The sequence below is a fragment of the Rattus rattus genome, chromosome 6 (assembly GCF_011064425.1).
Source record: "Rattus rattus isolate New Zealand chromosome 6, Rrattus_CSIRO_v1, whole genome shotgun sequence".
NCBI lineage: Eukaryota > Metazoa > Chordata > Mammalia > Rodentia > Muridae > Rattus > Rattus rattus.
In genome coordinates, this window is record NC_046159.1 from 21055831 (window position 1) to 21126960 (window position 71130).

The following is a 71130-nucleotide window of genomic DNA, read 5'->3' on the forward strand; positions in this document are numbered from 1 at the left end:
CTGATTGGTCTCTGCTGTTGTAGGAATGGGATGCGCGAGACAAGGATTCTATCAGGAAAGCAGTGCAGCACAGCAATGTGGTCATCAATCTCATTGGGCGGGAGTGGGAGACCAGGTAAGTCCTGTGTCCTGTCTTTTCTGCTGAGTCCTAGGGTTCGGTGACATTTACCTGGTACCTTCTGGTGCTGGGGGTTAAGTTTCAGTGCCATTTTAGTCAGCCCACCAGTAACGGGTAAGTAGGTTCTTTGGCACAGTGTAGTGGATGTTAGCAGTATGATACATCATGTCGGTGCTGTGGATGTGACAGTGACCAGTGTTGACTGCTTGAACCTGTCATGTGGGGCGGAGCTAGGGTGTAGGATTCGCTTGTCCCTCTGCTCACTAGTTAGGATTGCCTCTCCAAGGGTTAATTGACCATGATGCAGGTACTGGTGTGAATGTGGGTCAGTTTCTATGGGGATTATTAATAAATAATGGTATTGTTATTTTTAAGGTTATTATTATTTTCTTTTGAAATAGGGTCTTATGTATCCCAGGGTGACTCTATTAGACTTAGAGTTCTCCTGTCTCTCTACCTTGCAAGTGCTGTGATTACAGATGTGTGCTACTACACTGACCTAAATAAATAATGTTTAAGTTTATATTTTCATAGCGCTTTGTTTACACTTTTTCCCCCTTTAGCATTCATTGAATGTCTGTCTTAGACCCCTGTTTCATTAAATAGTTTAAATTCTTTGATGACTTACAGGGTCCTTTTCATCTTTGTGTCTCCCGTAGGGACTGACACACTGGCTTGTGCAGAGGAATCATTTAGCTAATGTTAGGCTCGAGTTGTGGCTTAGTCCCCTCCCTCTCTCTCTTTCTATGTGCCTTCCTCCCTCCCTCCCTTCCTCCCTTCCCGCCCCCCCCCTCTGTCCTTCCTTCTTTCTCATTTTAAAGACTGAACTTAGGGCCTTCCTCAGACAGGCATGTGTCTACCACTGAACTATATCCCTAGTCCTGCTTTTCTTATTTTTGAGCTAAGGTCTCACTATGTTGCCCATTCACACAGTTGGTCTTGAGCTCACTCTGTAGCCCAGGCTAGCTTTGAATTGTGAGCCCCCTGTCTCAGCTTCCCAAGTAGCCAGCATTATATGCAACTAGGCTCTGCCATAACTGATTTTTTTTTTTTTTCCTCTTTAGGGGGAACAAAGGTCTGTGAGTCCCTTTCCAGCCCTGCTTCCCTCTAGCCAGAATAGTCAGGTTTTCTTGAAGTGCCTTGGTCACAAGATTCCTTGAGAACATAAAGTACTTTTTATGCTGGTTTTATAACTTGGAGTCAGCCTTTAGCTAAGTGAGCAGGCCTGGAAGCCTTAGAAAAAGTTGCTTTTGGCTTAGCGTTAAGGCATTACTATTTAAAAAGTTAACGGTTATAAATTCCAATCCTGTCATGAAAACCAAAGTAGTATAGAACACTCTGAAATCCTGAATCTTCTCGAATTCTTTACTGTTTTTCCCCCACCCCACTTTTTCTTCCAGAAACTTTGATTTTGAGGATGTTTTTGTGAATATACCTCGAGCAATAGCTCAGGCATCCAAGGAAGCTGGGGTTGAGAGATTCATTCATGTCTCACACTTGAATGCCAGTATGAGGAGTTCTGCTAAGTCACTGAGAAGCAAGGTTAGTACCAGGGACTCGGTAGGTGCTGGGGAAGGCTTTTAGAGCTTGACAGGGTGAGAAGCTCTTCTCCACCATGCATTGAGAAGTCAGATTGATTTTCATTGTCCTTCCAGAACAGGTGTACTGGTGTTGTGGATTTGATTTGGTTGGTTTTTTATGTTGGGAACTGAACACAAGGCTTTGGCCTTCATAGGCAAATGCTTTAACCCTGAACCAAGGCTGCGGCCTCTGCACACATGTTGGGACATTTTGTTTCAGTGGTCTGTTGAAGGATAGACCATATTACCTGCCTCCAGATAATATGTAATTGGGGAGATGTAATAAGAGGTACACAGGAAACACCAGGAAACATAGAGCATGATTCCTGCCAGAGAAGTCATGCCTGTGTCACCTACCATGATTACAGGACCCTCTCCTTCTCAAACCTTCTGTGGTCACAGGTTTCTGCCAGTCCCACCTGGGCATTGTGAAGACTTGGAGTGACAGGAAGAGCTAGTGAAAATGCTCTTTGCATAGTTCATCTTTTCCTCCTGCAACTCCACTGTGACTCAGAGTACATCTGGCCCTAAAGTATCCTTGTCCAGGCTCATTAGGGTCTGGGTCTACCCGTCAGCATTTGTCTTCAACCACAACAAGCTTGAGTCATGCTGACAAGGACAACAGGGTTCCTGATAATGACTGGGCTTTTGACCCCTCACATGTGTTTATTGAGAAAACTATTAAACACCAGTTGTATGCTGTGAATTGTGTTAGATACTGAGCATACAGTTGTTTATCAAACAGAGCTGATCCTAACCTACATTAAGTTTCTAATCTACCAGGAAATGTGATCCCAGCCCCGTGAAGCATTGCAAAGTAGCAAAGTGTTCCAGAGGAGCAGGGAGTAGTGGGTGGAAGTGAGCCATACCTGTAGCTAGTAGACTTATTGCTGGCATCAGAAAGCTGAGTGTAAGGGGCTGTAGGGATTGCCAGGCAGTTAAAAGCACGTACTGTACTTGCAGAGGACCTGAGTTCCCATTGGATGGCTCAAACTGCCTGTAACTCCAGTTCCAAAGCGATTGGATACCATCTTCTGGCCTCCCTAGTCACAGCACTTATGGGCAGAAACCCTGACTCTAAACACACACATACACAGAACTTAAAAAGTAATAAATATTTTTTAGAAAAGGAAAATTGGGTGTAAATATAAAGGAAGTGTATAGGCTCACATATCTAAAACCAGCACTAGGGAATCTTAGCTATGATCGGTGCCAACATTTGTCAAGCCCATAACTTGTTTCAGAGATTTTTCTCAGTTCTGACTTCCTCCCATAGTCCCATGACTGGCTTCTAGCATATCCAGGCGCACATTCAGATATTACATCGGAGAAAAAGACAGTAGGAGTGAACCCAGCATGGCTGCTTTAGCATGTACTGAGTCACATGGATGTCATGGTTCTTGTAAGGGGCAGGCATGTAGTGTTGAGGGGCAGAGACAGCAAAGCTGCCTAGCCCTTCTCTTTAAGCCGTGTCTGTGTGTGTGAGTGTGTGTGTGTGAGTGTGTGTGTGTGTGTGTGTGTGTGTGTACTGTTGGGTAAGAGGAATACTTGAGTGGGGCTGGGCCTTAAGCCAGTGATTCTTAGCCTTACTTACACATTAGAATCACTGAGACTTTCAGAACTCCAAAGCCCAGTCTGTACCCCAGACCAAATCAAATAGAATCTTTGATGGAATTTGGTGGAATTTGTGTGTCAATATTTTTTTTAAATTATTTTCATATGATCTAGAGAGGGATCCGTGAAAGCTGTGCTTTTTGTTTGAATGAATGAGTTTATTAAGCATATACAAGCAAAAGCACAAGAGTAAATAGTAGTTAGTGGACAGAGGGAAGTAGCAGGTAGAGGTCAGTGTCATCTGGTCAGGGCTCACAAAGTCCAGCTGGGATGAGTGGGGCAGCCCAAAGGACAAGGGAAGCAAGAGTAACATCACACCAGGGCTGAGGACAGATATCCACAGACAGACTGTGGCACCCTGGTGAGACTGCCGGGATTCCTGATCACACTTGAGTCCCGGGTGGAGCAGGACATCCCTCCAAGGAGGCTAATAAGTACAAGGACAAACAGCTGCAGATGGCATTACTGTTGAGCTCTCGTGCTCTCCAGCAGAAATGACTGGGGAGCCTTGCCAACTCCCAGTGGAGTTCCTTCCAGCCAGAGCAGAGAGTTCTCCTGGATGAGCTTCTGGCTGCTCCTTCCACTGTGGGGCATATATATACCTGAGAAGAACAGCAGTAATATCTGTGAGAAATGCTTTATTAAACTCCAGCCGATCTTAAGGACACAATATTTTAGCACCTTTAGCATCTCCCATTAGAGAACCAAAGGTCCAGCCTGAATGGGGTTTTTGAAAGAAACTTGACGTCAGCCTTCTTGTGTCTCAATTGGCAGAGGTCAGCCCTGCTTTAGAGCCAGCTTCTTAGCAGGCTTAAAAGCACACGATAGTTTGACAGTATTATATTCATGCTGCTTTCTTTAGGCTATTCTGAGCTCAACACAGATTACCAGGCATGGTTTTACTTGAGAGAATACTCAGTTTTGAAATTAGCTTTCAATATTGTCCCAGTTGTCCCAGGTTGATGACCCTGGAGCTCAGAGGAGATAGAAACTGAGAGTCAGCAGAATCTGTGAATCGGAACAGGAAGGTATGGAGGCCTAGGGAGTAAGCAGGCTGACTGAGGAGAGAGCTCTGAGTGGGACAGAGGCATGCAAATGCTTTCAGTGTGGCAGAGAAGGGATCCTGGTAGATACCAAAGCCAGCCAGGACTGAACAGTGGGCGTGTGGTAGACAGGAAGCCAGAAGAGATCAGCGTTACAGAAACCAGCATCAGGGCTGGGACAAGGATTGTGCTTTTAAACAGTCAAGAACTGCAGTGTCAGATCTGTTGATATCAGTGATCTTATCAAAAATAGTCTCAGATCAGATACTGTAGTTGTTGAAACAGAGTCCAGGGTCAAGATGAGTGCCATGTGAGCTGGTGCTTGGCGGTGGTGCAGCAAGGGTAGGCCTAGTCTATCTAGCTTGGCCTTTCTAGAGAAAGAGCGAGAGAAGGCAGGAGCGGGAAGGGTTTGTGGTGGAGGTGATGTTTTTTGTTTTTATAGGGTGGAGGGTGGAGGCTCTACCTCGTTTACATTGAGAGAAGAAGGTGGTGAAGAGGAGGAGGCAGATTTCGTAGACAGTGAAGGAGGCCGCAGTCACTGCCCCCACACTGACTCCTGTGGTGGGCTGCCAGGTTACTGACACAGCGGGGAATCTGTAAATAGGAGGAAGGAAGAGGAGGCTGGAAAACCATACCCCAGTGTCCCCTTCATTATGAGGTTCCCTAGCATAAGGATAGGAAGAACTGTAAGTAAAGACGGGGGAGACAGATGCTGGGGTGAAGCCTTTACTTAGAGAGCAGGGAAAGCTCCCAGCTGACCTTGCTCCTTCAGTCGTAGTCCCAGAAGGAAAGAGCTCCTTCTCCTCCACCCTGTCTTAACCCTTCAAACTGAGTGTCTCTCCAGAAATATACTTCCTGTGTGTGTCTCTCTATCCATCCTCCTGACTTCCTCCCAATCTCTATGGTCTTTTTGTAGTTCACTTCCTGTCAACTGGTTGCTTGCCTCACCTCTTGTATGGTTTACATTTTTTTAATCGTGTTTACAATAGAAAGCTCTTAGATGGAAGGTGTGTGCTAGGGCTGAGCCACACCATTATTAGAAACAGGTTTTCCAGCACAGAATCTCATAATGTAATCAAATATCCAGCAACACTCTTAGATGGAAGGTGTGTGCTCAGGCTGAGCCACAGCACAACTAGAGACAGACTTTTACAGTGTATAATCTCAGGGTTCACAGTGTGATCACTACCCAGCAACAGAGAGCCTCAATGGGAAGTTCTGGGCGTGTGTGTGTGTGAGTGTGTGTGTGTGTGTGTGTGTGTGTGTGATGGCTAATATGATTATCTCCCAAAATTATGGTTACCTAATGAATATAGGGCCTTGGCGATGTAAGCGATGTCTGATGGTGGGGAGGGGAAGCTCTGTGCACTTGCTATGGAACTTAGAATGCTTTTATTTTCGGTGGTTTAGGCAGTGGGAGAGAAGGAAGTGAGAACTGTGTTTCCTGAAGCCATCATCATACGACCATCTGACATGTTCGGAAGGGAGGACAGGTTCCTCAATCACTTTGCAAGTATGTATCTTTCTTCCCTAAAGAGAGGTCCCCTGGTAGCCTAACCCAGTTTGAGCAGAGCGTCAGTGGGCAGTGCCCTCGGGGTTCCCAGACAGAATTCTAGTTCCTGTTCAGTTGCCTCTCCCCTTTCGGGTTTTATTTTCATCACCAACAAGAGTCCTTTGTGCTTCTGGGAGATGAAGGTCCAGTTAAATGTTATGTCGGGGATTTGGGGGGGAGGCTGCACAGTGTTATTTCCCTGCATCTGCGGAAGGCAGTGATCATGCTTGCCCCAGAGCATGGACTTCAGGGCCAGAGACTTCCAAGTTTAAACCCCCATAACACTGTGACCTTGGCGAGCCAATAGCAAATCCCCTGAGTTCTACAAATGCTTCCCTATCTCCATCCTGGACACCTGCAGACCACTGATCTCTTTACTGGCCTGGTAATTGTATCATTTTCAAACTTGACTTCTTTCCTCTTGGTGCATTTAGGATTTGTCCCTGACTCTTAGGGATTTGTTTCCTTGTGCAGCTGAATAGTATTCCTTTGTTTAGCTGTACCCCTTTGTTTATGCTGCTTTGGTGTTTCCCTGTATCTCCCTCTTGATTGTGCCATCTAGAAATCTGTATTAATTCCCACTTTGTTTTCACAATTATGATATACAGTATATAAAGCTTATCACCTGCTAGTTCTTTTTATGTTGAAACTTTAACTCCTGCTGTGGACAAAGGGATTTCTAGGTCATTGAGACTACATGACTTTGTAAGGGTTAGGAACTAGTTGATGGGGTTGGTGGCCTTAGAAGGAGAGGAAGTCTCCGTGTGCACACATTGAAGTAAGCACCCGTGGACACAGTAAGAAGATGGCCATCCACAAGCCAGAAAGAGGCTCACCACAGCCTGCTGACACATGGCTTTGGATTTTCCAGCCACCAGAACTGCGAGAAAATACAATTTGGGATTTTAAGCCATTGAGTCTGGTATTTTACTGTGACAAGCTGAACAGACTGAGACAGACCTGTGTCTGGAAAGGTGAAATGCTGACCCAGTCCTGGAGGAAGGAGAGGCAGCACTGGACTGGGCAGTGGGATGTGGACTGCTGAGATGTGGACAGGAAGAAGCTGTACCTACCACTGGACTCGCTGCTTCACTGAGTCCCTGGCAGGAAGCACCTTGGGGAGGATGGGTTATTTTGGCTGACATTTTGTGGGACTACAGTCTGCTGTGGTGGGGAAGGCATGGTGGTAGGAAGGTGAGGCAACTGTTACTGTATCCATACTCAGGAGGCACCCCAAACCCTTTGCTGAAATAGGTGACATAGCCCTGTGTGGACCAGGCTGGCCTGGAACTCAGAGATTCTGTCTCTGCTTCCTGGGTGCTGGGATCAGATGTGTGCACCATTACAACCCAGCCCCCGTTTATTGAGTCCAGAACCCCCAGATTCTTCTGTGTTCCATTGTAAACATTGTATAGCCGTTCTCAGAGCAGGTTCTCATTTCTCCTTCCAGATTATCGTTGGTTTCTTGCTGTGCCTCTCGTTTCTTTGGGCTTTAAGACAGTGAAACAACCAGTGTATGTAAGTACCTTGCATGAAGGCTTAGGAGGTTTGTAGCTGGAGTCAGGTTTGGTTCAGTTTTCTGCAATGATTCTCACCCACAGGCTTCATTCTTTCCTTCATCAACTTGCTTCAACTGGTTGCCTCAGTTTACCTAAGAGGTGCATGTCTTCTCAGTGTCTTCAGTTGTCCATTCACTTACAAAAGCTTAATTGAGGCAGGTTTACAAAGCTAGCCTTGAACTCAGTGTGGAGCCCAACCAAACCTTCAACTTGACACTTTAGGCCACATCTTCCGAGGTAACCAAGGTTACGGGCCTGTTCTCTTGGTCTGATGCCTTAACTCAATAAATGCTTAAGCATGTCTCAGGATGTGTACAGCATTCTGATACTGTGTTACTGGGAATATATAGAGGATAGCCGTCAGACATACATTTTTGTCCTCAAGTTCTTTTCAGGGAAATGACCATTATTATTCAATGTGGTAAGTGCTAGGAGACGGAGAGAATTTTAAGTCATCGTATCTGAGGCCACAGAATCCAGCTTTGGATGATTTAGAACCAGTGGATAGGCATTGGTTCTCTGTTTCACATAGAGATGATGGTACATGCTAGGGCCCAGAGGTGGAGGAGGAGGTTTGGTTCTACTGGGTGGGCTGGGTTAGACCAGTGTTTCTGGATTGGTATTTCTGTTGGTGTGACAAAACACCATGACCAAAAGAAAGTTGAGAAGGAAAAAGTTTATTTTATAGCTTATAAGATCATCACTTAGGGAAGCTAGAGCAGAAGTCTGTAGTCAGGAGCTGATGCAGAGTTCATGGAGGGGTGTTCTCTATGGCTTGACTTTAGCCTGCTTTGATATACCTCAGGACCTCCTGGCCACTGGTGGCACCACCCAGAGTGGGCTGGGTCTTCTCACATCAATCTTCAATCAAGAAAATACCTTACAGTTTTGTCTACAGACCAGTTGATGGAGACATTTCTCAGTTATGATTCCTTCTTTGCAGATGAATCTACCTTGTGTCACGTTGACATAGAAACTAACTAGCAGTTTTCTAATAGTGACACTACTGATGTTTGGGACCAGATAATTCTTCAGTTCTTCATTGTGGGATAAGGACTCTATCCTTTAGTCAGGAGGTACTGGAGACGGTCACACCCTTACCTCCATGACAACTAAAATTCCATGCAGTTGTTAGATGTTCCCTAGCACCATAAGTAATTCTGGTTGTGGATTCTGGGTCTCTTGATCTAAACCTGTGTACAGTTCCTACTGTGAAAGTCGGAATGACAGAACATCAGCAGCCCGCCAAGGTTTGGCCTTTAGGTTCTGGTGGCTTAGGACAGAGTGGACAAGAGTATAAGAGATGGCATAGGAGAGCTGGTGGCCTGGACAGGTCAAAGCCTTGGGATGCTTTGATCTGCCTAGGATAGTACCTGGCTGAGCCTTGAACCTGGTTCTGGGAATGCCTGCCTAGGTAGGTGCTTCCTCCAGAGTCTGAGAAGAGATGATGCCATTGCTTTTCAGTTGTATCCCTGTGACAGGCAGCTGCTTTCCTTCCTCCCTTTCTCTTCCTCCCTTTCCATCTCTCTTTAAGCATCTGTTTGTCTATTTGTGTTTGGTCCTGGGGTTGAGCACAGCACAACATGAATGTCAGGCAAACACTCTCTCTGTCTCTAGGCTACATTCTTACCTCAGTACCACCACCCTGATTTAAAGAAATGAAGACATGTTGTACTGAGGTGCTCAATCCAGCCTTGAACTCAGTGTGTAACCCAGCCGACCTTTGCTTAAGTTTTTCTGCCTCATCTTCCTAGTAACTGATGTTACAGGCCTCGCTCTCCAGGTCTGATGTCCCAGGTCAAGAACTGCCTAAACATGTCTTCCGATTTGTATAGGTTGCAGATGTTTCCAAAGGGATTGCTAACGCGACTAAAAATCCAGATGCCATAGGAAAAACCTTTGCCTTCACCGGGTAAGTGCCTAGAGTTGCTTTTCATGGAAAGAAGATGGTAGCTTAGGACAGCAGTTCTTCCTGAGCAGGCCGTTCACAGAACTGGAGCATCCGGCCCTCACGTTCAGCACCTGCCTGAATATGCATGATTCTATTAGCAACCCGAGAACCACTGCCCTAGACTACTACAAAAGCAGGCAGCACTTGGTCTGGGGGTTCCTGGATTCCACTTTCTGATGGAATAGTCAAGGAATCCAGGCATCACCAGTGACTCTCACCTGAGACAGAAGGATCACCACACATTTAAGGCCAACCTGAGGTATGCAGTGAGTTTAAGGGTACCCTGAGCATGTAGTAAGACCCTGCCTGAGAAAATAAAGCAAACCCACAGTAGGAGAGTGTGTCTGCACTGAAGATGTGCCTTTTTCTTAGTTCCTAAGCTTACTGACTGAGCTAGGCTGTTTGAGCAACAAGTCCCAGGCATCTGCCCATCTCTGCCTCCCAGCACCACCGGCGCACTCTGCTGTGCCGGCTTCTTCTTTCATGTGGCTGCTGGGGATCTAATTTCAGGTCATGCTTGTGCAGCACGCACTTTCCTAGCTAAGCTGTCTCCCCCACTCCTCCAGGTGTCTGGTAGTATTAATCATACTGCTGTATTCTGTCATCCATCAATTAAGGACCTATAAAACACACACACACACACACACACACACACACACACACACACACACACACACACGATTGAAAATTAATAAGCAAGTTCGGTAAGGCACACAATAGATCAATATAAAAATCTATTTTTACATACTATCCAGTGAGCAATATATAGACAGAATTAAGCTGACGTTATAGGCCGGGGAAATGGCTCAGCCCATTAAGTGTTTGCTAGCAAGCAACAGGACCTGAGCTGATCTCCAGACACAGAAGTAAAAATAAAAATAAAAAGCCAGGCAGGCCTGTGCCCTCAGCTCTGGGGAAGCATCGTCTCATTAGCCAGCCAGCCTGGCTCAGTCCGTGAGCTCCAGGTTCAGTGACTGACTGCTGCAAAAAATAAGGTGTCAAGTTATAGATGAGGTCTGGCCTCCGTGCGTGTACTGCCGGTACAGTCAACACACAAGTGGGTCTACCCACACTGTACATGCGCCAAAGGAAATCATGTTCACAGTAGCATAAAAATAGAATACTTAGGTAAGTTTAGTAAGGCATGTACCCTAAAGGCACTGTGAAAGCGAAATAAGGAACAAGTGATATGACCTTCCAAATTCATGAATTGGAAGTATCAATATTGGTAAAATGGCAGTTGTCTTTAAATTGGTCTGTAGATTGTATTTTGTCAAAAATCCCAGCCACCTTTTGTAGAAATTGACAAACTCTAAATTTAAATAGTATTACAAAGATAATATAAAGTGGTAATAGCCTAAACCCTTGACCTTCCCAATTCTAAAGCCTACTCTGAGGCTCTAATAAGCAAGACAATTTGTAATGAATTGATAGATCAATTAACCAGAACCAGCAGTCCAGAAACAAACCTTTGTTTGCCTGCTCTAGGCCCTGCTGTGTAAACAAGGATAGTATACTCCGGATCCTCTGCTCTTGCTGGGTTTCTAACTCTCCACTATGCCCAGCTCCACACCATAATTATGGACGATTGGTGTTGACAAACGTGGCACTTGAGTGCAGAGAGGGCAGTCTTTCAACAAATGACTCTCTGGAATATAGGGACTTGGACTTGTACCTCCTACTCTATGTGAAGAAAAGAAATAAGTGTAAGCTTTGAATTAGAAATATTTGTATCTCTCACTATTCCTCCTCACTCTCACTCTTCCTTCCGCTCTCCATCTTCTCTCTCTCTCTCTCTCTCTCTCTCTCTCTCTCTCTCTCTCTCTCCTCTCCCTCTCCTCTCCCTCTCCCTCTCCCTCTCCCTCTCCCTCTCCCTCTCCCTCTCCCCTGGCTTGACACGAAAAAAAAAAAAAAAAAAAAAAAAATTTTAATTAAAAAAATACAAAAAAAAAAGTAAAAGATGTTTGCCTGGAAACCGGGAAAGGGAATAACACTCGAAATGTATATAAGAAATATTCAAGTTAATAATAAAAAAAAAAACAAAAAACAAAAACAAGATGTTTTTAGTTATATCATCAGAAGCATAACCCATAAAAGGAAAAAAAATAAGTTTGACTCACCAGACTGTGAAACTTTTGCATCTCAAATGATACCATTTAAAAATGAAAGACCAGGCCTGGAGAGATGGCCCAGCACAAGGTCAGGAGCACTTCCTTCCCGAACCCCGAGTTTGATTTCTAACACTCACATGAGGGCTCAAGACCATTTGTAATCCCAGTCCCAGGGGATCCTCCTCACAGCAGGCATGCACATGCTGGGCAGACACACATGCTGGCAAGTACTTATTATATTAAAAACAAATTCCAGAGAGGAAGGTAATATGAATGTTTAAGTACATCTAAGATGGTGGAAGTCTTTTCTAGTTACTAGGGAAAGGGTAAGTTACGTAGAGGGAGCATAGCACAGAGAGAGAACAACAAACGATCGTGACAGTGTGGAAAAATAGGGAATCGTGATATTGGTGCTGGCACGAATGTGAGGTAGGCATAGGCATGCACCTGTAATGCTAGCACTCTAGAAGCTAAGGCAGGAGACTCAAACGTTCAAGGGCAGTCTTTAAAATACCAGGTTAACATAATGGACGTGAAGGTGTGGGTAAAGAAAGACATTGCAAGGCTAGATTATGCTGATGGGTACACAACGTTCAATTAAATCGCTGAATTATAACTTGAAGTGGGTGAATTTTATAGTGTATAAAATATTCCGCAATACTGAATGATACAGACAAGGTTTCTGTTTTTGTGGAGTTGATTCATTAGTTTTGACACCCATGTATAATAAAGCCATACAGCATGAATTGTCCCAAAGCAAAGCCCAGTGAAGCAGAGCCAGAGGAGAGGGAGAGACAGTGACACTGGACGCTGCAGAAGGAGAGTGACAGACAGCATGGTGGCCTCTGGCTCTCTGGACCTTAATAACCTTTGAGACAAGGGCCAGTGTCAGCCTGTGGTGGGAATCTCACTGGAAGCATAGGACGTGGAGGTGGTGGGTAAACAGCTCTAAGGAGAAGCAATGAGAAAGTGGTTAGAAGAAGGTAGGGCTGGCCGGATGGGGCCCTCGGCACCAAGCCTGACTGCCTGAGCTTGGCTTAAAACCGTATGGTGGAGGAGACAACTTGACTCCTGCAGTTTGCCCCGACCCCCATGCTCACTGTGACATGCATTGTGACAAGATACGTACTATGGGGGTTGGTTCTGACAGATGACTCCAGCCGGGTTTAAGATGGTAACAGTGTCTTATGTCCTTACAAGTGATGTGTGAAGAGATGGCCATTAATGTTTCCAGGGACAGAGTAGTCAGAGGAACACAGCCTTTGGGAATGGAGACAGAGCAAGTGAAGGCTTAGCCACCTTACAGAAAGCATTTCTTCATCTTGACAGGGTCGAGATGTAGTCAGCTATGAGACACCAGGAACATCTTCTCATGGAACATGAGCAGAATATCAGCCAGCAGGAAGGATGGCTGGCCACAGAAAAGCAGGTGGAAACTTTGAGGTCAGAGAAGACAGATCAGTTAGTTCCCGAGAGAACTCAAAGAGCGTAAAAGCAAGCAGCCCTGGGAGTATCATTTGAAATCACTGAACAGAGTAGGGAGGTGAGGTCAGTTAGCTCAGGTGTTTCCCTCTGGCTGGTTTTGTGTTTGTGTGTGTGTGTGTGTGTGTGTGTGTGTGTGTGTGTGTGTGTGTGTGTGTGTGTGTCTTGCTGAGGATGTCTGTTGACAGTGATTCCCATGAAATGCAGGCTGGGAAGGATGCAGTCTTCAGTGGCCCTGTCTAGGAGCGAGGGCTCTGCTTGTCTGGCCACACTTACTGGGTTGGGTTGCCATGGAGCCTCTTGAGGCACTGTGCACATGGGAAGCCTGGTCTAATGTTGCCTTTGTTGGACAAACAGACATCTTTTAAAACCCTTTGGGGATTTAAAGGCAGTTTGAGGGGTTTGTGTGATATTTCCACTCGCTGATACCAACATGTCCATTTGAACAGTGGGTCTCGTGTTGTTTGTAAAATGTTGAAATAATGAGCTTTGTAGTGAATTATCTTCATTGTGCTCTCAGTTACAGATCTTTCCGACACAAGTGACTTAGGGAAATGGGTGGGTAGATGTTAAAATGCAAGTGGTGATTAATTATTAAAGCCTGGTCCCAGATAAATAGAGGCAGTCTAAGTGGAAGGGGTGACAGTTCAGAAGATGGAGTTGGTGTTTATCACTGTGAGGAACAGAAACTATCAGAGGAAAGAAAGTTGTAAATGACCAAAAACATATGAAAAACTAATCTCGTATATTAAAGAAATGCTGATTAAGTCAGGCGTGGTGATTCAGACTGAGGCAAGAAGATTACTGTGTGTTTGAGGCCAGCCAGGCCTAGAGTGAGCCCTTCTCAGAAGGACCAGAAGGATCAGCGAGTAGGGAACATTATAAGCACACCTGAGAGGGCGAGGAGGGCACGGAAGGCAGTTCTCTTTGGCAGTTTGTTAACAGGCGCTTTTCCTTTGTTTATCTGTGTTTGTTACAGTGGGTTTCCTTTTTCATAAGAAAAGTGTTAATTTTCTAAAAAAAATTTAGGGGGCAAATAATGTGAGGACTCTGTCTTGGTTTCCAGGCCAAATCGGTACCTGCTCTTCCACTTGGTGAAGTACATCTTTGGCATGACCCACAGGACCTTCATCCCTTACCCCTTGCCACGGTTTGTGTATAGGTAAGTGCGGTGCTGTTTGTGTGGCCCCACGAGAGGGCTGACTAGAGGAACTGTAGGTGGCCTCAACAGGCAAGGATGACCCAAACCTTCTTAGGTCTTTCTTAGGTCATTCTTAGGTGACTCTTAGATTGCACTAAAACCCTAGGCTCAGGTTGGGGTCAGTCAGAGACGGCACAGGTACAGTGTGCGACCCAGGGTTTGGTCCTCAGCATCTTGAGGAACCTAGCAACAGTGAATACCGGGTTTTAAGTTGGAGAAGTGTCTGGCTTGGAAGCTGGTTTGCGGAGCAGTCAGCTCCCCTTTGTTTCTTTCCAGTTGCCCACCGTGGGGCAGTCTTTGGCACAGTTTTGTTAAGGCAGTCTTTGGTATAGTTGGTGTAGTTGGGGAGGAGAAAGCTGACTTAGGCCTTGAGCTGGTCCTGTCTCCCTCCCTCCCTCCCTCCCTCCCTTCACCTCTTCCCTTTGGGGACTGAGATTTGTACCTACCAGGGAGAGTAGCTCAGTGGCAAAACCCTTGCCTGGGGAGTGCAGGGCCCTGAACTCCATCAGCCCCCATTATTGGCCGCCTTCCCTTTCTCAGGCAGTGCTCTAGGCACTAAGATCTTAGAGCAGACATTTGTGTAGCTTGTGGCCTGTGGGCTGTAGGTGTGTAGCTCAGCCGCTGTGTGTGCTGAGCACACTCAAACCCCATCTTCAACCCCAGCACCAAAAACAAAACCCCTTAAACAACAAAACCTAGAGTACAGCGTGATGGAGGTTGTTTATTGAGAGCATTCTCCTTCAGTGGCCTTTCTTCACTTGCTTAACACTCCCCGTGACTTACGTAATGGATGGGCATAGAGTGTGGGCAGAGGAGCAGCAGAGAAGTCACTGGAAGCCAGAAGAATGCCCCCCATTCAAGGGGTGGGCCAGAGATGAGGACTGCTGAGTGCAGGGCTTTCAAGACACTGGGAGAGATCGAGAGGGCATATATGTTTTCCTTCCCGACTGGCCTGTAACTGGCTGCATGTTCCATGATAGCTTGGAGCCTGCTATATAAACGCAGCTGTCTTGAATTTAAAACAATGTCCCTGCCCCTGCCCCTGCCCCTGCCCCTGCCCCTGCCCCTGCCCCTGCCCCTGCCCCTGCCCCTGCCCCTGCCCCTGCCCCTGCCCCTGCCCCTGCCCCTGCCTGTTCTGAAATCACAGGTGTGGACCACTGTACCCGTTCTTTTTACAGAGTTTGTTTGTTTGTTTGTTTGTTTGTTTGTGGTGCTAGATGAGACCCTGGACCTCTTACAAGTTAGACAAGCATTCCTTTGCTGAGCTGTGGCCCTCACCTAGGAAGGGGAGACATAAACATGCATATCTGACGAGGAGAGTGCTACTCTCTTGTTCATACCCCTGTATCCAGTACCTGGAACTGTTACAGAGCAGTCAGGCTCAGTGTTTCTTGGCCTCTTCTTATCCAGAGTTGAAAATAAGGGCTCACTTTGCAAAAGTAGCAACAAAACTGTTGAAGTAGTAGCACTGATTGGGGGGGGGGGTGTGCTGCTAATACATATCTACAGCTGCTCCCTCAGGGCAGGCCTTGGGGAGACCAGTTACTGTCTAGGGATTCCTCATGAGGCTTGGAAGGGGGAGCTTGGTTGCTAAGGAGAGTTAGCTAGGGAACTTCTTTATTTTAATTGACAGATTAGTTCATGTAATCATTTTTCTATATGTTTATTTCCATAATGTAAGTGATTTTAGTCACACGTAAGCCCAAGTTTACATAGATGTCAGATGGTAAAAGTTGACTTGACACAATTTGACCTCACTGTGTGTGCACCTAAACCAGTTTGGGCTGGATCAGAGTTTATATTCTTCGTACCTGAGTGCATTAGAAATACATTTGAAAAGAAACTGCCCCAAGTTGAGGGTCAGTAGGGAAGAAGAAACTTATTCATTCAGAGAGGAGTATGTGGGTAGCCAGATGAGGGTGGGGGTACAAAGTTGCTATGGCCAGTGTTTGCAGATGTTTGTGCATGCACAGTACATCCAGGTAAAGGAGCAAGGCTGCCATGTGTGTTATGAGAAGAGGAAGGAGTGTGTAACCCAAATCCAGTTGGTCTGAAGTTACTGAGCCATTTCCCACGCCAGTCTGCCTGTGCTGTGCCTGGTGCGCAGAAGGCCCCTCCATTGATATTTGTGGACTGGCACGCTAATGAAGTCAGCTGATGTAAAGAATAAAACCCATGGAGTCCTTTGGGACACCAGCTTTAGTACAGTGCAGTGCTAGAAACCAGGTGGCAGGGAGGCACTGTCATGTTGCATATGGAGGTGGGAGTGAGGGCAGGGTTGGCAGACAGCAGTGGCACGGCCGCTGAGGGTGTTGCACAGTCTAGATGATGTCAGTGTGAACCCAGAGCACGGGAGCTGCTGTGGGAGGGCTTGTCTGTAATCAGGAGTTTATATGTTGTTAAAGAAATTCTGAGCAATCTTAAGGCTTCCTTTTTCATGGATTTATTTTAGCAACAAGAATGTTCTTTCAGACTTTTAAAAACTGTAGATTGGGGCTGGGGAGATGGTTCAGTGGTTAAGAGCACTGACTGCTCTCCCAGAGGTCCTGAGTTCATTTCCCAGCAACCGCATGGTGGCTCACAACCATCTGGAATGGGATCTGATGCCCTCTTCTGGTGTGTCTGAAGACAGCGACAGTGTCCTCACATACATAAAATAAATAAATAAATAAATCTCTTTAAGAAGCTTTACTGAGCAGTGCTGCTCCGTGGTAGAGTGCTTGCCTAGCACTGTGAGGTCCTTAGTTTTTCCTAGCATCCCCCTGTCCCCAAAGCTGTAGATTTTGGTAGGCATGGTGGCACATGCTAACTTTTGAGAGGCAGAAACAGAAGGATAAGGAGTTCAGTCATTGTCAGCCACCTAGTGACTTTGACCCCAGCTTGGGGTGTATGAGTCCCTGATTTACAAATCCAGGAACGGGAGGCGGGGAGAGTGGATTAAATCTGTCTCCACAACAGGTGGTAGATCCAGGAAGTTGTTATTTTCTCAGACAACAATGACAAACTTAATGAGTTCTTGAGTGCAGCAGCCCCTCTTTTCCTGGGGGTCCAGGAGGCCGAAACCCAGCACAGACGCCTCTCACCAGTGGCGTATGCACTTCCATTGCAGCTGGATTGGCACACTCTTCGGGCTGAGTCCATTTGAGCCCTGGACAACAAAGGACAAGGTGGAGCGGGTAAGTTTGGGCACAGCAAGCCTCTGACAGGGAGGGGGAGAGGCCAGGCTAGCTTGGTTGGCTGGCTTGGCTAGTTGCAGGGCTTCTGTGCATGGGGTCGTCCTGGCCAAGGCTGACCCTTCTGTTCTGCTTTTGACTCACACACATCCACTCTCATACTGTTTCACCGTCGTAGTGTATTCTTCCGAGATCATTCAAACATGCACAACAGTCGCCCTTCCTCACTGAAGGCCAGACTCTCCTCCCCAGGTCCCTCTGGCCATTTTGCTATTCGTTGTGTTCCCTTACAATGATTTTTGGGTTCTGTTATTTTAAGACAGGGTCTCTAGGTTAGGCTGGCTACCAACTCACTGTGTAGGTGAAGGTGCCCTTGGATTCCTAATCCGTCTGCCTCTGCTTCTGAGGGCTGGGGTTACAGGTGTGAGCGACCATGCTTTCCTTTCATACCCTAACCATGAAGAGCTGTCTGTACCCGTTCCCAACAGTCTTGCCTCATTCTTTGTTTACTCCATTTCAATCACATTGCATCCTCCTCTGCCCTGAAACTGCCCTTTCCAAGGCTACCCGTGAGCCCACGCTGCCACCTCTCAGACAGTTTTCTGGCCTCATCTCGCTCCCACGGTGAGCAGCATTTGTTGAGGGGCCCCCATTTCTTCATTTTGAAATGGTGTCTTTGCACCTGTGCCTGGCCCAGGCTGCATTCTCTGCCTTTCCTTTCTCCCATTGGGCTGTAGTGGATGGAGGCCCTGTTCCTGCTGCCCTCTCCTCCTGGTTGCTGTCTGTTCTGATGGGGGTCACAGCCTCAGCCATTCTCACGTCTCTTTATAAATTGCATCCATCCCAGTGGCCAGCTGCTGCTGCTGCAATTTTCTTTTTAAATCCTACCAGGCGTTTTTCTGTTTTACTTTGTGATGGAGTCTTGCTATGCTCACTGTGCAGCCCAAGCTGACTTTGAATGGGCACTGATGTCCTTTATTCAGGCTCCCCTGTGTAGGGTTAGAGGCCTGTGCCATGCATGTCCTGCTGTTGCAAGCTTGTGTTCTGTCCTTGAACTCTCGCCTCAGTGACGTGCCCTTCTGTGGTCTGCGTCTATGCCAGCACATTGCCAGAGGCAGCGTATGATGCAGAGGACTTGATATATAGCCACCATGACTGCAGACATCAGATTTTAGTTCACTGAAAGTGAGAATTGTGCTTGACTTAATGGCTTCTGTGTTAGGTGGTAAAGTACTAGACCCTCAGCCACCCTCAGTAGATGCCAGGTTAGGCCACTCCTAACCCCTGCCTGCCTGTCCATCATTAGGAATGTGCTTCTACTAGTATTGGAACTTTGCTGTCTATGTACTAAAGGCAGAGTGCATAATTGTCTCTCCTCTGCCTACTGTTACCCAGGCAACAGTGCTCTCCTCTCTCCGTGAGCCTCTGGCTGCCAGTCTTGTGTGCCTGCAGTATGCTGAGCTCCACAGCCCTGCCTCTTCCTCCTCAAGTCGGCCGTGCTCATCTGACTCATTGATTATCTGCTTCCCGCATGCTCAGATCTCACTGGGAAGGTTGCCAAATAAGCAGATGACAGCCTCTCAGCCTGCGAACGGTGGACTTCCTTTCTATTGAGGAGACGCAGCCAAACTGTCCCTGAAGAGCCAAAGCTTAGCAAAGAACTGATAACAGTCCCAGGGAACAGCCTGCCTCTGACACATTTCCATGGTGTCCTTTTTGTGGCCATGAACCCCACTGTCTGACAGTTGCTCTTACCTGAACCCTACTGCCTAGCATTCGCTCTTACCTTGGCAACTGGCAAAGAATGAACATCATAGGCAGACAGGCTTTGGGTTTGGTTTGCAGAATGCCCTGGAGAGTCCGTAAACACACTGGGGTCCTCTCTGTGTTGTCATTGTGGGGGTCACCGGATGGGACCTGCTTCAGTTCCTGGACAGAGGGATCTGCTTTGCTGCTTTTTGATGAGTGGGGCTGTCTTGTTCATTCTTCCCTAAACAAGCTTGGTTTGGCTTCAGGCTTTGTAGTGAACATAACTTAACCCACGTTGAGTATAATTGGAGCAAAAAAAGGCTGGTGGGGACACATGTGCTGTTACTAGGGAGGCCCCAACACTAGGGAGGCTGAGACAGAAGCATTACTACAAATTTGAGGTTAGCCTGGGTTACATAATCGGTTCCTAGGAGTTCCAATGTGAGACACCGTCAGAATCCCTAAACCAAAACAAAGCCAAAGGTTAAAACTGAAGTAGAGAGCTAGAGCCCAGGGACCAAGCATAAGAAAATGGGGGTGCAGAGGTGGACTTCTACCTTAGCTCCTCCTTCCTACCTGGGTTTAGCTCTGTGTACAGGTGCCTGGGGAGCTGCTCTTCCAGGGTCGCTGCCGTGTGGCCCTGGGTGGTACGGGAGACCTGCCTCAGGTCTCTGATGATCTTCTCAATTCGTTCTGCTTTTATGAGTTGCAGAATCAAAGACTGTCGTGACGACACTTGCCTCGGTGATGAACCTCGGGCCAGCTTGGGGGTGGAGGTCTGGGGGTGGCCGTCTGTTTCACCATTCTCTGTGGCTCTTTGTCCACAGATACATATCTCAGATGTGATGGCGACCGACCTGCCCGGCCTGGAAGATCTTGACGTTCAGCCCACACCACTGGAGCTCAAGTCCATCGAGGTGCTCCGGCGACATCGCACTTACCGCTGGCTGTCTTCTGAGATCGAGGAAACCAAGCCTGCCAAGACAGTCGACTATTAGTGCCACCCAGGCCACCTGTGTCCTCTCCAGGGTTTTGTACTGAAGGAGGGCGCTCTATTAAATATCCGAGGATTCGGTCTACCTCGAGTGTCTCTCTTGATTGATCTGAGAGCTCACAGCCGTTCAGAGCTGAGCCCCGTTTTCTTTTAGATAACTACAGATAATATCGACTGTTCTCTGAAACGTCAGTGGGTTTGGAATTCTTAGACCAAGGCCCTGTCCTCAAAATCAAACTATTGTGTGATCTCAGGGTTGGGTGCACGGTTACTCAGAAGCAGTTGGTATAAAGGAGCACATGCACACCTGCAGCTGCTCTGAACTCACGCACACTGAGTGTTTTCTAGCTTTCTCACATGGCGGAATGCATGTTGTGTCATCTAATGGTAAAAAGAAGGGAGCAAGGGAACTCAACCGTCTTGTTTTTTCTTTTATGCAGTGCGGGCATTGAACACGGGGCTTTCTACCATGGAGCCACACCCTTCTCCTCAACCTCTTTTGTGACAACAGTGATCACTCATGACACAGACTTCTTAAGGTCTGGTCACCTAAACCAAGCCAGAGCGTCTGCTATGCTGGCAGTAAGTGTGCATATGAGCTTAGGAGGGTACACATTTCAAACCACAGCATTAATCAAGGAAACAGTCCTACCATCCCATTGGTATTCTCCCAGTGAGTGCAGAGTTCACATACAGGGACTGTGAATGGCTTAAAAACTGGGACAGATAGTTGGGGAGATTCTTTTCATGAGGAAAAATGGAGTCAGCCTCCTTAGATAGGGATTGTGGGGGCTTCAGCGGACTCTCACGGAGGTGAACTTAAAGCTTAGAGTCTCTGACTTCAGGTCACTCATTACTTGATCCTGGAAGCTGACTTGAGCCCGTAAGACTCTCAGCCCCAGAATCATTTCCTTTTCATTAATCATTTATCATCCAACCTGCATAATTCAACAAAGGCACCCTTCGCTGTTACTCTGAAGGCCCCGTGTTCATCCAGAGCCCGTCTCACAGGTCCTTCAACCCTGGTAGGACCTGAGGCCACCCCATGCTGTGTCCTAAGAACAAACAAGTACTGCGTTGTGTGCAAGGAGCGTGAACAGTGTAAGGAAGAGTCCGTCCCCGACAGGTCGGGAAACCTGGAGAAGGTGACTTGTAAGTTGAGTCTTGGGTCTAACCAGGAAATGGGGACAGAGTGCAGTGTGTGGTACATAAATACACATAGGATGGGAAAGGGAGAAAGAAGGAGAGAATAAGAAAGGTAATGGGGAGGGGTTGGGGATTTAGCTCAGTGGTAGAGCACTTGCTAGGCCCTGGGTTTGATCCTCAGCTCCAGAAAAAAAAAAAAAAAAAAAAAAAGAAAAGTAATGGGGGAGATAAAGACATATTATCACACAGTTTATTGCATGTCAAATGTAGACTGTGTGTGTGTGTGTGTGTGTGTGTGTGTGTGTGTGTGTGTGTGACAGAAGGCATGTAGAAACCAGAGAACATGCAGAAATTGGTTCATATTTTTTACCACGTGTGTCTCGGGGATCAAACTCAGGTCAGATATGTAGCTTAGCAGCAAGTGCCTTTGTCTGCCGTACCAAGTCATCAGGCCTTTTTTGTGTGCAGAATTTCTGTGGCTCAGAATGGCCTGGAATTCACTGTGTGGACCAGCCTAGCCTTGCAGTTGGAGCAGTTTTCCTGCCACAGCCTCCTAAGTGCTAAGGTTACAAGTATGAGCTACCACTGTTAGGGACGGGGCAAGGAACATAGAAGCAGATCAGCAAGGTGGGGGAGCGGGGGGTCGGGGAGAGGGGGGGGTGCAGGGGAGAGGGATGTGAGTAAGATAAAGGATATATGAGAACTTCATAGTGAAGTCCATCATTCCTTATACTAAAGTTTAATGTAGAGAAGTTTGAATTTTAATATATCCTTGCTATAAAAATTAGACAAGTCCACCGGTCTTTCTTCCTCAGCTTTGGTTTCCTTGTCTGTAAAATGAGACAAATCCAGCAACTACATCCTGATGCAGAACTGACTGGGATAATGCATTTGAAATGCTACCCTGCTTGGTTGCCACCATAGCTGGATGACAAGATCTCATCGCCGAAGACACTACACACTTGGTTATAGGAGTGTAGAAGTCAGTCTTTAACTGATAGGGAAACTTCCTCCCTAAGGAAAGGAGGGAGGAGGGGAGGAAGGAAGGAGGGGGGAGGGAGGGAGGAGGGAGGGAGGAGGGAGGGAGAAGGAAGGAAAGAAAGGAAGGAAGGAAGGAGGAAGGAAGGAAGGAAAGAAAGGAAGGAAGGAAGGAAGGGAGGGGGAAGGAGGAAGGAAGGAAGGAAGGAAAGGAAGGAAGGGAGGAAGGAAGGGAGTGGAGGAAGGAAGGAAGGAAGGAAGGAAGGAGGAGGAAGGAAGGAGGGAGGAAGGAAGGAGGAAGGAAAGGAAGGAAGGAAGGAAGGGAGGGAGGGAAGGAGGAAGGAAGGAAGGAAGGAAAGGAAGGAGGGAGGAAGGAAGGAAGGAAGGAAGGAAAGGAGGAAGGAAGGAAGGAAGGAGGAAGGAAGGAAGGAAGGAAGGAAGGAGGGAGAGGAAGGAAGGAGGGAGGGAGAGAGAAGGGAGGAGAGGGAGGAAAGAAAGGAGGGAGGAAGGAAGGAAGGAAGGAAGGAAGGAAGGGAGGAAGGAGGAAGGAAGGAAGGGAGGGAAGGAGGAAGGGAGGAGGAGGAAGGAAGGGAGGGAAGGAGGAAGGAAGGAAGGGAGGAAGGAAAGGAAGGAAGGAAGGAAGGAAGGAAGGAAGGAAGGAAAGAAGGAAGGAAGGACAGAAGGAAGGAAGGAAAGGAGAAAGGGAGGATGGAAGGGAGGGAGGGAGGGAGGAAGGGAGGAAGGAAGGGAGGAAGGAAGGAAAGAAGGAAGAAAAAAGGGAAGAAGGAAGAAGGAAGGAAGAAGGAAGAAGAAAGGAGGAGGGAAGAGGAAGGAAGGAAAGAGGGAGGAGGAAGGAAGGAGGGAGGGAGGGAGGGAGGGCAGGAAGGAAGGAGGGAGGGGAGGGAAGGAAGGAAGGAAAGGGAGGAGGGAGGAGGGAGAGAGGAAGAAGGAGGGGAGGGAGGGAAGGAAGGAAGGAAGGGAGGGAGGAAGGAAGGAGGGAGGAAGGAGAGGGAGGGAAGGAAGGAGGGAGGGAGGGAAGGAAGGAAGGGAGGAAGGAGGGAGGGAGGGAGGAAGGAGAGAGGGAGGGGGAGGGAGGGAGGGGGAGGGAGGGAGAGGAGGAAGGGAGGAGGGAGGGAGGGAGGGAGGGGAGGAGGAGGGGAGGGAGGAAGGAGGAAGGAAGGATTGATTCATAGAGCTCGAAGGTGCTATGCAGCTTCTAGGAGAGGGAAGATCAGTGGTCTTACCTAGTACTGTAAAGCCAGCCTGCTAAGAAAGGGAAATCCTCTGGCCCAGCAGTGGTATGACTGTTAAGGCGGTAACCAACTAGGATCTAATTGGATTTGAGGCCTAGTCTGCAGGATAGGATTCATACCTAATTCTGTGAATCTGTTCAGAAGTTGAAGGGTGGATTGGAGGCCCTGGCGGGGAACCGACTACTGTTTTTCTGCTAAGCGTTCCTGTTGTCTAACTGCCTTCTAAATATTTGTTATACCCATATTTAGTGCACTTTCTACTTGACCAGAGAAGCCTTAAGTCAGGGTGAGCTTTAGTTCTTTCAGCAGTGAGTATTATCCTTACCAGTTCTTTCCTGACTTAACAGAACAGGCACTATGCTGGGTGTGGTGCTTCAGGCCTTGGGAGGCTGAAGCAGGAAGATTTCAAGCCCAGCACCAGCTTGGGCAACTGATTGAGACCCTGTTTTTAAAAGAGCTGGGATGGTGGTGGCAAGATGGCTTAGTGGTTACAAGCACTTGCTGTTCTTGAAGAGGACTACGGTTCATGCTCCAGCACCCACGTGGTGACTTAACACACATCAAAACAAAATTTAAAGGATTAGGGTGGTAGCGTTCTTATCTAGTTGTGCAAAGCTAAGGTCCCATCAGCAGAACTAAAAGCACAAACTGAGATCTGCTGTTTCTAAGGGAGAGAGGAGGGAGGGGAGGCCAGTTCCCTGAGTAATAACGGACTAAGAAGTTGAATGACTGTTTCCACACGTAGCTGATCTGAATCTCACTGTAAAGCTGGTTTGTTCCAGCTGCCAGATTTACACCCCAGAGGGTTATGGGGTACACAGGAGGTGTAGTAGAGCACAAAGTGTATTTGAAGAACCCTCCCCTGCAAAGGAAGAGGCCCAAGAGAATGAGAGTTGTTTGTTAGGAAGGTAGAGGGCAGTTAAGAAAAACAAGTCCAGACCTAGTAAAGCCTGGGAAGACTTTACTGGAAGTCTTTACCTGGAAAGACTCTGCCAGGGAGGAAAGGGGACGGTTCGGTAGAGGAGAGAGGGTAGAGAGAGGTGTGGACTCCACAACACCAAAACAGAAGGTTGGGGTGAGCTGGGAGCAAAGCTTCCAAGTACATGAGGCCACCTGGGTTGTGTGCAGGGCTGTCCATGTTTGTTCAAAGGACAGATAGATCTGTTCGTGAGGCAGGGGAGTGCTTGTGTGCATCTGGGAGTACTTCCCCACTGTCAGAAGCCAAGGGGAGGGGTTTCTCCTTTGATGGCACTTAGATGAGGGCTCCCAGGTTCTGCTACTTTGTAAAACTGGCAGGAGGCTGGGAGGAGAATTCTGTCTTCTCAAAGGGACAGAGAGGGAGTTTGTAATTGCTCATCTTCTAAATGGGATTTGGGAAGTTACTAGGGTTGGCTTAGGCTGAGGAGAGTGTGAAGGCTTATGACCATCTTGGTTGGGGGAGGGAAAATGTTAAGTCTATCAATGTGAGTGGCACCATTGTGGCAGAGAAAGGGACTGCCAGCCATCTGGTCCTGGAAAGAGCAGGAGGGACAGAATCTGGTGTGCAGAGGGAAGAAAAGCACATCGAACAAACTCCCTCAGGGATACAAAGTATGACTTCATTCATTTATGGATAGGGTCATGTATATCCCTGGCTGACCTGGGACTCACTAAGTACATAACTCAGGATGGCCTTGGTCTTCTGATCCTTGAGGCTTCTGCCTCGAGTGTGCCACATGCAGTGTATGTGGTTCTGGCTATCAACCTCGGGGCTTTGTGCATACCAGACAAGCAATCTACCCACTGATTTTATTTTATTTTTTTATCACTCTACCTTCCTTTAAAATCTCTATACAGAATGTAAGGTCTGCCCATTGGTTTTGTTGAAAATCAATGACTGGAATCTGTTGAACAAATGTATGAGAGCTGGCAAGACTCTTCCCTTGAATTGAAATGGCTCAAGGAAGCAAATAAAAATGGAGTAGCATTGGTTTGGGAGACATGAAGGAGAGCCAAGAAATTATAGACGCATTGGATTTCTGACAGGTCCGGGTCAGCTGCACTTTCTCCTGGACTGCAGTGTGCCCCACCCCTAGGCACACTGACCTGTGAACAAGGACAAAGGAAGTTTCTTGAGGTTTGGGTCTGTTAAATTGTATTCTGTCAACTAGGAGACCCACACTATACCCAAAACCTTGATTGCATGAGAGCTCATTGCCTTTTTTTTGATTGGTTGGCTGGCTGGCTGGCTGGCTGGCTGGCTGGCTGGCTGGCTGGCTGGCTGGCTGGCTGGTTGGTTTGGGATAGTCTCAGTATATTGCCTAAGCTGGCCTTGCATTCAGTGGTCTTCCTGCCTTTGGTTATCTACAAATAAATGTGATTTTCCCTTGTTCTCAACCTAGTTAAATTTTATTCTCAGTTAATAGATGAAAACTCTACCTAACCCCCCAACTTTTCTGGTCCTGTTTAGTAAGAATTGTAATTGCTTCTCAGATCTTCAGCTAGGATTGAATGTGATGATTTCAATTCTATAATAAAATTTCAAATTTATAATGGGTTCAGTTTGATAATTAAGATACCCAGCTCCTGTAATCACACCTGGCGTGGTAGCCTTGAATCTCCTCTCTGAACTCCAGCAGAGAAAACAAGAGTGTGATGGCTGACTTCCTGCATTTCCCTTTCTCTTCGTTCTGGCTTGCCAACCTAAAGCATCCTCTCTGAGACCAGGCGGGAGCTTAGAAGAGGGGAGAGCAAAGGGTCTTGGTGACACATGCCCTGTCTCCTTAAGCAACAGCTCTTTAAAGTCAGTATCACAGGGGACACTTTTGGTATAATAATCCTTTGAGATGGCCACTGACGCTATAGATAATAGATTGAGGATCCATTAACATCCTAGCACAAATTAATGTAGTCACACATCATCCATGAGGATCTGAATGGCCGCATAAGGGTAACTAGTTTATGTGGGAAGCTGCAGTGGGAAACGGAATGGAAGCAGAGGTAAGGAATTTAAAAGAAGTGTAGTCAGAGTTCTAGGGTGAAAGCCTGGGCTCCAACAGGTCAGACTCACCACACATCATAAACCACTTAAAGGTGAGAAGCAGAGAGAGATTCCATCCACATGGCTACATAAAGAAGAACAGATAAAGGGTTCTGGTATCCCCATGTTATATTTCAGTTTTTGATATGAACTTAAGTATAAATAGAATGTAGGCAAAGGTCGGCAGGCGAGCATGCTGAGGCAAACCTGGTCAGAGTCATTCAACTGATCAGCTTTAGCATGAGGCAGGCAGGTGTAGGAAAAACTTAACCGAGGGGTTCCTCTTGGCTTGGGCTTTGCACGCACCCATCTGACAGTGCACCTAGCAGCCAAGGACCCTGCATCAAGCTGTACACACGTACCCTACTTCGAACTGTGCCCCCTAATACTCCCTTGGTGACTCCTTTCATGGGCCACTTGTCCATTAAGACTTTTTCAAAATGTATCTGGGAACTGGAGAGAGGAGGCTGGAACTATTTTGAGTGCAAGGTCAGTCAGTCCGATTGTGTCTCCTGGGTGAACTCTCGAGTTGAAACCTCTCTGCCACCTTACGCCTATGCATAATTGAGTGGGCATATGATTAAAATCTGATGTGTGGGGAGAAGGGGTGTGCACAGTGAGTACAGCAGATGCTGTCATCGTCCATGTCTGTCAATCATGCTCGGGATAACCCTTAGCAACAAACTCCTCCTGCACCAGCCCCAAACAATAACCACTACCCTTGAGTGCACGCGACTAGCTCAAGGAGCTGACTGCTGGCTTGAGCGTGCTGTTGCCTCTGTTAGCGGAACTTTCTTCTGAATGAGCCTCCTTGCTACTCTTCCATTCCTGGAATAACAACGGGAGCCAGCAAACACCAGTAAGTAACAGCTCTGATACTGCGAGGTGGCCTAAAAGTTCTTTCTGCTGCCATCCCTGTGAGGCGGGATAGATTAAGAGGACATGGGGATGGACAAAAGCCATCTAGAACCTGTTGGGAGCCTTTCACCAGCTAAGAATCAAAAATTCTAGCACAAGGTATATTTGTTGTGAAGGATAGTTCTCTTATAGAGAAATATTTTCAGAAAAGAAAAGAGCCACAAATCAGGCTTTAGGCCTGAATGTATGTGTGTGATCTCAAACTTGCCATGCCCCTGCCTCAGCCTCCCAATTAGCTGGATTGCAGGCATTCACCAGCACAGCCACATGTGGAGATCTCAGCTCTGTGCTTTGCACTGCTACTGTTAGCTGATGTTTTGCTGGGGGAAAATGGGCTGGCACCTTGGCAGGGCAGGGAAGCCAGCTACTCTCTGTGCTAAAGAGGCACGTGTGTTCCTGCCCCTTGCTACTAGACAATTGCCCTTGCTCACTTAAAAAATTAGCACGTTGGACAGGTAGACAGGACTTGGAGCTTGATGCTGGCCGCCGAGGAGATTTTTCATAAGGTTTCTGCCCTACACTCATGTATCAAAGGATGGATTGGTCGACAGCTCTGCTAGGCATGCAGATAAACAGATGGCCATCCTCTCATGACCATAAAGCCCCTTTCGTTCTCTCCTTTGAAAATCGAAGGGATGGAGTGGGGGCATCTTTAAGATAGAATGTCTAGGGCTGGAGAGATGGCTCAGTGGTTAAGAGCACCGACTGCTCTTCCTGAGGTCCTGAGTTCAAATCCCAGCAACCACATGGTGGTTCACAACCATCTGTAATGAGATTTGATCCCTCTTCTGGTGTCTGAAGACAGCTACAGTGTACTCATATACACTAAATAAAATCTTTTTAAAAAATGGAATGTCTACCCCATTTTCCTCAAGCCTGGATTTAAATAAAAATCTCTATCTATGATAGCATTACTTATAAACTTAACAGACGCTGCAGGCTGAGAACAGAGACGTCAGAGACAACTTAAGGCCACTCACCTTCCCCACAAAAAGACAGTGAACTGATCTCACAGCCAAACCTACTTACCTTCTGGTCTTTAGCGCATAGATTCCTCTAGTTGTAAGACTAACACAGCACAGGAGAGAGAAGTTAGATCTTCCCCCTTGCTTGATAAAACTGCACAGAAATCCATTTCTTTCCCCAGTTTCTGTTTCCTAATTTCTTCTAGAATACAGGAAATCCGAGGTCACGGATCTGTGTCCGGTAACATTACATTACCATGTTCCTCGCTCAACGAGTCCTCGCTCAGGAAGACACAGCAAACTCAGCATTGAAACACATGCGACGAGGTAACAGCGGAGGAGCTGGGCTAACCGGAGATCACAATCAGGGTTCTAAGAACTCCTGTGGTACCTTTTTCTTCCAACCTTTCAATGTGCTTGCTCTAAGCTACTCTTGTATAGTTCCTCCCAGGACACACTCAGCCTGTCGGTTTGTCCAGGAATCTGGAAGAATCCAGGAAGACTCCTGAGCCCCTTTTATGCTGCTCTTTTAACTTTAGTGCCCTCTGCTGCAAGCCATGTTTAGGCAGCTCCCAAGCGTTACTCCTTGATACCTCTGCTCAGTGGGTGTCTGTGTCTGTCTGTCTGTCTGCTTCTCTCTCTCTCTCTCTCTCTCTCTCTCTCTCTCTCTCTCTCTCTCTCTCTCTCTCTCAGCTTGCCATCCCAAGTCATGACTGTGGAAGTGTCCCCCCCAGGGCAATGACAGAGCACTCTGTTTCCTACCTCTCAGAGATCATGCCTTTGCTTCCCTGAAAACAATTATCTATTTCGTGTAGTTTTGCAGATGCCTTTGAGAGGAGGACCAATCTAGCCTCAGGTGTTCAATTATGGCTACAAGCAGGAGATATGTCCAGATCATTAAAAAAAAAAAAAAGTACAGCATTGATTCTTCCTAACTGCTCACCAATTCCATTTGATATAGCGCAGGGATAGCCTTCTCTCTAACCCATTAGTTTAGTCTTCACCTGCCTGCAAAACTACATTGTCTTGTCCTAAGTGCACCATTCAATGTTTGAGTTCAAACAGACGGATTGTTTCTCCTCACTGGAGATGGAAGCTAAGCTGTCCACTGAGAGGTGGTATAGATAAGGCAATCTCTCACCCATCCAATCACACCCTGAGAACTGAGTTCGAAGGCTTACAAAGTGAATCACATGATCATAAACAGCCACGTGTGCTGGAGCAGCTCAGACAGTGGTAGTTTCCCTGTGAAACTCCCAACCAGCATACTCAGCAAGAACAAAAGAGAAAATGTATGAAAATCCACCTTCTAGCTTCCTGTTGCCTTATTCTGTAGTCTGTATTGATCTGATGTCCAGGAGAATGCGTTCTTCTGTGCCAATGTCTTCTCTTACAGTCATTCAGTGCCGATGCAGAGTTCTCTGACTTTGCCTCTTTCCAAGATTAAATGTGTATCAACCATATTGACTGCGCTGTTGTTTTTCCTAGTTTACACGGTGTCTATAAATACATCTGGTTAGGATACAATCCAGTTCTGTACAAAGGTCTTTTTTTTTTCTTGCCGTGGTGGAGGAATGTGGTTGAACCCCTTGACTTTTGTGGGAGGGAGCATCCTTAAGCTGAGTTGAACCTGAAAATTCTATAACTGACAATCATACTTACCTTAGGATTTCCTCTTGGCTTGTACTGTCTGGTGTATCCTCTCCTGGCCGAAGCCACCATCAAAACACTTGTGTCTGTGTCATACGCAGAATTCAACACTATGATACTTACTTACAACTAATCCAGATGAACAGGAACGCTATGTCTGTGATACAGGAAAACGGTGTGCAGGTTATCTGCGTTAAACCCCAAACCACAGCACAAAGAAGCATGATTAAAAATGGAAACGACCTCACGACTTGAGGTCGAGGCGAGGGGATTGTCAGAGGGTTGAGGCCAGCTTGGGAGACAAGGTGAATTCCAAGCCAATTGTGAGTCTAAACGAAATTAAAACCCCAAACAAAATACAAAACACAACCCTTCAGAGCTGGGAATGGCGCCTCACACCTATAACTCCAGCCCTAGTAAAGCAGCCAGATGTAGCCCAAGATCAGCTCCTACTGCAAATCAAGATCAAGGCCAGCCCGGCTACCTGATACCCTGTGCCGAAAGACAAAACCACGAAGAATCCATTGAGTACATTCCAGAAGCATCAGGCCCAGGTCTTCTCCAGGACAAAGAGGCCGTGCTAGGATGACACGTGCTTAGTGGACAGACCTTTCATGTGGGGATGCGGGCAGATTCAGAGTCAGTCTATGATGCTATGTGGGACCTTTATGGGCTAACTCTGAGATGCCTTTAGGGACTTTTAGAAATGCTTATGGAGATCTTGCACAGCGTGGACTCCTTTAACACATACCTCAATACTGTATTAAAAATGCCATGTTATTTGAGCTGTAAGTGAACCATGATAGTATTTAGGTCTCCTATTTAGAGAGCCCAGGAACCTAAGTCATAATCTAACTCCCCCACCCCCCCATTATTATTAGTCTATTTTTAATTTTTTTCCGTTGTTTCAGTGGTGAGGATGGAACTGAAGGCCTTGGGCAGCCGTCACTGAGGTACCCAGCCCTGGACAGCATCTTATTATAAGCCGCTTTCTGTATCACACTTTGTCTTTCAAGAGCTCTTTTTTTTTTTTTTTTAAGATTTATTTATTTAATGTATATGAGTACACTGTAGCTGTCTTCAGATACACCAGAAGAGGGCATCGGATCCCATGACAGATGGTTGTGAGCCACCATGTGGTTGCCAGGAATTGAACTCAGGACCTCTGGAAGAACAGTCAGCGCTCTTAACCATTGAGCCATCTCTCCAGCCCAAGAGTTTTTTTTTTTTTAACAAAAAAATCCACTGTGATGACAGTATCTTATGTTTCCTGAATGTGCTGAGTCTTTTACAAGGTTGCCTCTCACCTCATAACCACACCACAGAGGAAACTGTTGATTTGTTTCACTTTTTGAAAACAAAGTTTCACTGTTTACTCCAAGATAACCCCAAACTTGTGGCAATCATCCTGCCTCAGCCTCATGAGTACCAGGATTCAGGGAAAAACTCACTGTGCCTAGCCTGTTTGCCTGTTTGTTATAGCACTAGGGCTCAAACCCAGGCCCTTGCCCATGCGAGGCAAACACAGACCACTGAGCTCTACCTGGAATTCCAGTCAGTGTTATAAACTCTCATTTTGTAGATAAGGAAAAGTTCAGAGAGGTAAACTAGCTTGCTGTGGTTCCCCTAGCTGGTGAGTAATGGACCCACTCTCTTAAACTACAATCCATACCCTCTCCCACACTCTCTCTGGGTGCCTGTGGTGATCTAATCTATGGACCAGAGTGACATCATTAACCTATCAATCACTACAAATTATTTACTTATTCTCTTACGGCTGTCATATAGAAGGATGGTGGTGGTGGTGATTATGGTGCTTTGAATGATAATGGCTCCCATAGGATCTTTAATATCTTGCTACCAGTTGGTGGAACTGTTTGGGAAGGATAGGGAGCTGTGGCATTGTTGGAGGACCTGGGCCTCTAGGGTTGCGCTTTGAGGTTTCAAAAGACTTCTGGGATTCTCAGTGCACTCGAAGATCTTCCAGCAGTGGGGCAAGGGGCTTTCTGAGGCTCAGCAGAGAGAGGCCCAGGACTTGTTCCTGGAGTTTGGTTGCAGCGTGTTCCTCAGCAATCAGACGCCCTATAATGGCAGCATCCCTGATACCCACAATGCCAGGTGCACTGGGCCTCAGTGTAGTTTGGTGATGAACTTTGGAAGCCACGCAAAGGAAAGGGTATACAGGGGGTTGGGCTACATAAGTTCATGTGTCAAACAAACACCAAAGAAATTGAGCCTGCTTGTCTCTTCCCCAGATTGCTTGCACAGAGGAAGTTCTATCCTGGGATGCTAACATCAGGGAAGCCCAGCAGCTCTGCTCCCTACCCGCTATGTTCCTGTCTTTTGTGTCTGCTTACAGAATCCCATGTCATGCTGCTCTCTGTAACCTTGGCCCCTGGGTACTGATGCAGAGGCTCTGTCCAGTATGGAATTCAGGGCGGAAAAACTTCCCTGCTCTTTCTACTGAACTAACCTTGTTTGGACCAGTTTTAAAGTCAGGGTCTCATTCTTCAGCTCTGGCTGTCTACTCTCTATGTAGGGAGGGGCTTCTTGGAACTCACCTAGATCCATTTGTCTCTGCCTCCCTAGGGCTTCAATTAAAGGTATGTGCTGCCATTCCCAGCTAACCAGGCATTCATGGTGGATAATTAAGAGGAAGATCATAGCTCATGGTATAGCTAGTAACCTGCATGATGCTGGAACGTTGAGACATTTAACAGAAGCTGGGAAGACATGAGGAACCGCATGGTATCACACTCCTGCCTGGGCTGACCAGCCATGCTGGAATGCTAGCTGTTGGCCTGGACCCACTCAGAAGCAAACAGATGGGCATGAGAGAAAGGCTGACAGCCATTCCTCAGCCTACGCATAGACCCATCAAAGGGCAATTTAAGCTTCCAGGCAGCCATTCCTCAGCCTACACATAGACCCATCAAAGGGCAGCTGAAGCCTCCAGCCCAGGAGAACTTCTAGGATGCTAGACTTGGGCAAAGCCATGTGCCATAATGTCTTCAGATTGTATTTTTAAACATCTTTACACTCCCTCTTCTAACCCTCACATTCCCAATTTGCTTTGGAGACCCTAATGAAAGTCGTACATTGCTTAATGATAGGCTACGTTCTGGGGAAGGTAATATTAAGTCATTTTTGTCATAGTACAAACACAAAGCGTGTTTACATAAACTAAGACAGCTGAGACATCACTGGGTGACATAATGTTACGGGAACCATGTTTGTATATGTGGTCTCTCATGGACTGAAACACTTTCATGTGGCTTCAGATCGCTTTATATAAGAGAAATGAGAACGTTCCAGTAAAGAAGTTTGTTCAAGGGCTGGAGAGGTGGCTCAGCAGTTGAGAGCATTTGCAGCCCTTGTTCTCAGCACGGACAACTGAAATTCACAGCCCATTTCCAGAGGGATCTGACGCCCTCTTCTGGCCCCAACAGGTACTGCATGATTATGGCGCACATAGAGACATGCAGGCAAACACTCAAACATAAATGAAAATAAATCATTTTTTAAAAAGAAGCTTGCTTAAGTATGTTTATCTAATCGTTGTTCATAATTGCTTCAAAGAAAAAAATACCCTAAATATACTCGAAACCCGTTTGCTGGCAAATGGATAAACAGTGTATGTGAGCTCTCTCCACTGCAATGTTATTTGACCACACAAGGGATGCTCGCTATTGGCACCTAATGCAACTCCGATGATAATTCTGTGCCCGTAGAATATATAATTCATTTCCATTTTCATGAAAGATCCTGGGATGGTAAGTCTGTGAAAACATAAACTTGTTCGCAGTCTATGTCTATGGCCAAGGGGACATGAGCAGAATGGGTTGGGAAGAAATAGCAGATAACTGGAAATGTTTTAGGCTTTCTTTATGTGTGATGAGATTTTCTAAAATTAGAGGCTGGGGGAGATGGCTTGGTGGATAAAGTGTTTGCTTCCTAAGCTCAAGGACCTGAATTTCGGAGCCCCAGCACGTCCCTAGCAGGTGGATGCAGATGGATTCCCACGGGCCAACAAGCTTAGCCTATCTGAAAAGCTTCGTGTTTAATTAGAATTCCCATCTCAACAAAATAAGGCGGAGAGCAGTCGAGGAAGGCACTTGACCTCTGACCTCTTAAACTAATGCTAACAGTTACTCAGTTCTCTGACTCACCAACCTAGGGGATTATGCGTTTTTAAATAGGTGAATTTTATAGCATGTGACTTATTTCTCAATAATAGTTTGAATTAAATCCTAGGCATCTGTCATTCAAAGAAAAAAAGATGGATTGCCTCTCTATGAGCAGAAAAATATTGAACACATAGATATGAAACCTTTTTTGCTTCTTGGATAAAGTCCTGAGATTTTTTTTCCTCACCCACTGAGTTTGAGGTTTAGTGAGTTGAGGAAGACTGGATAGCGGTGTTTAAATCATAAAGAATAATGTGTCATAAAGAATGGCGTCTTCAGAAGCCGGATCCTGCCTGGCTCCCATCACTCAGAGCCTTCCTCATATTATGAAGGAAGCCCCGCCCATCATTGAGAGGCGCCATCACCAGCGTCATCAACCGATCCCACCCCATCTGCTGAAGATCGTCCTGGTGGATGACTTCAGCTCCCACGGGGAGGATCCTGAGGGAAGGAGGAGAAGGCACGATTACTGTTGGTCACGAGGTTGGCACTTAGGAGTTTGGGACATGGTGAGTATCTCCCAGAGGGAAAAGTAAAAGAGAATTTAGTGAGGGTCTATCTGTGTTGGGAAAATTTAAACTTCATGAAGCCAGGAGGACAGTTCACCATCTCACTTGTGCAAGGAGGGAAACAAAGACACAGAAGGGCACAGTGTGTCCAAACTGCATGGTCGGTCAGTGTGGGTTCGGGGTCAGGCTCAGAACCATGTGATTCCAAAGTCCCTGCTAATGGACTGTGACGGAGACCCGAGGTTGAGACCCAAGTGACCCCAAGAAGAGATTCAGAGCCTCTCCTTATAAGGCAAGGACCAGATTTCTCAGGTAAGGAGACCTGGAGGGAAGAATGCTGGGATTCCGGGATTACTTGCAGTGGCCATAAGTCTTGTCCACAGGCTACCTAGCCCCCGGTCTAGCCTCAGACACACGAGAAAGAGGCAGATTGTAGACTTAATGCTTGCTTCCTTTTAAAAAGTTTTCCCGTTTTTGAGACACGGCCTCATGTAGCCCAGGTTGGCGTAAAGTTCACTATGCAGTCCAGGGTGACCTTGGTCACCCTGTCTTCACCTCTCTAGTGCTGGGATGACAGACGTGTGCCACCACATTCAGTTCCGGGAGCACTGAGGATGGAATGTATGGCTTCCCGAATGCTAGGTGACCTTGCTTAGGTGGCCCATCTGTTCTCGTCAGCTTCACCACCAGGGTGCACCACCATGATGGGCCTGAGGTTTTGCCTTCTAAATTTACAAACTCCAGCTTCCTCCCTTAAAAGGTAGATCCTCAAGAATTGTTAGATCTCCGAGATTCACTTTCTTTACATGCAAAACATGGCTGTTGGTTGTCATAACCGTGCTAAGGACAGCCAACATGATTTCTCAGTGCTACCAATTTTGGGTAGCAAATAAAAAGAAACTAGGATTAAATTACAGAGCCAGAGATCTGGGCTGATGAGAAGGACAGATTTTAGATTGTGTGGGCTTTTGAAGTGGTAGGCTTTTGTTCCCTCAGTGGGCCTCCTTAAGGATGAGAGAGACGAGAAGGGTTTTTGAGTTTGAGGTCACTGAGGAGAAACATGGAAAGAGGGCGGGGCTGAAAACCTCAGCCCCTGAGGAAATACTTCTCTTCATTTACACAAATCCCCATTCTAACAGTGTAATTAATTCAATGAGAAAGGAAAACACATTTTATAGAACGGAATTTCCTGGAAGTCATGAATGAGAACGAGTTTCATTCACTTCCGGTTGTGGGGATGGGTCTCAACTTGTACCCTGGTTCTGCTGATAAGGAAAGGGAGACCTAGACATGCACCTTGGAGACCTGAAGGCCCAGGCCCCGGCCCCACTTGGCCCTGTCTGAGGGAACCTTAGACAAGGCCTCTGACTTCGCTGGGACTCAGCTTCTTCATGGAGCTGATGCAAGGGTTGAGATGGAAAACCTCAAAAGATCTCTCCACTCCTACCATAGTTCTGTAATCCTATGCTCCCTAGTGGGATAGTAAAACTTAATTCAAGACTCTGTAGTGGGACAATAACATTGAAAGTACAAGCAAGATCACTTACAAGGACAGCAGTCTCGTGAAGAAAAGCCAGACAACCATCCCTACTGTCCCAGCTGCCAACATCATGTGACCATCATTCTCACCTGGGCCTGGAATCAAATTACGTCTTTGTCAACTTATTCTAGTTACAGCTACTGTGGTAGGAGGGTGTGGGCTTGCATACACCACTGTGCGCATACGGAGGGAGTGCCGTAAAATGGGGCAAGGGCCAGCCAGATGGCTCGGTGGACAAAGTTGCTTGCCTTCAAGCTGGAGGACCTGAGTTCGCTCCCCAGGAAACCACACAGTGGAAGGAGAGAACTGGCCCCTGTGGGCTTCCCCTGTCTTCCACATGTGTGCTGTGGTTTATGTGCACCCCCACTACAGAATAAACAGGTAAATAAACAAACAAAAGAATAAATGAATACATAAAGTAAAAATGAAAGCAGGCAAGTTTCGGTGCCATAGCCACATAAGTGTTGATTTTAGGATCTGGCTACTCCAGAGGTCACATATACATTCATTTCTTGAGAGAGTCGCCAATCAGAATTGTATCCTTTGGCTGTAAGCAGAGAGATGGTATGGGGCGTTTAGTAAGACTGACCAGCTGTGCACATGGTTTCCGAGCCCCTGGGTGATTAAAGACAGTCTGGCTTTGCCCCTAACTGGATGTGTAATTTGGAAAGTATTTTGCTCGTCCCATGCCTCAGTTTCCCTTCTTCTGTAAATTGGGGATACTTTAGTGCTATCATTCATAGGGTTCTATAAATGATTAGGTGAATTGATAATATCAGTGATGCCAGTCCTTGGGAGGCGAAGGCAGAAGAATTCGTTTGAGTTTGAGGCTAGTCTTGTTTGTGGAGTCTGTCTCGAAAACCAACGGAGCCAAAAACCACTCGCGCCCTCAGTGGATGACTCGGTTGGTTATTTGGTTAGCCATTTTGCATACTACTTAGCAATTTGCATGAAAGCTGAAGCTGATTTCAAATATGCAAAGAAGGCAACTGGGAGCGCAGTTAACAAAGGCAGAGACAGGCTTTACAACAAGGGAGGGGAGGGGGAGGAGAGCCCTTGTAAACAGTCTGGGAAGAGTGAGTCGTGCTTGCACAATATTGAGAGTACACTCTTCAGCTAGATTCAGCCAGATGCTGGCGTAGAAGCTCGCTCTCAGCGTTTGTTCCCATTGTGACTGGAGCGGAACAGCCAGGGACGTGTAAAACAAAGCAAAGCTGAGGAATCTGGTTCTTGAGGAAGCCTTGTAGTTAAGCCCTGGGGATTCCCCAGGCTGACTCTGCAAACTCATCCATCGAGGCTACCAAGCCGGCCCTGCCCTGCTTCCTTACCCAGTTTCCAGTACCCAAAAAAGAAGCTCTCAGAAATCTATGATGGTGACCCCAGCTAAGACTCCTGGCCATGGAGGATACAAATCCCGAACTGGCCATCTCCTGTAACCAAGCAAGACTTCCAATGGAGGGATAGGGACATCCTGCTTACAAGATGTGCAGAAGTAAAAGACAGAGCGAAATTTGAAGGTAGGGCTAACTAATATCTGCCCCAGCTTGAGACCTAGGCCTTGAGAGGGAGTCCTGTAGGATGATGTCATTACGCAGCGAGGCGGGTCCAGGATAAGGCGAAGTCTATCATTGGATGAGAAGGAAGGGTAGGCGGGGGAAAAGTCTAGGAAGAAGAGAGGAGGAGGGGCGAGAAAAGGAAGCTGGAGACACAGGAGGTCAATTTTATCTTGTTTAGGTGGGCGGTTTCTATTTTTATTAATTGGCAGTGAGTTTATTCTGTGGACGTACTGTAGATTGAGAATTTGACATATACATCTAATTGTTAAACTACAGTTTCTAGAGCTTTGATTTTTACCGTGCTACAGGGGATGTGAGCAAAGTTCCCGGTGGGCAGAGAGACTCCCTGTCCTAGTTCTGGAAGCCATGCTAGGCTAGGCTATAGAATGCCTGGGGCTAGCATGGTGTGGTGCCACACTAGACCGTCGCCTCAGGGAACGCAATGTGTATGTCAGGTGTGGTAACAATCTGCCGAGGAGACAGAGTGTGAAAGCGGCTGGCAGAGAAACTCCCACGGATCCGCGCGGAGTGAGAACGTGTGGGAACCGGTAGCCACCGATCCTTCTTTTTTTTTTTTTTTTTTTTTGGTTTATTTTTTACCGCAACAGAGTCCACCCCTAACACTGCTAATGATACTCTGCTATACTTGCAGACAGGATTATCCTAGCACAATCATCAGCAGAGAGGCTTTACCCAGCACCTAACGGAAACTGATGAAGAGACCCACAGTCAAACATTAGATGGAGCTTGGGGAATCCTGTAGAAGAGACGGAGGAAGGATTGAAGGAGACAGAGGGGCCAAGGACATCACAAGAAAACCTATTAGAATCAACTAACCTGGGCCAGAGGGGCTCACAGAGACTGAACCGCCAACCCCAGAGCGTGCAGGGGACTGAGATAGACCCTCTGTACAGACGTAACCATTGTGTAGCTTGGTCTTCATGTGGGACCCCTAAAGGAGGAACAGGGGCTGTCTCTAACTGAGTTGCCTGCATTTGATCCCTTTCCTCCACCTGAGCTGCCTCATGTAGCTTCCGTAGAAGATGCGCCTAGTCTTACTGTAACCTAATATGCCGAGGCTGGTTGATATCCACTGGGGTGGGGGTTCACTCCCCTTTTCTGAGAAGAAGGGGAGGAGGAGTGGATGAGAGAGGGGAGGTGAGAGGGAGGGGATGGGAGGAGAGAAGGGAGAGGAAGCTGTGATCAGGATATAAAATAAATAAAATGATGATGATGATGATGGTGATGTACTCCCAGCCAGTGAGTCACATCTCCCAAACAGAGGTACTCAGGGATGGGGAGAGGAATCAAGGAATGATACGGAATGTCTTGGGGGAAGGCACTGGGCAAATGCTATCTATACCCTCAGTCAATGTTCTGGAGCTGCTTGCCGCAGAGTGGCATCACCCACAGGCCAGTGCAGGACTGTATAAAATTTCTGCATCGCATCCATTTTTTTGCACGCAGGGCTCTGCTGGGGTGGTGTCTGGTTGGGAGGAGAACTGAAGGATGAGAAGTTTCAGGTTTACAACCAGAACTATCCAATCCTACTGAGATGTACTTATAAGGCACACAAAGAGAAGAGGTCTTGCACACGCCCCAAACACTGGCCTGGAAGCTGCTACAGCTGACGTGGTGGCCATCTTGGATGCTCCAGTTGATGTGAACATTGGGTGGTAGGTTCTGGAAGGCTGCTGCTTCCAGGAAAAGACAGAACTAAGCGATGGTACATGGCAAGCCAGGATGCCATCAAGTTGGGGAATACTGACACCAGTCCTTGAACTAAGGTAAGCTATAAAGCTTTCATTCCAAGGGTCTTGGAGGATAGGAGAAATAGCATAAGCCAGGCATGGTGGTATAAGCCCATAGTCTCATGATTCAGGATGTAGAGGCAGGCAGGAGAGTCATAAAGACAAGGCTAACCTGGGCTACACTGCATGCATATTTGAAAGAGGTGAATGGGGGCTTGGAATACTGACAGCCAGATCCAGACTTTGCTAATTTTGTGACTTTGAATAGCTCCTTAACTAGACACTTGCATATTTCTCTTTAAAATGCAAAATGTGACCACTGGTAATTCCTCCAGTTTCCCTAGCTCTTAAAGGACATAGGATAAAGATTACATGGACAGTGTGGAGAGTCATACAAGAGAGAGAGAGAGAGAGAGGGACACCATTTGAAAACATGGATAATGTAAACTCAGGTCGCACAGTAACCATCCTCATTCACGATGGCCTGGGTGTGGCAGTTGGACGCTAATTCCAATCTGCTCTTGACCTGGGTCAACTGCCAGGAGTCGCAGCAGTCTAGAACATAGCAGACTCTAGAGTCTTTTTTGGTTCCTGCCCAACTTAAGTAAGAATGGCCTTCACATGACAGTGAGGTTGATAAGAGCATCTCTCTCTGCTCTGGCCCACTGGTGCCACTGGGCTTACTGTATTGTCTTCTTTTAGGGCTCCTGTGTCTGATGATATTAATTTCGATACATCTGAACTGAAAAAGTATGTGCTGGCAGCAGATGGGTTTGTGTGGAAGCTGTGGTACCACTATGATCCTAGCTCTCGAGCCTGGATTGATCTGGGTGATGCCTCTGTTCCGATGACACGGGCATGCTGAGGGAAGCTAATCAGAATGAATTGTGTAGGGCTCGTCTGTCTTTGATGATTGCAATGGAGGTGGAGTGGAGAAGCAGAGAAGGGATAAATAAAACTTATAACAGTGATAACAACATTAAAAAAATCCCTAAAGGCCTTACCCCAGTTTAAAAATCATAGACATTTGGCATTATCTGGATTTTCAGACAAATAAAACAAAGATATTTAGCACTTTAGAAAGTACTGGAGAAATCTAGCATTATTGAGCCATGATGAACGATGACATTCCACCATCATTTGTGAAGGGCGGTCACCGCACAGTGAACGTTTCCTCAGGATAAGAAGAGGTTAGGTAGAATTCTGAAGAGCACTGTGGGGCTTTCCAGCCCTCTTCCCTGTGCTGACCTGTTTCTTGGAGAGAGATTGGTAACTCTCTTGCCGTGTATTCCGCAGGAGTCTTTCCCTCGTAGGCATCGTGGCCACCAACAGGATCTTCTTGGAAGGGATCGGGGCTCTGGATGGTGGGATGCTGCTCTGTGGAGGTCAGAATGTGGAACTTGGCCTGAGGGGTGAGTACTTTCCATCCTCTCTGTGGGTCAAAGTAGAGGGAGATGTAACGGAAAGTCCTAAGAATTTGGGAATCCTACAACTAACTCAGCTGAGCGTTTTGCTCAAGAGATGGACAGATGAGCACATTTTCAGTCCCTAGGGTGAAAAGCAAGTCGTAGGCAACAGGACTCTGGAGCGGAACCCTCTGGTACAGGCCTGAATCAGGAGAGCTTTGGTGGGCAGTGGTAGAACTGAGGCTGGGGAATGTTTCTTTCTCTCCAGAGGATTCCAGGCATTTCTAGTGAATTTTCTGGAGTACACCATCCGTGGGGAAGGCAAGTCCTCAGACTTGACGGACAAGCACCCTGCCACTGAGGTACAGCCCAAGCTCCTTTAGTTTTGAGACAAGGTCTTTCCCAGTTGAACAGGCTGAATTTGAAGTCACCATTCTCCTGTCTTAGCTTCCGAAGTCAGACTCCCCAATAGGAACTTTAGGGGTTAATTCTTATATTTTTTTAAAAATAAGATGGCTTTAAAAAAGCTTTTATTACATATCTCTCTCTCTCTGTGTGGGCGTGTGTTGTGTGTGTTGTGTGTGTGTTGTGCGTGTGTGTTGTGCGTGTGTGTGTGCGTGTGTGTGTGTATGTGTATGTGTGTGTGTGTGTGTGTGTGTGTATGTGTGTGTGTGTGTGTGTGTGTGTGTGTGTGTGTTGTGTGTGTGTGTGTGTGTGTGTGTGTGTGTGTGTGTGTGTGTGTGTGTATGTGTATGTGTGTGTGTGTGTGTGTGTGTGTGTGTGTGTGTGTGTGTGTGTGTGCGTGCGTATGCAGGCGTGCGTGCGTGTGCGTGTGTGTGTGTGTGTGTGTGTGTGTGTGTGTGTGTGTGTGTGTGTGTGGAGGTCTGGATAACTTGCAGGAGTCTCTCCTCCCACAGCCTGAGTCCCAGAGATGATGATTCAGCTTAGGTCATCAAGCTTGGCGGCAGGTGTGCCTAGTTCTTGTGCCGTCTCACCAGCCTGAGGCTGACCTAAAAGCGCCACCTAGCAGAACAGAATTTGCCGAAGTCAGAGAGAACAGCACGGGTCTCATGCCGCCACCGCAGGTGGAGTGAGCCTTGAAAGGTTTTGGACATGTCATTTTTGGACATGTCATTTTTGGGGTGTCAGCATATGCCTGGCTCTTAAAAGCTTGAGTCTGGGTGCCATCCTCAAGATGTAAGGGAAGAAGAGACAAGGTCAAAGGTCAGCAGAAGTCAACATACATGTTCTTAAGGCCCCGGCTGCTGTATCAAGCACCTTGCATGGCGGCAAGTGCTGCAAAGTTTGCTCTCCATGATAGCAAGCGATTAAAATGACAACGAACTCTGTAAAAAGAAAACACCAGGCCCAGGCTCTAAGCCACGATCTGGTAACTAGCATCTGCAAAGTGTCCTTTCCCTTCCCCAGACAATATTCTATAGCTAAGGTGAGTGATCGCCAGGCCACTGTGGTATACAGAGGAATGCCCTCTGTCCTCTCCTCCGTTCTTACTCTCTTCTTTCTCATTGAGACTGATGATGTATTTTTTTTTTTTAAACAAAATCTCAATCATTCGATTTAACAGTGACGGACAGACACTGAGGTGAAAGCCGTTACCTCAGAGAGGGCAGCTGACCTTCCTCCTCAGCTGCCGTCCCACCAGCAACGCTCCTCTCTCATGCCATCTCAAAAGCCCTCCTTCGAACTTAATGTCCCTCCCTTCTTCTTCCGGTGTGTCTTTCTACCCATCCTCCTGACTCCCCCTTACTCTCTATGGTTTTTTTCTTAATAATCCTAGGTTCACTTCCTGTCCACTGGTTGCTCCCTCCACCTCTTGACCTATGGTTGGTTTCATTTAATCCTGTTTACGATAAGCAGAAACTCCTGGATTAAACGTGTGTGCTAAGGCTGAGCCACACATCTGAACACACGTGGTTTTTTTTCCTAGTAAACATCACAATCTCAGGGTTCACAATGTGGTCAAATGTCCTGCACCAATAACACGACAGCTATGCCCAATTAGGTTCCAGTCAGGACCCCAAATTTCTGTTACCCTTGTCTAGTTCGTGCCTCACCCCACAAACACCATTCTTCAGAGGTGAAAGCTAAGTCCTTCCTGCATCTTGGTCTTGGCGACTTTTCCCGTGCGCGGAAGGAAAGCATTTTGTTGGATGCCTACGTGAGGATGATGGGTCAGAATGCTGGCTCCTCTTAGGTGACCAGTGTTGAAACAGCGGAGGTTAATACCACAAGGATTTCAGGCCCACAGTAGCACGATGGGGACCACGGCTTTCCGAAGTGTAGCTTTGCCACACTCAGTATCACGCCTATGTGGTCTTTAGGCAGAGAAAGGGCGAAGGGAGAGAGTGTTCTTTTCCTCCTAGAACCACACCTGAAAGTCATGTATACTGTTTCTCTAAGCAAAGGGGTGGAGGAACTGAGTTTGGCCATGGTCATGTGCCCAGCTCAACCAAATTCCCCAACTTTGGACCCAAAGCCCCCATTGCTTCTTAGTTTGTCCTGGCGCTCTTGCCTTTCATTTTCCCATGCTTTGCCTAGAGCTCTGCCCAGAGCTCTGCCCTTTCAGTTTCTGTAGTCTAGGATAGCCTAGCACTCACTGTGCAGATAACACTAACCCTGAGTTCACCGTAATCCTCCTGCCTCACCCTCCCAAGATGCCGGGATTACAGGCATGATTCCCCAATTTTTTTAAAGCCAGGATCTCACTGTATTTTCCTAGAGACCTAGGCTGCCTGTAGATCAGGCTGGCCCTGGACTCATGGCGTTCCTCCTTCCTCTGCCTCGTGAGTGCTGGGGTTACATGTGTGGGTCACCATGCTGGGCAATGGTGGATTTTTAGCAGTTCCGGGCCTCATGCTGGGCATCGATTGCACCCAGGGCTACACCTGGCCTGAGTGTGCGATTTTAAATGTCAACCTTGCTGAAAATCTGAGGGGTGACTGGGAAAGTGTTTCACTATTCCTTTGCTTTGATGACGGCATTCTCTGACGTCCAGGTGGCCTGATTTGCAAGCGCAGCTCTTCGCTTCTTTTTATGTCAGATTTTTTTTTCTGTCTACTATTTTTGCCTTTTAGTTTTTACATAATGACTGTCTACATCTGTGCGGGGTAATGCGCTATTGTGCTCTGTGGAGTCCTTGTGTATTGAAGCAATCAGGATGATTAGCCCTCCAACACACTTCACCATCTCCTCATAGCGAGCACTTCCAAAATCTGCTCTTCTAGCTATTTTTGGGATTTACAGTGGATACTGATAATTACATCCATCCTGCCCAGCTTAAACTTAGCCTCCCTCCAAACTATAGCATCTATCCATTGACCAGCTCCTAAGCCCACCCTGTTAACTCCCGGCCTCTTGTAAGCACTACTCAGCTTCTGGGAGACCAGCCTTTTCAGGTTTCACATATGAATGAGGTCATGTGGCATTTGCCTTTGTGTGTGAGACCCATCCCTGTCATGTCCTTTTAATGTCTGAATAGTTTTCGGGTGTGTGCTTGTGTGTGTGCGTGTGCATGTGCATGTACGTGCCTGTGCGTGTGCATGTGGACATGTGCGCATATGTACTTGCCTTCACACACTTTCTTCAGACTCTCATCTACTGATGGACACCATGATTGCTCCTGCATCTGGCTGTTGTGAGTGGTGCTGTGGTGGAAGGTGGGACACTGATGGCGTGCTTTCATTTCCTTTTGAATTTCCAACATCCAAGTGGTCAGGATGTTGGCTCCTGTGGTAGTTCTGGGTTTCACTTTTGAGGAGTTTGCGTATTGTTTTGCATCCTGGTCATAATATCTTACATCCCTATCCTGGGGTCTAAGAATTCCATTTTCAGGGCTGGAGAGATGGCTCAGTGGTTAAGAGCACTGACTGCTCTTCCAGAGGTCCTAAGTTCAAATCTCAGCAACCACATGGTGGCTCACAACCATCTGTAATGAGATCTGATGCCCTCTTCTGGTGAGTCTGAAGACAGCTACAGTGCACTTATATATAATAAATAAGTCTTTAAAAGAAAAAAAAAAAAGAATTACATTTTCTACAGACCCCTGCCAGCATTTTCTGGGTTTGTCCTTTTTGATAGCAGGTTTTCTAACAGGAAGAAGTGTTATTGTGGTTTTGATTTTTCATTTTCCTGATGGGCAGTGTGCCCAGCCTGTCCTCTAGACACTTGTGAGGATCTTTGCTTGTTTGTTTCTTTCCTGCGTCCATCCCTCCCTCCCGTCCTCCCTCCTGCCCGTCTGCCTGGCGCCCCACCTGCCTGCCTTCCTTCCTTGGTTTTTCGAGACAGGGTTTCTCTGTGTAGCCTTAGCTGTTCTAGAACTTGCTCTGTAGACCAGGCTAGTCGTGAACTCAAGAGATCTGCCTGCCAAGTGCTGGGTGTGTGCCACCACTGCCCAGCTAATTAAATTAAGTTAATTAATTAATTAATTAATTAATTAATTCCGTTTTTTGGAAATAGGGCTTTTCGTGTAGTCTTGGCTGTCTTGGAACTAGCTCTGTAGACCAGACTGGCCTCAAACTCACAGAGTTCCATTGCCTCTGCCTCATGAGTCCTGGGCCTGGCTAATTTAATTTGTTTGTTTGTTTGTTTGTTTGTTTGTTTTGAGGCAGGGTTTCTCTGTGTTGCCCTGGATATCCTGGAACTAGCTCTATAGACCAGGATTGCCTCAGACTCAGAGAGATACGTCTGCCCCTGTCACAAATGCTGAGATTAAAGGCACGTGCCATCGCCACCCGGTCTGCCCTGTCTTAAATAGCAGAACCTGAAGCCTACATACCAGAGCTGTATGGAGTGCTTTTGTTCTGACAGGTATGGTTAGTGGTGCTCGTGGATGTGTGTGGACAGGAATGATGGGTAGGAAGGAAGCCAGCATTCACATCGCACCTGTATAACCGGTCCTGTGCCAGGGATTAGCGCATGAATTGCTGGGTTCAGAATCTACTCTGTCACATGTCCCCCAACAAGCACGAACACATTATTAAATGTGTGCTCTGCTTAGTGAAAGTTAAACTCACAAGAGCTATTAGGAGAGGTGTTACGAGCAGAGACTTCATGAGGGGGAAAGAGAGCGATCGGAAAGGCAGAACAGACTAGAAGAATCAAGCCAGATTTGGCTCATGCCTGCAATTCCAGCACACAGGAGGCTCAAGCCGGATTGCTGTAAGTCCAGGGCCAGCCTGGGCTAAAGAGTGAGATCCTGTCTCAAAGAATGAAATAATATAATAGACCCAAACAATCAAGCATGAGACTCTGCGTTAGGATCTCTAAATTTCACGTAAGAATCCTGGCTCTACGGCGCATGCCTGTGGCCCCAGTCTTGGGAAGGCAGGTGAGGTGGAGCCCAGGGCGTGGAGACTCCAAGGTCAGCCAGCTTAGCTTGGTGGATGAGCTTCCGTCTCAGTGAGAGACCCTGGAAAGACCCCCAGGTATCAACCTTGGATCTCCACGTGTGTACACATCCATATAAACACAGTGCAAACGCGACACTTATAAATACATTTTAATTAAAAGATAAACTAAGGAGTAAATAAACTGAAATAGCAAAGTTGGAAATTGTTCGGCAAGAACAGCTGATAAAATTATTATTTTATGAGCAATTTTTAATTTTTAATTCATAAGCGAAGGCTCTTATTTATGCCAACTGTTATACTTTTCCTTTCGTAATTTTACATGGATTGGAAAATTCCATCAACTGGGAAAACTAAAGGCTAAATTTTCTGTTTTATTAGGATTTGAACAGGGTCTTGCCTTGAACTCATACTGATCTACCTCAGCATCCCTTGTCCTGGGATTGTAACCGTGAGCTAACATGGTTACAATGAGCTACCTCGTGTTTGAATTTTTTTTAAAAAATTATTTTATGTATCTGAGTGGTTTGCCCGTGCATGTGTACACATGCATGTAGTATCGCCGGCAGCCAGAAGAGGGCACCAGATTCCCCTGAAACTGGAGTTACAGATAGTTTTGAGAACTCCGGTGGTGCCAGGAATCTAACCCAGGGTCCTCCGGGATAAGAACCAGTTTGCTAGAACACTGAGCCGTCTCTCTCGGTGCCACAGAATTTGAATTTGAAGTTTTTAATGCTTGAACGTTGAAAGCAAAACCAGAAACGAATTAGATAGGGTATAATGTCTGTAAGAACTACAGACTCATGAAGGGAGACAGGGGACTTGGAAGAAAAGATGTGTTTTGTTACCATTTGGTATCCACGAGCCGCCGCACTTGCTATGTTTTTGAACCCTCCCCTATGGTAGCTGGCCCTTTCTGTGGATGAGGAAGCGGAGGCTCAGGGACGGCGGCGTTCTGTCTAACCAGCCAGATGGGTAAAGGTGGAGTCAGGTTGTGAACACAGGCCAGTCTGACTCCAGTCTGTGAGGTAGGAAACTCCGTGAGTCAAGAGCTAGAGTAGGGGAAGAGGCTCACCAATTTCGAATGTCACTCGATAAGGCTAATTCCTTAGGTAGATACACTTGTACTGTGCTACCTGAATCAACAGGGTGTGGGCCGGCTCTCTGGCCAGGTCTCCTACAGAAGGTTGCCGACCTAGACTGGAACAACTCACTTCCAGAAATTGCTACCCTTTGAGGTCACCATGAGGAGAAGACACAGGAAATATGACACTAGACCAGTAGGGTGAGATTTTTTTTTTCACCAAAACCATATTTTGTGGGACTAGAGAAATGACTCACTGGTTAAGAGCATGGGGTGCACTTATAGGCAGCCAGCGTTTGATCCCAGCACCCATTGCGGGAGGCTCACAACAACTTTCAGATCCATCTCCAGGGGAACTGATGCCCTTTTCTAGCTCCTGTGGGCCCCTGTACTCACATGCACACCTCTCTCCCCATGCACATGCATACACACACACACACACACACACACACACACACACACACACACACACACACACACACGCATACAGGCACACACTATAAACAAAAAAATTAAAATCTTTAAAAGCATGTATTTTTGAGGCCAAATATGAGTACATATATTAGAGAACAGTTTGGTTCTCCATCAGGTTGGCTGGAAGAATATTCACAGATCACAAGTAGTGGATAAATGGGAAAGCGTCACCTAAGTCAGTTGTCTCTCATTGTGTAGCATTATTAGCTCAATCGAGTATCTTAGCATAATATGCATTCTTTTCTTTTATTCTGCACTGGGAGTCATTACACTGAGTTATATTCTCAGGCCTCGTATTACTTTTGGCCTTGAAATATACTCTCACTGGGTTGACATTTGCTTCCAGAAAGGAACTCTGGGAGAAACTGAAATGCAAAACTTTTGTCTGGTATCTGAAGATTGTTGTCTGATATGGAGGAGTTGGTAAGCCACGGTGCAGATTTGGAATGCTTCATTGTGAAAAGATAGGGCTAGAGACTCAAAGCAGCTGAGGGATTGCCCCAAGCCACTCTGCCCAAGCCCCTCCTGCCCAAGCCCCCCTCCTGCCCAAGTCCCTCCTGCTCACAAGGCCCCTTCTGCCCAAGCCTCCTGCCCAAGCCCCCTCCTGCCCAAGCCTCCTTCTGCCCAAGCCCCCTCCTGCCCAAGCCTCCTTCTGCCCAAGCCCCTCCTGCCCAAGCCCCCCTCCTGCCCAAGGCCCCCTTCCTCTTCTACTCTTACTTTGGCTCTTGGTCTTGAGATGTCCTTTCTTCTCTTGCTTTCCCACCTCTTGTTCTTTCTCTACCTCTGTTCCCTTTGCAAACTGCTGCCCTTGGCTCTGAATCCCAGGTTTGGCTTCACTCCTCTCAACTGGGCAGGAGCAGATCGCCCTCTGCTGGTTCTGTTTTCTGTTATCCCTCAGTATAATCAAAACAAAACCCTCCAAATACAAGGCTCCGGGGTATCTTCTTTCCAACAGTGTGGTTGTGTTTTTTCCTTTAGATGAAAAATTCATTGGATGGAAGTGTTTGCCTGGACGGAGGACCTGCGCCAGGCAATTCTCCCAGAATGGAACCTTGCCACGACTTCACTGTACAGGTATCTCCGTCCCACCAGCATCCTTCTCCAAAGGTAGTGGGTCTTCACTGACCCAGTCCCTGAGAACCAGGGCTACAGGTTAGCATTTACTTACTGTTAGAGGATGGCGAAGGCCGGAAGCGAGCATTCAAGCATTCAGGGTGATGTGTAAGCATGTATTTAAAGAGTGCAGTCGTGACAGGGAGGCCGCAGGGGAGGGAGACCAGGCAGGCAAGCTGTTTTATGATATTCATTCTCCAGGTGACCATTTTATTGGCTGTCACCCTCCCCCGCCCCCACCACTTCTTTCCTCTAATCTCATGGCTATGTCATTCATTCTGCTGATGTGTACCTTGGAAGCTGGCCATGCAAGACCATCTATGCTCTGGCAAAGAGAGGGAGAAGGAATGTCCCTGCATGGGTTGGAAGAGATATGGCACCACACAGAGCTTGTTGTTATAGGATTCTGTCTTGAGAATACAGACATATTTTATATTACCTTGCATTAAAAAATTTATTCTTCTTTCCTACATCCCTACTGCAGTTCCCTTCCCTCCACTCCTCCCAGATCCCCCTGCGTCTTTCCCCCAGATCCACTGCTCCTCCATTTCCCTTCCTAAAACAGTAGGCCTCCCAGGGCTATCCACCAAACATGGCCTAACAAGATACAATGAGACCAGGCATCAAACCTCATATCAAGGCTGGACGAGGCAACCCAGCAGGAGGAAAAGGGTCCCAAGAGCAGGCCAGAGTCCTCACTTTGCTTTTTAAAAAATGTGTTTAAAGATCTATTTATTCCATGTGTATGAGTGTCTTGGCTACATACATGTAGGGGCACTGCATGAGTGTCTGATGCCCACAGAGGTCAGAAGAGGGCATAGGGTCCTCCTGCAACCGTAGTTACAGATGGTTGTGAGCCGCCATGTGGATGGTGGGAGTGGAAGCCAGGTCCTCTGCAAGGGCAGCCAGTGCTCCTAACTGCCGAGCCATCTCTCCAGCTTTGCCGCCCGAACTCTCCCACCCACCTCCTTCCAAGTGTTGGGCCTACAGGTGAACGCCAACTCTCTTGGTTATGAAATACCAGCTTCCTGCATTCTAGGCAAGGACTTCCTCCGTGAGTAACATTGCTGGCTATCTTTTTACTTTACATGTTGCTCTTGCAGAGACGTTTAGGGGGTACCTGCTCTACCCTAGCCACAGAACAGTTGGGAACCTGAGTCACAAAGACTCATCCAAATGAAGGCTATGTCAGGCCGGGGATTCGAAGGAAGCCTGCCTCCCTGTGATCAGCATCACTTGGGCTTCTGTTGGTGGTCTCTTAGCTTCCGTTGAGAGAATTCTTCAAAGATGAGTTACAGCTCTCATCCATGCAAGCCAGGATTCTTTGAGACCGCGTTAATCAGTTATTCACTGCTGTCGCAGAACACCCGTGACCAACAACTTAGGATCACAAGCTTTATTTTGGCTCGAGGCTTCAGTCCGTGGATGCGTGTTTCCATTGTTCCGGTCTCTGTGAGTTTTCTCTTGTTCCGGCTGCTCCAGGGGCTTGTGTCTTAGGCTACTCGGGTGGGACCACGCTGTCCCCTGGGGGAGATGCCAAGTTGCCTGTGATCCTGTCTCCGAACAGCTACCTACTGTATTAGCCTCGGGGGCCGTATTTCAAGAAACATAGACAATTAACTTTTTATAAAAATAAATTAGATATTCTCATTCTGTAGTTCAGCTTGGCCCAGAACTCAAGATCCTTCTGCCTCAGCATCCAGAGAGTTGGAATGTGCACCAACCTCCCCTCTCAGCTAGCAAATACATTTTACACTTGATCTCAGCCAAAGGGTCAAGAAGCCATAGCAAATGACTTTTAAAAACTATTTATTTAAATTTATTTTATTTTAATTTATTAATAAATGTCAGATCATCTTGAACTGAGGGTACTAGTGGTTGTGAACTACCCAACAGAGGTTCTGGGAACCAAACTTGATCTCTGCCAAAACCAGCCAGGGCTCTTACACCCTGAGCCATCCCTCCAGCTCCTCAACTGACAGCTTAAAGCCAAAGGTTTAAAAAAATTTTTTTTTTGTTGCTTTGTTTTATTTTTAAGACATTTCTGCTAGCTATGGAGAACGCTTCAGGGAAAATATGTGCAAAACAGGTTCAGAGGTTTTCCAGTGTCCCTGGTCTAGATAATATTGATTATGAGGAGGAGGGAGAGGAAGGGAAGGAAGAGGCTTGGAAACAAAAAGCATGGGTGTGGCAGAGGAACGCAGCTCTGTTAACACTCGGAGAGTGGTCAAGCTCCCTTATGCCCTGTGCAGGCATTGTCCTTCCCACTCCCTCCTCACCAGGACCAGACAGTGTCTCCTGGTTGGAGCCTTCTGTGACCCACGGGAGTAGGCGGTCCTTCTGAACACTCTTAGGGCTCCCTTAGTCCTTGCCCCACTCTCTTAGAACAACAGTCACTTGAGCTTTGCCTTTTGAAGATAGAATCTCGCTTCGTGTCACTCCTTAGCCTTCATTCAGACTGCTGGGATTACCGGCGTGCCCTTCCACTGCAAACCTCCTCACCCACCTCTTTCTACCACAGAGCTGCAGCCGGTAAGACCAGGGCTGAAGGACCCTAGTTCTTGCTGAAGTGTAAGGGCTATCAAGAGGCTTGGCCTGGTAGAAAGTAGGTAGGTTATGGGGTTCATGTGAAGGACCCTAGGGGCTTTCGACAGCCTTACACCCACTGCCTCAGGTCAAGATTAGGCCAGATATCAGCTTCCTGACTCTGATCAAGGCTAGGCCAAGTTCCATTCTCTACCCACAGTTCTCGGGAGGAGCAGGAACATTCTTGAAAAACCACAGACTGTACTGACTTATAGTCATCTGACCCTCTGGTCCCAGATAGAGTTTGAATGCATGCCATATGCTTGCTAGCCAATAGATTCAAAGGTCAATATGCTTAGCCAATAAGTTTAAACTCTAACCTTGCTGATGTAACTTGTACCCCTAAAAAGTATAAAAACTGCTTGGTATAGCCATTCGGGGTCGCCTTCTAGTCATTTGCCATGAGGGGCTGATTGAAGGTCGACCACGATGCGCTGGAAAAATAAACCTCTTGTGTTTGCATTGAACTCTGTTCTCGTATCTCACTTGGTGGGGGGCGGGTCTACTGGTAGTTAAGACTCACTTTGAGCCTTACAGGGCCTGGTTGGGTTTTGTCTGTTATCATAGTCTGACAACATCTGGAACATGGCAGGCTTTTGACAAGTGGATTGAAGATTGGCCCACCTAGGGTATCGGCTTGGAGAGGTGAGCTAGGAGAGAGGGCTATGCTGTCTTCCTTATTCAGAAAGGTCTTAGCAACCCTCCATCACGACATCAAGTACTGACATAATTCATGAAAGGGGAATGTGTATTTTGGTTCAGACTAGTTCCTGATCAACTGTCATCATGATAGGAACACATGGCAAATCAGAACATACTCATATTGTGAATCAAGGTGCAGAAGAGAAAAAGAAGGGGCCTAGGGTTGAGGTCACATCCCAGTAACTGAAAGACCCCTAACTAGTTCCACCATCTCCCCAAAGTGCCACACTGAGAAACAAGACTAACACATAAACCCATGGGGGATATTCCAGACCCTAGTGATATCGAGGCGTTTCTGGGGGAAGTGGTTCTAAGATCAGGGGTGAAACACAGGAGCAGGGAAAGACTTCCTCAAAACCCAGTGGTTTTAGCTGCCCTGTAAGACCAAGCCGCCTTGTACCGCCTTGACCTCTCTAGTTAATGGTAGTCACCAGGGCCAGCATCTGGCAGGACTGGTACACCAATGGGCTTTTAAAATCCTTAGTAGACTTGTTACTTCATGTATAAACATAACAATGCTGAAACATTGATTTTATCAGGTCTTTTCACGGCTTAATAAATTGAATTTCCTTACCCACTAAAGACTACATTCATAAATCACTCCCAGTGTTTAACGTGAAATTTAATGATCCCTAATCTCCTAAGTGTTTACCAAATACAATTTCAACATGAAGTCACAAATTTAATTATCCAAGGTCACATCTTAAAATTGGCACTACAAGGTTAACTAGTAAGATGCTGACTTTTCTTTCTTTCTTTCTTTCTTTAAAATTTATTTTATTTATATGAGTACACTGTAGCTGTCTTCAGACACACAGAAGAGGGCATCGAATCCCATTTCAGATGGTTATGAGCCACCATGTGGTTGCTGGAAATTGAACTCAGGACCTCTGGGAGAGCAGTCAGTGCTCTTAACCTCTGAGCCATCTCTCCAGCCCCGATGCTGACTTTTCTTAAACAGGACACATTCCTCCTGGTTGCAAATAGATATGGAATCTTTGGGGACATTGTTTGTTTCCCTTAATGCCATACTTTATAGTAAAGCTCCTGTAATTAAAGATACTGTTTACCCTAAAGAGATAATTATTCAAGCATTTGGAAATCAATCTTCCCAAGGGAACTTTTGAAAATGGCCATGTTAACTTTTGTGTTGTGACAAAATATCTGACAGATGCGACTTAAGGGAGGAAGGGTATATTTCGGCTCATGGTTTGAGGGGATACAGTCCACCATGGTGAGGCAGACATGGTAATGGCAGGAAGCTTCTGCTTTCTTTCCCTTTTCCTACTTATTCAAGCTCAGATCCTGACTCATAGGATATTGGCACCTAAATTTAGGATGGGTCTTCCTTCCTCACTTAACTTCCCTGAAAACACTCAAGGGTGTATCTCCTAGGTGATTCTAAACACAGTCCGGTGGATGGAGAGATAAGCCATCTCTGTGGCCTACTCAGCTTCTGAGGTTGATGAAAGAAGAGATGCTTTTCTCTGAGTAGGTGACCTGGCCTAAAGGACAACAGGACAGTCTGTCAGCCATTCGGAGGCTGAAGGCCTGTTTTTATACCTCTGGGACAAGAACCTACAAGTGAAAGAGAAGGAAATTGATTGGGTGGCTCTTGGTATATTGCATAATGCTAAATTAATTTGAGTCAGTTCTTTCTCTCCAGTCCTTTCCTATCTACATTAGGTCCTAGAAGCAGAAACATTCAGATATGAAAATGGTCTTTGATTGGATGCTCAGTCCCTACTATACTCTATTTACTTTTTTAGGCCCAAACTTACAAATCATTCCACTAAAAAGTTTCCAAAGAACTGAGAGGCAGATGTGGTTACATATCCCCTGTTTATTTCTACTCTCATGTTCTGAGTCTTAAGGAGGCTGTGACCTCTGAGGAACCCAAGGGAGCCAGTGTCAGTGGCTGAGAATGGACCCTTTTCAGGAGAGGGCAGGGCTCCGGATACGTGGACATTCATGAGAGGAGTCTGGCATCTAGAGTAAAGCTGAGGATGCTGGGTAAGGGTGACAGTGATAGCAGGGAACCAGAGAGGGCTTCTGGAGGTGGCAGAAGGAGCACCAATGGATGTGGAGTGCCAGTGCTGGGGCAGCACCCAAGGGACATGGGAGTGCAGAGAAGAGAATGCCTGCGCCTGTGGAAGGATGAGGAGAGTGGGGGGGGGAGCACAAGGGATGATGAAAGCAAGGAGCACCGGCTGAGGAGAGTGCAGAGGAGGGAAGCCCCTATGGGGGTCATGAGGAATGCAGAGGGAATGTGCATTAGGAAAAAGTAACTCTCCAATGGCGGTCCAGATGTCCCACCCTTGTGAGTTGACTGTAATGTGGCTATTAAAGTGATAATTTGGGGAGTGGAGAAACATAGTTTTAGACAACGAAGATGGACAAAGCACAATTCACAGTTAATTGCAAAAAGCAAGACAGGTATAAGAAGTTCACAGCCATAATCCCCGCCTTCTGGGCATTGAAGCAGAAGGATCAGGACTTCAAGGCCATCCTTAACTATAAGGTGGGTTTAAAAATCTAACTAATGAAATGAGCTATAAGAAAATATAAAGGAGGACATAAAAACAATGTTATGGTGCTTTCCGATCATGAGTCCTTCCAATTAAAATAATGTTTCCATAGGTTAAAAAAACTAGCATACATTCCTGTCTGAAAGGTGAAAGAAACACAAAGAACTTTTAAACACTGGTAGACAGTGGCCAGAAATAACACACACACACACACACACACACACACACACACACACACACACACACACACTCAGAAAAAGGGAGAGGGAGAGAGAGAGATATGGAGAGATGATTTCCAGATAAATATGTCGAGGAATCCACCTGAGGTAAGGATCGCTGTCACCATTTGTCATATGGAAGCTGAGAGAATATTGAAAATAAGTCATTGAGTTTGTCGAAAAGGTCATTGTAAGTTATGACAGCCAAGAGTTGTTGGGTGTCTGCCACATGGCTGGAATCAGACTGCACACGATCTAGAAGACTTTACTGTCAATTACTCCCCCTAGGAAGCACAAAGAAATCAAATAGTTTTCCCAAGACCCACAGCATAGTAACCGTCTGGAATCAGGGCCCAGAATCCTAACTTCTGTGTGGTATTACCCTGTGGTCTGAGAATTAGAATCATACACGTGCTAGGGCCGGATACCAAAGGAGGGGAGACACTGGGTGTGGCAGGAAGGGGTACTGGAGTTCAGCTTTGGGTTAGGGATTTTTTTTTTTTACCTTCTAATGTTGTGATATTTGTTTGGATATTGGGGCAGTTTAAATAAAAATGTCCCCCATCGGCCCACACTAGTGGGACTAGTAGTGGCACTACTAGAAGGCGTGGTCTTGGTGAGGAAGTGTATCTTAGTTTCTTCCTGCTGCATGCTGATTGGATGTGGAGCTCTCAGCTCCTTCTCCAGCACCATGTCTGCGTGCAGATTGACATGCTTCCTGCCATGATGATAATGGACTAAGCCTTTGAAACTGTAAGCCAGCCCCAATTAAATGTTTTCCTTTATAGGAGTTGCCATGGTCACGGTGTCTCTTCACAGCAGTAAAACCCTAAGTCAGCTGTATTTAAAAGTTGTAGAAGTGAGTGTGTGTGTGTGTGTGTGTGTGTGTGTGTGTGTGTGTGTGTGTGTGTGTATGTGAGTGTGTGTAAGAGACAGGAGACAGAGAGACAGAGACTGAGAGAGAGAGAGACAAAAAGACAAAGAGAGACCGAAAGAAACAGAGATAGACAGAGACACAGAGAGACATAGGAAAAGACAGAAAGACAGAGACACAGAGAGACAGAGAATACAAAGGAACACAAAGTGTTAGGCAGATGGAGGAATCATCTTTAGTACCAGTTGTGGCTGGACAGAGCACAGAGGGACTGCTGATGGGTGAAAGAGAGATAGAGCAACTCCCTTGAGGGTGTCCTCGGGGCAGCATCTGGAGGAAGGTGGGGAGTTGTTCTGTGAAGACACCGATGAACCAGAAGGATGACCCCGACAGTCAAGTGCCTAGGAATGGAGATGAAATTGGGACGGAGTGCTCTGCAGGTGCAGTGGGGTAACCCTGAGGGGCAGGCTTCCTGGCTGCTGTAGATGGATCTTGCTAAGGTCTATGGGAGAAGGGAGCTTGGGGCAGCAGCGATGGCATTCTAGAACCCAGAGGGTAGTTCCACATGACCTACACTGGATGGATTCTTTAGGAGGGTAGCAGCAGCATGGGGGAGTGGTGAGGGCCAGGGTTGCTGGCTAGACCACAGTGGTGCTGTGAGGGAGCGGTGGTATCAATGAGGAGAGAGAAAAATCACCTGACCCAGGCACTCGCTAAATGCTGCCAGAGACTGGGTGCTGGGTGTCAGAGAGGAGAGGTAAGAGGGTAAGCAGCAAAGGTAGGGTCCAGAGAGCAGATAGTGTGCACAGACTGCAAGGTTTCCCATTGCTTGGTTCTGGCCAAAACAAGGAACTGAGCAGGATAGAGAGACTGTAGGAGAAAAAGAAGGATCAGCTTCCTTCTCTCCCTCCCCCCTTCCATTCCTCCTTTTCTCCCTCCTCCTCCCTCCTTCCCTCCCTCCCCCCTTCTCTCCCTCCTTCCTCCTCCCTCTCTCCTTTGTTTGTTCTCCCCTCCCTCGGTCCCTCCTTCCCTTCCTCCCTCCCTCCCTCTCTCCATTTTTCCCTCCCTCCCTCCTTCTCTCCCTCTTTTCCTCCTTCCCTCTCTGTTTGTCCCTCCCTCCTCCCTTCCCTTCCTCTGTTTGTCCTTCCCTCCCTCTGTTTTTTCCCTCCCTCCCTCCTCTCACTCCCAGATAGAACACGGAGGGGACACACAGAGTTCGACTTAGATCCATCATGCAACTTCCTTGTAACTGGCATAGGACATTCAAGGAACAGAGGCCTCATTCCAGCCACTTCTAAACCCATTTCAGAGAAGTAGAAGTCAGACTTGGAGAGGTTATGAAAGTTGCCCAAGGTCCCAGGTATGTATGTGGGAAGTGAGGACTCCTCACTTCTGTAGTAAAGCCCAACAGACAGTGATGGGGAGGGGTACCACTCAGAAGGGTGAGGTAAACGGGCAGGGTTTCCTGTGTGGCTCTGATCTATACCTCCCCCTTTTGAAGATGGAGGGGGATAAGAAGGAATAGTCCTGAAGGGTTTTGTGGACTCAAGGGTGGAGAAGTTCAAAGGAAGGCAAGTGGCAGAGGGAAGCCGGGTGATATGCAGCCATGATTTCCAAGTAAGTGGAGAGCTGGCCTTTGACCCCTGTGAGGCATGTTGACTAGTTTGTGCATACAGCAGGGCTGGCTAACTCTACTCTTTGCTTCTCTTTCTCCTCTGGGCATGCACTGAGGAAATGTGCAGTGTAAGCCTGACCATCCTGTAGAGCTAGAGGCTATACTGCCTACGAGGACTTGTCAACACCTTGCCTTTGTCTCTCCCATCCAGGGGATACCCACACCACAGAATGGTGTCTGGAGATCCTCAGGTCCCTACAGGCTTGTGTTAGAGAATGGTATCTAACAACTATGGACCATGTAGCATATAGGCAGAACTGGGGCCACTAACAGCCAGTGAGCCCCACAGAACCTGGGTTTGGTGTGTGCAGGACGCAGCTCCTACAGCTGAAACGGCAACTGGATGCTCTGCTGCTCAAACAGGAAGAGGGTGAGTGACAGGTGAGTGCTTGTGACTCCAGCATGCCTCACAGAGCTGAGGCTTGGGCACATGTCAGGGTGTCTGCAGAAGAGAGGGCTGCGAACTCAGAAGGTCCGTCCCTAGCTTGCCTTGAGAGATCGTGATATACATCAAGCTCCATTCTGGGAAACTTCTCTAAATAGCCAGCATCATCTGGCTGTGGTGCGGAGACAGCACACAGGATGAAAGTTTATCTTTGATTTCCACCAACGCTGTTTAGCCTTCATTCCTGACAGCTACTATCACCACTGCTCCACACCTCCTCCTTGCTCATCTGCTCGTCTCCCCAGACTGTCTGGGGCTGGGCCACGTGAGACACTGGATCCTCTTCATTCCAGAAGCTCTAGGGCTACCCAGGTGGCCTCAATTCCCTCCCTGTCTGGACTGTCTCAAAAGAGACAGCACGCACACAGGGGACATTCTCAAGTCCCAGCGCCACATCCTTCCTGCAGGTGTCTTTGGGTGGCCAGCCTCTCCTGTGGTGGAGTGGTCACATAGGTGGGAGAGGGAGGAGGATCCTGTGTGGGGGCTGTAGGCTCCTGAGGTCTCTTGCAGAGTGTCCTCAGATGCATGGAAAAACATTTGACTTCATTCCCAGTGGGGGACCAACTGGAGGTGTCCAAAGGTAACTTTCCACCCAACTTGGTGATTGACAAAATAGTACACAACACACTCTGTGGGCAGGGATGTGGGGAACAGGTCACTTCACACGTCCCCGACAGGGACTCAATCTCATGCCAGCTTCCTGGTGGGCTAATTGGCAGTATCTAAAAATAGCACATGTGTGTTTAATCACTGGGCCAAGAATTCCACCTCTAGAAATTAAGAAAATGGGCTGCCAAAATGGTTCAGAGGGTAAAGGCATTTACTGTTATGCCTGACAACCTGAGTTGGATCCCAGGAAGCTGCACAGTGGAAGGAGAGAACATATTCCCTCACATTGACCTCTGACCCATACACACACACACACACACACACACACACACACACACACACACACACACACACACACATCACTAGATACAGCAGACACACATGAGATATAAAAACAAATGGGAATGAAAAGTAAGAAACACTCATGCACAAAGCAATCCTTCGAGTATTGATTCTAAGTGAAAAACATTGAGGCGATCTATGTGCATTAGTATAGATCGGTCAGTCAGAGACATCCACACAGGGATGTCTGTCCCGCTGTAAAAGCCGGCAAGCAACATCTGTGCCTGATAGAGAGGGTGGAACAGTGTGTTTTGTTTAGTTAGAAAGAAGGAGGAGGAGGAGGAGGAGGAGGAGGGGAGGGGGAGGAGGAGGGGAGGAGGGGAGAGGAAGAAGAAGGAGAAGGGGAGAAGGAGGGGAAGAGGAGGGAGGAGAATGGGGAGAAGGAAGAGGAGGGGGGGAGGAGGAGGAGGAGGAGGAGGAGGAGGAGGAGGAGGAGGAGGAGCCCTCTTTTGGTAAATAAAGGGAACGTGTATATGAAATGTTCATTTCTACACAAGGAAAACAAAACAAAAAAGGCCAAAGTTGGATGTGGAGGTTCATAGCTGTAATCCCAGCACCTGAAAGGGTGAGGCAGGAGGATTGTGAGTTTGAAGCCAGTTTGAGCTATGCAGCAAGATCTTGTATGAAAAGAATAGGGAGGGGGAAAAAAAACTAAGTAAAGCTAAAGGAGAAACTAGTGAAATATGGCGCAGTAGTGAATCAGTTAATCCACGTTGGCTCCTGTGGGTCAAGTGCACCCACCGAGAGCTCTGGATTTATGAATGAAACACACACACACGCACACGCACACACACCGGCTAATTTTGATATGCCTTGACCTTCTCAATGGCTGGGCACGTCTAAATTTCCCTAGGGCTAGCACATATTCCCCACCCCCACCCTGGTATTCCTAAATTAACATTTTTTTAAAAAAACTAATCTCTTTTTACACTCCTGATTGTATCCCTCTCCCGGTCTACCCTCTGACTGTTCCACCTCCAATAACTCTTCCCCCTGTCTCCATGACGATGTCCCCACCTCCCACCCCCCACCCCACCACACCTCACCACTCTCTGAGTCTCCAGTCTCTTGAGGGTTAGGTGCATCTTCTCTGACTGAACCCAGACCCCGCAGTCCTCTGCTGTATTTGTGTTAGGGGCCTCATATCAGCTGCTGTATGCTGCCTGGTTGCTGGTCCACTGTCTGAGAGAACTTGGGGGTCCAGGTTGAGTCCTCCTACAGGGTCTCCCTCCTCCTCAGCTTCTTCCAGCTTTTCCCTAATTCAACCAGAGGGGTCAGCAGCTTCCATTCATTGGTTGGATACAAATATCTGCCTCTGACTCTTTTAGCTGCTCGTTGGGTCTTTTGGAGGGCAGCCATGATAGGTCCCTTTGTGTGAGTGCTCCGTAGCCTCAGTAATGGTGTCAGGCCTTGGGGCCTCCCCTTGAGCTGAATCCCACTTTGGGCTGTCACTGGACCTCCTTTACCTCAGGCTCTTCTCCATTTTTGTCCCTGCAGTTCTTTTAGATGGGAACAATTCTGTGTCAGAGCTTTGACTGTGGGATAGCAACCCCAATCCCTCACTTGGTGCCCTGTCTTTCTGCTGGAGGTGGGCTCTACATTTCATCTCTGCTACCTCAGACCCAACCAGTGGGATGACCCCTAGGACTACTTTTCCTGAATCTTACATGTCGGCGGGCCTTTAAGTCTGCTCTCTTTGCTCCCCCATTATGGTGATTCTGTTCTTCCTCCTCGGTCCCTTGCCTGTGCACTCAAAGCCCCGCCTCCGTCTCCCTGCCCAGCCATTGGCTGTACGACAATTCTTTATTACCAATGGAAGCCAGCTGGGGGAGGGACCCTCAGCATCTGGAAGCACAGCTTTTGGAAGCCGAATTAAGACAAAGCATTAGAACTAATCCTCAACAATATGGTGGTAATGGGTGGTGGCCGGAAACATGGTGTAAGGGATTTGGGCGAGAGACAGGATGGAAGGAATGTGTGTCCAGAGGCGACACTCCTCTAACTATATGTTTTCTTATAGCTTTGACATTTAGAGCAATGTTTCAAAATTAAATTTCCAGAATTAAATTACATAAAATCAGAGACAAAACCCTCAAATGGATTATAAACAAAAAGTGAATTGCAATTTTCTAATTTGTTATTTGTTTTACTTTACTAGTGTTTATGTGTGTGTGTGTGTGTGTGTGTGTGTGTGTGTGTGTATGCCACGTGTGTGCACATGCATGCTGCAGTATGTGTATAGAGGTCAGAGGATAACTTTGTGGAGATGGTTCTCTCCTTCCACCCTTTAGTCACTTTCTGGGGTGGAGCTCAGATTGTCGGGCTTGCAAGGAAAGTGCTTTTACCCATTGAGCCACTCCACGATCCTACTATGCAGATCAGGCTAGCCTTGAACTTTATTGCAGTACTAGGATTAAAAGCACAAGTCCCTATACCCAGTGCCTAACTAACTATACTTCTATATTCTATCTCAGTGTCTCTAGCATTGTGAGTGCTTAAAATCCAGCATTCAGATGTTTTCTTTTTATCATTTTTTTTCGTGTGTGTGTGTGTGTGTGTGTGTGTGTGTGTGTGTGTGTGTGTGTGTGTGTGTGTACTTGTTTGTTTGGTTTGAGATAAAGACTCATGTAGTCTAGGCTCTCCTTAACTTGTTATATAATCAAGGTTGGCCTTAAACTACTGATCTTGCTTGAGCCTCCCAAGTACTAGAATTACAGGTGTGTCCCACCACCCCCAGTTTAGATATAGTTTCTAACTACAGAGGTAGTGTTCCTTGGGGGATATTGTTCACTTTTGGCTGGTGCTGGGACTCATTCCTGTGTTGAAAGTAAATTATTGCTCAAGGAAGGAAGAGTGATCACAAATCACTGAAGGAGTCCCCAGTGGCAATGTCGGGGACAGTTTGAGCACTAGAGTCAATCAAACATTAAAGTCAATTTAACAATAGATGATGCCACAGAATAAAATAAAAACCCACAAGTCGTCTTGGATTAGTGCACGGGTGGGAAGGGAGTGCTCCTTTCACAGAGGAATGCCAGCTAATTAATATTGAAATGATTGTGAATTAGAAAGTGCCATCTGCCACCCACAGTGGTTGAAATTGTCTCAGGCAAGAATCGTTATCAATGGGCAAAACCTAGTGAGTGCTACGAAACAGGATACACAGGGCTGGAGAGATGGCTCTGTGGTTAAGAGCACTGACTGCTCTTCCAGAGGTCCTGAGTTCAATTCCCAGCAACCACATGGTGGCTCACAACCTTCTCTCATGAGATCTGATGCCCTCTTCTGGTGTGTCTGAAGATGGCTACAGTGTACAGTATACAGCATACATAAGATAAATTAAAAAAGAGAGAGAGAGAGAAACAGGACACACCCATGATGACAAAGTAACTTCCCAGAAGATAAACATTAACCTCAGATGGGAAATACTGAGAAACCTGGCAGACCTTATTTAAGTAACCAGTGCTCACACAAGCAATTGTTGGACAGGTGAGTATCAAATGCTTCCCAGCAGCAGGGACCTAGAGCAGCAGGGACACAGAATACAGAGCCTCACCCTGGAGTCTTGAGAAATCATTAATTAAACCACAATTAGGGTGTTGTTTAAGGCAATCTGGTCTGATGTGGGGGTACACATCTATAATCCCACACTCGAGAGGCTGAAGCAGGATTGAGTTGGTGCTACATGTTGGTATAACATGGTAAGACTGTGTCTCAAAACAAACAAATAAAAAGACATGACAAAGCAAGAACCCCCAAACTCCACAAAATTGGGGAACCGTCCATATTAAAATAGACTAAAGACACCATGATGCACCAGTGGGTGACTGGTGGCATTTGTATGGGGCTTGTTGCTTACATGGTAGTTCTGGGTCTATACTCTTCCTGGTCTGAATGTGGTCTATAAAAGGCAGAATCCTGCATTTTATGAAATACTCACTGACTGTACTGGGGGATGGGGCATTATCTCTGAGGTTTTTGTGTGAGGAGAAAACATAGCTAGACTGGAAGGGAAATAGAGCCAAGAAGACAAAGGTAATAAGACAGCGTTGATGGATGGTGAAGGCCGCACAAGAATTCTTTGTGCACTCTTCATGACTTTTCTCTATGCCCAAAATTGTTTCAAAATAAGAAAAATTTTAACAAAGTCAAACACAAACCGCCCCATCTACGTACAGAGTCGTTCCTTCTCTGTGGTTTTATTCTTCCGCATATTTGGTTTCTTGAGGTCAAATGGTTCAAGAGCGTTAGATGGAAAATTTTAGAAGTAATTCCCATTTTTCAGTAAGTGGGCCTGAAAGCTGTAACAATGATCTGCCTGCAATATGTGCCCGGGGTTCCTTTTTCATAACAGAAGATGGCAATCAACGCAGAGACCCACAACCAGAGAACAAGCAGAGACAAGGAGACTTGGGAGTGCTTGGTCCCATGTGGGATCACATCTCTCTTTTAAGGTTCAGAGAGAGGAAGGTAAGACTGTATGAGCCAGAGGTGGGGGAAGACTTCAAGGAAACATTTCCAGACATAATGGAGCAGATGCACACATGAACCCACAGAGATGTTCAAGACTGCGTGTTCAAGACCAGCACCAACTCAAGCCAGCACAGAGAAGGGGGAAGGAGCCCAGAGTCACCCTTAGTCTATTCACAGCTGATAGTTTTGGGTTAGGGAGCATCAGTTCTCTTCAGTGGACTGACAGTGGTTAGGGATATCCCAGGGCAGGCTCCACTGTATTGGTCAACACAATCAGATGCCATTTCTGGGTTGTTTTTGTAGGTATTTTCTTTGTACGTTTGTTGTTTTAAGAGAGAGAAAGAACACAAAGTTGAATGATTGGGGCTATAGGGTAGGAGCTGGGAGGAACCGGGGAAGGGAAAAATATGATCAAAATCTATTGTATAAAAGTACCAAAGAATAAGAGAAGCATTAAACAGTAGGTTGGGACTGAGGAGATGGCTTATGACGTCCTGGGATTGGATCCTCAGAGCTCATATAAAAAGCCAGGAATGGATGTGCATACTTGAAACCCCAGGGCTTAAGGAAAAAGAGAAACGTCCCGGGGGCTCCTTGGCCGGCCATCCTAGCCAAAAGGGAGAGCTCCAGATTCAGTGAGAGAATCCATCTCAAAAAACAAGGTGGACAGCAATAGAGAAAGATGTTATAATCTCTGGAGCCCACCTGGCCCCTCGTGGGCATGCGTACTTGCACACATCATACATACATATATGCACATTTGCCTTGGCTATCTCACATGGCATTGCAGAGTGTCTTCAGAGGGCCCCACTTGTGTGGCTGCCGTCTGCTTCCAACCTCATTTGTCAGGAGACAAGAAGGTCTTCTCAGTGGCTGACTTCAGTCCACCTGCACTAATTATTCACAGACCACTCTCTCCTGACTTTTGGGGATGCTGAACCTCTCTACTCTGTCACCAACAGCAAACATGACAGGCTAACACCATTGCCAACCCGGGAGAACAAGGCTCTCAAAACCCTAACAAAGAAAGAATCCTGTGGTTTCCCCTTGGTTTCTGCAACTGGTATGCCCTCCAAGAGGACCCACCAGTGACATTCCCGGAAGTGTCTTGAAATGCCCGTTTTCTTCTCATCCTATCTCACTTCTGGGTCTTCAGATGCTGTCCCTGATTGTATGGGTTCCTGGGTTCCCTGGTGAAGCCCCACCCAACACCTCCAAGGAAGTACAATCTTAAAGGATGCAGGGTCGAAGGCTCATCTCCTCTTTCCAGTCAAGACTCCTATTCACTTTGTAGCCCTTGACCTTGTGATCCTTCTGTCTTGGCCTCCTAAGTTGCTGGGATGGGATCTCAGGTGCACCCTGGCAGCTCTTCTTCCACTCTCTTCTCCCTGTCTCCCAGCTTCTCCCTCTCTCTCTCCACTCCCCCATTCCTCCCCTCCCCCTTTTTTGCTATGGAACCCTGACTGTCTGGGACTATGGGATGCAGATAAGGCTGGCTTCAAATTTGTATGAATCCTCTTGCCTCTGCTCCCAGAATGCTAGTTTCTCGTTGACCTCTTAAGTGAGTTGCTGGCCCTGCGTTTGCATATTTCTACCCAGAAGGAGTTGGGTCTTATGCTTTCTCATTTCCACAGGGACTGGGACTTAGGGCCCAATCCTGCTGTTCTGCTAATATCACAGCTGCTTCTCCTCCTGAGAGACTACCTGGTATACCTCTCTGGGCTTGATTAGTCTTGTCTTCAGTAGTCTTCCCATTCAAAAATTCCTTCCCAGAAGGCACAGGAAATTCCTGTTTTTCTCAGTTCCAAAGTCCGAGAAAAATCAATTGACAGTAAGTAGTTGAGAAAACAGGAAAAAGATTTGTACTGTTTAATGCTCACCTATGTGAAGGTACCTTGAGGTTTTAAAGGAAATCAGTGTGTCGAATGGCACCCAGGAGCAGGAAACAGACTCCAAAATTAAGGTCGATATTTTCAGAATCCAGGGCAGGAGCAACCACGATGGCTGCTGTCATCATGTCAGCTGCCCTCCTAATGTGAACGCATCATCCCCATGACGCAAATGCGTGCAGTCATCTGTCCCCTCCTCCCCCATAGTGGCTGTTGCAAAGAAAATTCCACCCAGGAGGGCTTAGGCAGAGAAAGTTGTCCACATTTTGAGTTTACAGTGTTTCATGGAAAACCACACAACTTCTTCTGAATGGTGCTCTCAGAAGTAACAGATTTTTGAAAGCAAACTACGTGCTTAAATTGGAATTTTCCACCTGTCATTCATTCTGCTTGGAGCTGCTGACTTCTTAAAGAAATCTGAATGTTATGTTATTTGAACACACACAGCAATGTTTGTGGACATTTCCCAGATTTTAAATGCTATAAACTATAGTTTTGTGAAATTACTAATTTTAACATTGTATTTTTTGAAGGCTTGCTATATATCCAAGGCTGGCCTTGAACTCTCAGTCCTCTGAACTCACCTACCTGAGTGTTGAAATCACAGGTCTGGGTTACTGTGTCTAGCATAAATTCAATATCTGTGATATAATAGACAGCCTTTCCAGTTCTGCATAAATGACGGTCACAATTACCATTAGAAATGCTTACGGAGTAACTGATGACATCAGGATTTTTTCAGAGCCCTGACCGTTCACTTCTGCATCATTTAGAATCCGGTAGGAAAGTCACCCTTGACCTTGAGGAAGCCTACAGCTAACCTCCCTGATTTATTACCCTGGGTTCTCCATTTACTTAAGAAATCAAAAGAAATCAGGAGAGAGGAGGAGGAAGGGGGAAGAAAGAGGAGGAGGAGGAGGAGGAAGAGAGCTTCAAGGAGGTGGGAAATGAGGTGATATGGACCGGAAGAGGAACTTACTGGGAAAGAAAGGAGCCAGCTGCAAAAGGGGGGTGGGGGCCCCACAGAGGACAGATACAGAAGAGGAGACACAACAAGAATGAAGTATAGTGACACCTGTGTCTGGAAAAGTCACAGTGAAACCCAGTCTTTGTATGCTGACCTGAAATTAATTTTAAAAAGAGCAAGCTTAAAAATATTGTGGCTTTTTATCCTTTATTAGATGTGTGTGTGTGTGTGTGTGTGTGTGTGTGTGTGAGAGAGAGAGAGAGAGAGAGAGAGAGACAGAGACAGAGACAGAGAGAGACACAGAGAGAGAAACAGAGAGAGAGACAGAGACAGAAAGAGTGGAGGTTTGAGGTTAGCCTTGGGTGTCTTTCTTGATTGCTTTTCTCCTTGTATACTGAGGCAGCATCTCCTACTTGAAGCCAGAACGCACAGAAACGACTCGAGTAGCTAGATGGGTTTGTTCCAGGAATCTCCTGCAGGTCTTCCTAAGTGCTGGGATTACCAGCATTTACTTGATGTTGGGGATTCGAACTCTGGTCCTCACACTTGTATGACAATCACGAATGACCCATCTCTCCAGCCCTTCTCCTTTTAAAAACAAACAGCTTTAATGCTTTGGGAAACCATTTAGCACTCTTCTTGTCAGGGTAAATAGACTGTGGCTGCCCATTAAAGGTGGGTCCGGGTGACCCACACCCTGCAACAGGGAATGGTGGCCCTTGCTGATTCAAGCAGTTCTAAATATGGGGACTGTCTCTACAGGCCTAGGAACATCTTAATCTTTAGGACCTTTACACTACGCAGGGCTCTTGTGCAAAAGACGGAGCGGAGCGCCACAGACACATCACCTCCCCAAGGTATAGGACTGGGTCTAGGGATCCATTTTAACACTGGCAACAAAACATAGCCTGGAACACTCCAATGTCAGAGTGAGTCTTTGGGATCTGATTCTGCCTACACCCCATGCCTGCCTTCCCTCCCTTCCAGAATGCATTCTCCAGAGGGCCAGAGCACCAGGCGGTATAGCTCACCATTGGTAACACTGGCTGTTGCAGATGTCATGTCCAGATGAAGATACACTGCCAGCGTCACAGGCCGGGGTAGACACAGACAGGTGCTATGGTATGGACCAAACGCAGGGCAGGGCTTCCTGGAGAGTACAGGTGAACTGAAAGTGTCAAGGGCCATTACAGTTGCTGGCAAGTGTCACAGGCTATTGAGGGCACAAGGCAGGTGTCACAGGCTGGGGCAGGAGCCCGGCAAGTGTCATCGCCGGCATGCACACAGCCGGAAGTTTCACCGGCTTATGCAGGTGCAGAGAGATGTCGCAGTGGTTGGCAGCTGTTCCACAGGGCTGCTGTCACAGACTGCCACGGGTACAGAGCAGATGTCAGGTTGGTGCGGGTGCCACAGGCTGATGCAGGGACGGAGCAGACATCGCAGTCCAAAAGAGGTGCAGCTGTCACAGGCTGTCGCAGTTATAGGTCAGATATCACAGGCTGGCACAGGTTCAGGGCACGTGTCACAGCTGGTATAGGCACACAGGTGTCACAGGTGGGGGTCAGGTGTCATAGGCTGGTGCACAATCAGAGCGGGTGTCACAAGCTGATGCAGGCCCAGGACAGTAGTCTCAGATTGGCATAGGTATAGAACAGGTGTCCCAGGCTGGAGAAAATACAGGGAAGGTGTCAGGCCGTGCAGCACGGGGCAGATGCAGCAGGCTGGTGCGGGGTGGTACAGGCACTGACCACATGTCCCTCGATAGAGTAAACACTAGTCACATGCCCCTGCCTGCTGCTGGTCCCAGACAGCTGGCCCTGAGTTGGGGCTATGGAAGCTGTTGATCCGTGCGCTCTTCTTAACTCTGCCTTCCTAATCTCATCTCTCTTGCATAGTCAGGGGCAGAGACCCCCTCAGTCCCAGAGGAGAGGATTGGTATTCTGGTCCTTTGCTAGGCTATTGCTCTGAGGATGGGGGACTGCCAGGTTTAGCCTGAAGAAGGGCACTTTGCTCCTGAGCTGTCTGGTATGGCTTAGGTAACAGACGTTAGCAGAAGGGGACAAAGAAACACTGGTTTCAAGACCACACTGGCCAGTGTCAAGCAGGTATGGGCTTGAGAACGGAAATGTGAGTGGCAGTGAAACCCATGGGGAACTGGACAGAGTAGGGTGGGGGACAGCGGACTCTGCCTGTACCAGTTAGCATCGCAGCAGGATCCTTCTGTCCTGTGACACCCTCAAGATGTGGCAGCAGCAGGGACCTGTTCATGGCGCAAATGTTTGCAGCCGAGTTTGGCTCTTGGGACAGGGTCAGGTGTGAGAGAGCCAGGAAATAGGCTGTTGTCCTTGGTGGTCACCACTCTTCCCCTGAAGGAGAGCTTTGAAGGCTCTAATCAGTGCGCCTGCGGTTTTCCTGGCCTCTGTCCATCCCCAGATGTCAGGCCTGCGTACTCAGGATTAGCTCTGTTCTTGAGGAGCAGGTGTTACTGAACACAGGTCAGTGGGCTAATCAGACCAGATGGACTCCGCACCTGTCAGGACGGAGCAACTGGGGGAGGGGAGGAGGTGGGGCTGCATCCTGAGCGTCCTCTCCAGTGAGCCACAGGTGTGGGCCCTCACCTTGAGACCAGTTTAATGAAGGAAGCTGCCTCTCTTCAGCCCTCTGTGAACAGGAGGGGTCCCAAATGCCCTGTATGAGAAACAGCCCTAAACAGTGAAGGCATCTTGCCCACTTACCTGCACCAGGGTGACCTCTGAGGCCAAGGAAGGAGAGGAGAGAGTTGGGGATGGGAAACGGAGCAGCGTGGCTGGGTTCTCTCCAGAGCCTATGCCGGAAGCAGTTTGAACAAAGCTACCTTATCCTCCTCTGCCCTCTGAGTGAGACTCCGTGGCCACCACAGCAGACCTCTTAATGTCCTTCAAACATCGTGTTTATGTACAGAGGAGTTTGGAGAGAGGAAAACAAACTCCCATCCATCTAGGGAAGCTTCCATCCAAAAGTCAAGGAAGGATAAGAGGTTCTTATGAGATGAACAGGGGCTCCTGAAGAGGGTACCAGCCATTGGCTGGGCCTCCTCGAGCAGTCCAACCTTCCCTGACAGCAATGTGGTCCAACGTACGGGCAACCACTCTGAAACCCAGCTCAGCCTGGCCCTGGCCCAGAATGTCCTGGCAAGTTCAGCAGGGCAGAGGCTCTGGACAAACACAGCGGCAGAAGTCCTGGGCAGCGCCCTGCTCTGTCTCCATTCCATCCTCCCATCCTTTTTGGCTCCAGACAGGATCAAAGGTTCCCACTCTCTTCTTGGCTGGAGGCCTCAGAAAGAGATGTTTGCAAGAGCCTTTTCATAATGGTTACTGGAATTTGAAAACCTGGCTGTGAACATTTCTGCCAAGCCAGCTGTTGGCACCAGAGGTCTGTAGCCAGGCTGTGCTTCTACCTCTGGCCTCTTTCGGGTAGAGTGTGGAAAGCCTCCATTGTGTGGTTTCTTTCCCTGAAACAGCTGAGTAGGAGAGGGTGGAGAGACAGAGATAGAGAGACAAGGACAGAGGGGTGCGCACGCATACACACACACACACACACACACACACACACACAGATGGAGAGAGACAGAGAGAGATCAAGAGAGGGGGTAGGGACACAGAGAGAACTTCCCAGGTTTTAGAGAGAAAGCTTTGGAGAATGAGGGGGTTCCCATCAAGTGCTATTTCATTGGGGGGTTTTAGTCTATTCCCATGCTCCCAGATTGGATTACCAACAGGACCTAGCTGGATTCGCAGGTCACCTCTAAATCTATAACTGAGGGGGAAAGATGTGTTAACAGACACAGAGAAAGTTCAATTAGATCATGAGTCAGAGAAAACTAAAGACCAAGACAAATATACTGCCCACAGGTGTGGCTCTGGGGACAGGGAAGGGGAGTCAGGGAGGCTGGGTGTTGTACTTCCTGTCTGGACCTTGTAAATGCAGTCTTTCTTTAGAGGTCCTCTGACTCCTTGTGGGAGGTGGATGGCATGGCCTCCTCAGACATGCTAGACAAGGGCTGTTCCCTAGAATCACATCCCCATCCAGCAGACATACTGTCTCTCCTCCTACTGCAGGAGTCCGAGAGAAGAGGAAAAGGACCACTTATTGTCACCCAAGATTTCACAGTTGCTGAAGACATGGCCTAGATACACCAAGCCCACACAAATGAAGCCCTGCTTCCTTCTGAATTTTGTTTCTTCCTTTCTCACCTCCAGTGCTAATTTACCCCTTCTTCTTTCTTTCCTTCCTTCCTTCCTTCCTTCCTTCCTCCTCCCTCCCTCCCTCCCTCCTTCCCTCCCTCCCTCCCTCCCTCTCTGTCTCTGTCTCTGTGTCTGTCTCTGTCTCTCTGTGTCTCTGTTGTCTCTGCCTCTCTCTCTCTCTCTCTCTTTCTCTCTCTCTCTTTCTCTCTCTCTCTCATCTCACACTTGCCAGAGTGGAGTTGGTGTTGATCCACAGGAGTCAGGGATGGAGTTGGAAGTGTTCAGAGAAGACTTCCCAACACAGCAGGAGTTGGGCGGAACTGAATAAGGACTGACACTTCCTGGTCTAGAGGCCCAAGTAAACCCCAGTGTTTCCACTGTGACTTCTTTAGAAGCTGGAAAAGGAACGACAGAAAAAAATGAATTCTTCCTTAGAGTTTTCAGGAAGGAAGTCTTTGGATTTAGTTCAGAGGGACCCACTTTAGGCTTCTGAGCCTCCCAACTTCAAGACGACACAAGTAAATTTAACTATAAAGTAAGACACTTGTTTCAGGCTA

General features: G+C 47.2%; 2 protein-coding genes across 3 annotated transcripts in view; both read left to right on the plus strand.

Moving 5' to 3' along the window:
• Ndufa9 (NADH:ubiquinone oxidoreductase subunit A9) overlaps positions 1-20214 on the plus strand; it is a 26511-nt gene extending 6297 nt beyond the window's left edge. For both annotated transcript variants that reach the window (XM_032905617.1, XM_032905618.1), the window contains exons 4-11: positions 24-115; positions 1519-1660; positions 5766-5868; positions 7358-7425; positions 9302-9378; positions 14077-14172; positions 17321-17387; positions 19961-20214. In XM_032905617.1, the coding sequence (XP_032761508.1) occupies positions 24-115; positions 1519-1660; positions 5766-5868; positions 7358-7425; positions 9302-9378; positions 14077-14172; positions 17321-17387; positions 19961-20131 (816 nt within the window). In that variant the 3' untranslated portion in view covers positions 20132-20214. The remainder of the gene's footprint in view (positions 1-23; positions 116-1518; positions 1661-5765; positions 5869-7357; positions 7426-9301; positions 9379-14076; positions 14173-17320; positions 17388-19960) is intronic.
• Positions 20215-28663: 8449 nt separating this feature from the next.
• On the plus strand, positions 28664-50625 carry Galnt8 (polypeptide N-acetylgalactosaminyltransferase 8). The gene is given in 13 exon segments (XM_032906543.1): positions 28664-28733; positions 32024-32174; positions 34576-34622; positions 34625-34681; positions 36882-36895; positions 39357-39404; positions 39406-39524; positions 40302-40448; positions 40893-41011; positions 48218-48333; positions 48908-49003; positions 50033-50096; positions 50525-50625. Coding segments are annotated over 13 exon segments (1149 nt in total).
• Positions 50626-71130: the final 20505 nt, after the last annotated feature.